The sequence below is a fragment of the Topomyia yanbarensis genome, unplaced genomic scaffold, assembly GCF_030247195.1.
Source record: "Topomyia yanbarensis strain Yona2022 unplaced genomic scaffold, ASM3024719v1 HiC_scaffold_105, whole genome shotgun sequence".
Lineage (NCBI taxonomy): Eukaryota > Metazoa > Arthropoda > Insecta > Diptera > Culicidae > Topomyia > Topomyia yanbarensis.
The window spans coordinates 22,459-94,547 of record NW_026683278.1 but is presented as its reverse complement, the minus strand read 5'-3'; the positions used below and the strand labels follow the sequence as shown (position 1 = coordinate 94,547).

Genomic DNA, 72,089 nt, shown 5'->3' with positions numbered 1-72,089 from the left:
TTATTTGACACATGCGCACATACATACACACACACATACACACACATACACACACACATACACACACATACACACACATACATACACACATACACGCACACATACAGACTTTTTCCGATCTCGACGAACTGAGTCGAATGGGATATGACACTCGGCCCTCCGGGCCGGGATTAGGTTGACGTTTTTCAGAGTGATTGCATAACCTTTCTATATGAGAAAGGCAAAAATGTGCAAAATCCAAAAAAGTGATTCTTTGTCAAATTTTTTTCGTTTTTGCATCAAATCTCGACGTTTTATGCACCTTGAATACATTTAGCATCAAAAATAAAAATTCTATTTTTAATTTTTCCTATAGTTTTTATGAGAAATTTCTGTGTGGCCGCACTCTGAAACCCGTAATTCCGGAACCAGAATTCCGATCGATCCAAAATTCAATAGCAGCTGATGGGAAGGTTGCACCTTTCATTTGAGACTAAGTTTGGGCAAATCGGTCCAGCCATCTCTGAGAAAAATGAGTGACATTATTTGACACATACGCACATACATACACACACACATACACACACATACACACACATACACACACATACATACACACATACACACATACACACACACATACAGACTTTTTCCGATCTCGACGAACTGAGTCGAATGGGATATGACACTCGGCCCTCCGGGCCGGGATTAGGTTGACGTTTTTCAGAGTGATTGCATAACCTTTCTATATGAGAAAGGCAATTATTGACATTCGTTTTGTGTGGATTTTCTTCCGAATTAACCAAAAAAAAATATTTTTTTTGCTATGATTAAGAGGTTCTATAATTAATATAAGAACTTTTTGTAAAAAACTTTTAAATGAGATTTATTCTCTAAGGTTCATTATTCTAATTTGGCTTTGAAAAAGTTGCGAAAACCACTTATATACGACAATTTTGCTCAAAAATGACCATTTTTCATAAATCGCATTTGCGGAACCTCTGGGTGATTTTTTAGAAACTGATTTGTTCTACAAAAGTGCTTAAAATATGCTTATCTTTCATTATAGGGTTGAGCACCATGACTTTTCGAACATCGATTTTTTTGGGACAGCCTAATGGTTAGTTGCTGTTTAGTGTCCAGACGTGAAGCCATGCTGATCGTCGAATAAGTACTGCTTGCATTGGGCCTGAAGTGGGTCTATATTTTTCCTTTTTGTGGACTGGAAATGTGCACGAATTTCCAGCAACGAACGATGTCAGGAAGCGAAATCATCAAAATGTACCTTTTTAGAAGTACCGATGGTATTCGATAGCGCCCACAGTTAGTCTAAAACTGGAATTTAAAGCATATGTTTACGCGGTGGTGTATCATTGCGTCGTTTCTTCCCTCCATAGCTCGCATAATTATAGACACATTCCAGCGTTAGGGGGACAACGTTTGCACGCGTTATGCAACTGTTAACAGCTTGTCGTTTGAAAAATCCTACGATGTACGCCAAAACACTTAATAGAATACTTTAAAAGTCCTAACACAACGTTAATGTTATGGGTTCGATGTTTTTCAGGTTGTCATGTCATTCTGAGAGGTGAAAATGTCGCGTTAGGGGTCAACAGAGCAAAATATTGATTTTCCAACCTACACTTGTATTTATCAAAAAACCTATCTCTATCTATCTCAAACTTTAGAGCATTCATTTGTTCTAGGAATTTGATCATCGATAGTCACATAACAATATTGTATACTTAGATTTTCGCGCTTTCACGCAATTTTTTTCACGACCGTTGCAAACGCTGCGTTAGGGACAACACCAAAATGAACACAAACGGTCGCATATGAAGTGTTATCCCCTAACGCCACCGAAGTGTTTGTTGAAGCTCAAAGAAAGCGAAGTATATTACAACCAGGGGTGCCACATGTTTTTGTGAAATGTCTGTAGAAGAATAATTAAAATGTCTGTAAAAGTCTGTAGATGGTTGTTTAAACTTTATTTACACTGCGTTATTACTTTAAAAGTAGCTTGAAATTTGTAAACTATTGTGAAGGAATCACTCGTATTCGGATAAAATTATTCAAGTGCAATTTTGTTAAACACTATTACTCTTTTAAAAGTCTGTAGATTTCTGATTACATCTGTAGGAGACCATCAAAAGTCTGTAAAATACAGACATGTCTGTAAATCTGGCATCGCTGATTACAACTAGGCATGTAAATAACTCAAAACAAAGATTTGAAATGCCAAACTAGATGTATTTCTAGTTTCACCTTCATGTGTATTTGACAAATGATATTTAGAAATCAAATTAATATGGATTGAGAACAGGCCACACCGCATACCACAGTGTGGTCCGGTATAGAAAAGATTGTAGACCACAATCGCCACTTTCTAATGGTTCGAAAAAGGTGGTTTCAAGTAGTTTTGGTAAGTTGAATACATTATTGAGATCGGAAAATATATTAAATAAAATTAACTGTTTATTAGGGTGACTCAACAAATTTTTATTTTGTTGACCAAATATGTTTTTTCAAGCAATTTTAATGCGCTGACTTTGTTTTTTGACATTATGAAATCTTGAAAATAACATTGACTGTTGATTAGGGCAGATCAAGAAACGGCATTAGGGTGGTTCAATATTTATTTTCTTGTTGAGTTAAAAATAAACAAATGTGACACTGAAGCAACCCAGCAAAGGTAAGACTGTCAAACGATTATACTCAGTCAAGCAGTTATGATATTTAAATATTGTTTATAATGTCGCGAAAAACCTGTAATACGGTTGAATATCGCCCTTCCAGTTCAACCTCTGGCGTTTGTTCAATCGTTTCTACTCATAGTCTGCAAGAAGACACTTAATAGTTATGATAATCAAAATGCATCCGCTTTACGCAATTTTTGGAAAAGAAGGGAAAGACGCAGCTTTTTCAAAATTTAGATATATTACAGTATAAAAAAATTGTTAAAAATCCGCACACAATTGCGGTCTTATGGGTCAGCTGGCCGGCTTGTCACTGAATTATCTAAATGATATAAAACTGGAGAATTTCGTGAAATTGTATCTTTTATTTGCGAATTCTGAGAAATGCGTAACCTCGATAAAATTTTGACTTTAACGTGCTACAAAAACATTAACAAACTGTGTTAAACTACGATGTTTGGTTCATGTAGAAGAAAATCAATTCCGAAAAGACAAACCGTGGTTTGTTCCAAGTGGTCAATAATTATAAACGGTGAAGTCCCGTTCCAATTTTTTTCAAAAATTCCTTCACGGTGATTTAGTTGGAACCCCAAATTGCTGCCATCTTTTTATTTGTGATGCTACCAAGCCCAGTTCGATGGTATTTTTTTTCGATCGTTGGGCATTACAGTAAAATTTTTGATTTTCGAATCATTTTTTCAAAAATTTCCAAGTCCTTGGATAAAAAATAATTATAATTTGTTTTCAGCGGTTTTCGTTTGTTTTGAGACTAGATGCTGATGTTTCATGCTCTTTTTAAACATATTTCGACAATTTTGTCTTTCGATTTCCAACATTTCATGTATTCCCCTTTGGATATTTTCTTATATTATGAAAACAATATTCAAACGCTGCACCCCCTTAGTGATGTCCGATTGAGCTAAAAACTTGCATAGATTACTTTTTCGATGCAATAAGCATTTTATGTAAGACTTTATGCGAAAATTTAAGATGACCATTCTCATTGATATCTTGTCTCTTGAACACCCCTAGTTCTCCATGCAAACTTTGGTTTTAAACTGTGAAGCCCGGTTCCATTTTTTTTTTCAAAAATTTCTTTACCAGAGGTTTCCTGGGACCCAAAACTTTCGCCATTTTTTTTCGTTCTGCTCCCCGATCGTGTTATCCCGTCAATTTGAAAGAATATTTAAGGAGGACAAGTGAGTGTTATTCCCTATGACCAAATTCTTCCGTGCGCTCTCATACTTGTTTGGCATATTGCGTTCCATTCCATATCTTTGAATCCTGTTCTGATTTATCCTTAGATAGTTTATCCATTGATAGATGTAATAAAAACTCGATTATTTTGCGATATTATAACGTAGGCCTTCCCCTTAATGGCATAACCCCCCCCCCCTCTCTTTCCACCCCTTAGGCCACTCATACCATTGCATGACTGCGCTGTTTCTGAAATAGGTTGCTTATATCTTTTATGTCTATATCCTGTTCTGTAGGCTCCCAAAGTATCTCTGCAGAAGGATTTACCGCACTGTAACGGAAAGCGTCAGGGGACAACACTTCAGTGCACCCATGTGAAAGAACGGTTTCAAAGTTTGTTATATACAAATAGCACATTTTAGAAAGGTATTGATGCGTACTAAAAAAATATCTGAAAATATTTCATAGATGTTGTGCATTGTTTTCGCGAAAAATAAAAAAAAAACGATTTTGGCGTTAGGGGACAACGCAAAAATGGTCAATTTTTGCCCCCCTTTTATCCGGCAATCCATTCACTCAAAAAATCTGCGTCCAAAGATGAAATCTTTGTACAATTTGTATACAATAAAATGGTATTTAAGATTACTCCAAATTAATTTTATTACGAACATACCGGTGTGGTACGGGAAAATCTATTCAATTATTAGAAACGAGTTTTAAATGTATTACTAGTTTATATTGACGAGCATCATAAAATTCTTTTAAAAAATTTCTATATATCTATGATTTGGGAGCCTAAAACCTATACCAACATATTTCAGAACAACTTTTACTTATATTAGCAGATTTATTTTCATGAGGTAAGCGATACAAGTGCGTGGAATGTGTCTATAGCAGAATTTTAACAGCGCCATTTTGAAAAAAATCACGGCTGCCGAAATCTTGATAGGTATCTGTTGGCTGCCCGATTTTCTTCCAAGCGAACAATAGCTTATTCTTATGTCAGGTTCACATGAATGACTCGTTGTATTTCTTTTCAATTTCCATGTAAGAAACGGAAGAAATAACAGGGCACTAGGGTGGGTGAGCCAGTTATGGCACTAGTTAAGCATAACGAAGAAATTTGGTCCTTAATATTTGTCAATATTCCACAATAAATTACAATCTATATCTTTTTAGGGAGATCTGAGAGTTCTTAACAAGAAGCTTGAATTCAACCTAGTTTTCGGCGAAAAAAGTTTTTAATGTGAAATCAAAACTTTTTCTCTTGCTCCAGTTATGGCACCAAGTGCTACTTAGTTGGCCCTAGTAGTGCTCCATTTATTGACACTCCGAGCCGTAGCGTGACCTTCTGGCGCCCTTGGCGAAGTCATATCGTTTGATTTAACAGTGTTCCGAAAAAAAAAGTCAAAATTGTTGCCGGTCTAATATACATGGAAATGGCTCTGCTCTCCTAAGGCGGTGTCAACAAAGCCATTTTCAGTATTGTCAGCGAATATGCCGCGGTGAACACGAATCCTTCCGAAGAAAAACTTCAGATGAATGGTTTCAATAATTTCACATGGACATGTGAATACAACATACGTTGTATAAAATTCTACTGACACAAACTCGAGGAGCAGGTGTTTCAGTTCGATAACACAAAGCTCATTCATGAATTGGGAAAGTAATGATAAAATGCAGTTGGATGTTTCCTCATTTATAGGTAATTATGTAAAAAGTTTTGCTGACTTGACAAAACAGTGTTGGTTATAAACCGTTGGGAATGTCATCCCTTGCGGACCTCCAGACTTACCACATGTTTTAATTACTATCCTATGGCTTGTCTTTAAATTTATTATATCTCCCGTAATTTCTGTCTCTGCCTTTGCATTCTTTAAGTTTACACTTTGTGCCGGGCTTTAGGATGGGACATAAATAAACTTTCCTGAAAAAACCCAGATTCCGACTTCCCGTTTAAAAACATTAATTGAAGTCGGTTGGACCATATTTGAGTTTCTTTCGGACCAAAGGTAATCCGCTAAGTTTTTGAAAGAACTAACGCAGATATATTCAACAGTGACAGATATCCCGGAAGGTCGTCCAGATATGTTCAGAATTGCAATATTCTGTCTAAAGCAAGCAAATGACATTAGTGGCGACAAGGCTTGTATGAAGGACTACCGCGTCTAAATGTCCGCTTACAAGGTTGAGATCGACGGTGGGGTCACCGATGCGAAATTGTACCTGGATCTACTGAAGCAAGGGGTTTGGCAGTTTCAAGGTCCCTGTGCTTCATTGAGCAGAGAGATTGAATAGAAATCGCACTGGATGGGACAAAATTGTGTGTCCCTTCAAATTCGTACCGGGTGAACGTTGGTGTTTACTTACGTTTTCTTCGACAAGAATCGTCTGCCTGTTCGGCTGTTGTACCGAGAATCGTGAGGATGCCTTTTTCGCAGAGAATCTAAAGAAGATCCAAAGCGTTCCCTTAAAGACGATCTAAGCACTCTTGCAGAAAAACTAAAAAGACCTATGTCAATCACCACGACAAATTATTTTGCTTTTTTGGTAGAGTATCACTCTGATGATCTCCATGTGGGTATCAGCCAGTTGAAACAGCAGTTGGAGTTAGAAGCTGACTCAGTTTATCTTAGAGCAAAAACTGCATTAGTTTTGCAAATCTTTGGTGTTTACATTCTCTTCTATTTCAGTGTTCAGTTCATTTGGAACTGGCACATTACTTTGACTTATTTCATGATTTATCCTGACACAAATTAAAAAGCCGGTTATGAATTCAGCGCCCCTTTGAGGCTGTCGCTCTTGGCGGGGGCCAACCGCACGCTACGGCTCTGTTGACACTATTATTATTTCGGAGATGTCTTAGCCAGTTTTGTACGGATCTGTGTTCAGGTTTTGTGAGATACAGGTTGATAAGTGCGCACACTAAACTAGTACATACTATAATAACAAAATAATTGTTCAAACTCTATTGACATGGGCTTCAAAATACCAGGATTTACCTGTCTACTTAATTGGTGGACAAAATAGACCACTAGGTTATATTGACTACTTCAGACTTCGAACGATTTCATGCACAACAACACACTTTCCGATATAATTAGTTCATATCATTTGCATGTTTTATTGTGTAACTAATTACATTGCTTATTTATGCAATGCTTTTTATGCCTTCTCTCTTTCGTTTGCTTGTTTCTGTTTTAATCTTTTTTCCCATTTTCAAATTTTGGCATTGAGCGGCCTGCATTTTCTTTGCTCCTGCTGTTTCAATTTTGTTTCTTCTTTAAATTGTATTTCATCCAGCCGCTCCTTAGGGACGAGGACGATTCATGAATTACGTAACACTTGTAGGGTGAGGGGTATGACAAAATGTGACATGTTGTGAAATATGAAGGAGGGGGAGTAAACTAGAAAGTTGCATAACATGATTTTACTGAAGAAATATCTTGTAAGGTATTTGTTACGTACTATTTGAGGAGGGGGGGGGATAAAGAAAATTGTAAAATTGTGACAATTTGTTACATGTGGGAGGGGGAGCATATTTTGGAATATTTTTGCGTATCATAATTTAGCTTTAGAACGGCAATGGTGGCAACCTCAGAAAATCTGAAAAACTTTTGTACTTTAGATATTTCTCGGAGGGCGTTCAGCATAGCATTCAGCGTTGTGTTTTTCAGCAAAGGTACATTTATAAGACGATGTTGGTTCAGATGCAATGCTGACATGATTAACCTGACCCGTTCAGTGGAAGCCACTATAGCCTCCAGAGTACGTAGGAAAAATCTTGAATTTCTGTACATAAATGATTCAAACCATTTCCCTCCTAAAAATTAATACTGTATCGATTTTGTTGGCTATTTTCGGCAAATTTGAGACTAAGAGAAACGAAAGCAATGAAATTGAAAGACGGATAGGTATTCTAGAGCGAATCAGTTATAAACTTAGAACGGAAAACTAGAACTAGGCAGGCTCATATGGGCATGATCGAAAGGAAATGTGAAGAATTTTTTGCCTTCTGCAGAGTAGGAGTTGGGCGTTTCACCCAAGTCTACCGCATGGTCTATGGTAGAACATAACTCATCATCATGTTTTACCGCCACATTTCCTTTCGATCATGCCCATATGAGCCTGCCTAGTTCTAGTTTTCCGTTCTAAGTTTATAACTGATTCGCTCTAGAATACCTATCCGTCTTTCAATTTCATTGCTTTCGTTTCTCTTAGTCTCAAATTTGCCGAAAATAGCCAACAAAATCGATACAGTAGAACCTTGCGGCAATTAAAACATAGTAACATAAAAATTAATACCCAATATTGTGCTTGATATTTTTTACAATAGACCTCGATTACCCTTTTTTAAATAGAGTTGGCCATCGGACTGATGCGACAAATTTGTTGACTTTAAAGAGTAAGTAAGAACCGGAAAATCCCTATCCTGCGTGTCAGTCAACCATTTAGTTACTTTCTCCTCCTCCTCCATCGTTAGCACAGATCTTGGCCCATTATACCAAACCGTAGAAACGGGAATGTCGTAGGTCTTGCATGCGGTATACCTCGTCCTGCCATTGCATATTCGGGTGCAAACTTGTCGATGTTCATGGGAAGACTGCTCCAAAGTGCAAGTATTGTAATCAGACAGCGCACCATACACAAACTTGCGCGGAAGATGCAAAGAAGAATGCATCTCAACCGATTGCCAACTCATTAGAAAACCAGTTCAAAACAGAGATTTTAATATAAATACCTGAACCACGAATGGTGGCCTTAACATTTTATAAGGCGGCGGCAACCTTTTGGTTTAGCTAATAAAGCAGGAATATGAAGTGATAAGTGTTCTAATTTTATTAAATCTATTTGTTAGGAGTCTGGCAACTCTTATGTTTGCTTTTTACGAATATAATATAAAAACATTCAGATTGGTAAAAAGTTTTTTGAAAAAATGCGGCGAATTTATGTTGGACAATAAAATTAGCTCGATTTTTAACAGAGTGCTCTAAGCCCCATAAGTTGGTGATGCAGATTTGTAAAAACAACTGGTATTTAACAAAAACCCGGGTTAAGAGTACAAAAAATGCAAAGAAAATAATAAATTGAATAAAAATAGGTGGCAATATAGTTGCCACCGCTCGTTTAGAAACGTCAGTTTTCCCAATGTTTTATGTATTTCTACGAGACCGGTGCGAATATAGAAACGAATGCAACTGGATCAGAAATTCAAAGAGAAATTAAGGTGGTTTACTTCTTATTGTATGATTAGCAGTAAATCGTTCATGGATTTTGACTATAAGTTGAAAAATGAGGCCACAGATTTCAAACATTTAGTTTAGAACGAAATTTATTTAAAAGCTGATGTAAAGTTTCAAACCGATATGCGTTGGGAATTGAGGAATACACTTTACTACATAAAGGTGGAAGTAAAACAGTCAAACTAGCAATTACAAAAATGATTACATTGGCATCACGGCAACTATTACAAGCTTGGTATGGGATTCTCCCTATACTTTCCTTCAGAAATAGTGCATCATGAAATATTTTTACCAGGCGGTGGCAACTATATTTACACCTTTTTCAAAACAGGTTTTATTACGAAATATATGAAAATATATTCTAAACTAATCGAACGAACCGCGTTTTCATTAATATATCCTTCACTACTTACCCTGTACCCTGAGCCTTATAAAGGGTTAATTGTGGTAGTTGTCCAGGCCATAATGACTAGTGCAAAAGAAGCGGCTAGCATCCCAAAACCAACTGAAAACAACATCGGCGAGGAAGCTAATCACATTGCCGTCGGGTTTACACTGAATAATTACGCCCAGAAAAAATCCCTCCTTAAACATCAGTCCATATATTTTAGTATTAGTCAATAAAGTTAGCAGTAATATTACTGATTTCGTGACGTGTGAACATGCAATGTAAGTAGTAGAGATAATCCCTAAAATTTCGCATTAAAATAAATCGAAATTTATGAAATGCAACCCTTCTATATTCTTTTCTGCTACCTAAGGATCTCGATAATACGGAAAATATAATTACAGTATTTTTATGCCATTTTATGCCATTATTTTTTGTTATGATCTTTCAAAATTCTCTTGGTCAAATCTCCCTAGGCCTTGGTCAAATCTCCCTTGACAAAAAACCGGTTTAATCCACCTATTAGTGAGATGAGACATTTCTTACACAAATCACTGTTGTTTTGCTCATTAGTTTGCCGAACACACGCAAAGTTGGAAAGCAACTAGTGAGATAAGCACAGTTTCGAATCCTACACGAATAACACTTTGAAAAAACTGAATAAATTAAAGAAAAATAATAAAACGCATAAAAGTTTAAATTAATTATGAAGCAATAAAAAAAATAAACATCAAACGAAAATTAGACAATATTAAAAAAGTTATGAAATTAAGAAAGTAAATTAAATTGTTTCATGCCTGCAAACTGACATTCAATAATAAAAAGAACTGACTAAACCGAATGAATAAAATGAAGAAAATGAATAAAACAGTGGCGTAGCCAGAAATTTGGTTTGGAGGGGGGGGGGGGGGGGTTTGACGAAAATCGATTTTTTTTCGAAAAATGCTAAACTTTAATATGAGTTTGATAAATTATTGAAAACTCAAAAACATAAGTAGTCTAGCAGATGTCATTCCAGTTTACAAACAAAGAGAATCAACATGGAACAGTTTTCAAACCTCTATAGATTATTTTCTTGTATTATATGTCAATGAAATCATAAATTGCGATGTTTTAAAGTGGGATAAATGATCGAAAAAAATTTCAACGTTCAAGATCACCTAATTTAATAATCCTTGACTTTGAAGGTTTGACAACTTCCGGAAGTTATCAAAATAAAACAGCATTGGAATGAAATAGACACGAACATAAACCTAGATCTTTTTCTGGAGATAATTGAGTTCTGTATGGCATCCAGCTATTTTCAGTACAAACAAAAGTTCTACGTACAAACTTTCGGTACAGCGATGGGAAGTCCTTTATCCCCAATCTTAGCGGAAATAGTTATCGACTCAGTAATAGACTACGCCATCAGAGCATTGCCCTTCAAACCACCTATCATCAAAAAGTACGTAGATGACTTGTTCATGGCTATTCCAAAAAATGCTACCTTGAACACCCTCAATATATTCAACGAGCAAGAGGACAGTCTACAGTTCACCATTGAAGTAGAAAACAACCGAACGCTGCCTTTTTTGGATATGTTGATCATTCGACTACAGGACCAATGCTTAACCACCGACTGGTACTCAAAACCAATTGCTTCTGGAAGGATGCTGAACTATTTCTCATTCCACGAATTGAAACACAAACTGAATGTTGCAAATAACTTTATTCACCGTGTAAAAACTCTTTCTAAAAACGCCAAGAGCAAAGAACAAGAGCTAATAATTCGTAAACACTTAGTAAACAACAGTTACCTAAAAACACTAATAAACCGGCTCATGCAAAAATACAAGAGCAAAGCCCAGGAAAAAATAACACCACCGCTACCTTCAATGCCAAAACCATCACCACAACTGCTGCCATCGCCAACACCTCAGTCCCCGCCACAGTCATCACCACTATCACCAACCCAGCCACAACCACCCCAGCCGCTGTTTCAAGCACCATCGTCAGACCCAGCAACGGACGAAGCATTCCATGCCGCACCATCGTCATCGGAACAAACCAATCAGCACACGATCAATAACCACGACACAACACAATCGTAGGTATTTACCTACCGTTCAATCCCGTATGTTCCAAAGCTGACTGAAAGAATTACAAAAATTTTCAATACTGACTATCCTCACCTTAGAATCTGTAGCAGGCAACATAACACAGTACAATAGTTCCATAGCATGGTTAAAGATCCTAAAAATAAGAATGAATTAAACAATGTTATTTATAAAATACCTTGTGGCTCCTGTAGCAGCTGCTACATTGAGCATTGCATGAAAATGTATAACCTCACTTTTCTGACAGCTCAGAAAGCTTGTTTACATGGACTTAGAAAATTTTTGGTTTAACCCAGTACAAAAAACTCGGTTCAAATTCTAACACCATGTAAACAAGCTCGCTGAACTGTCATTTTTTCGAGCATTTTTACTCATATGACGTCACCTTGCAATGTCCTATAGGAATGACCCAGAACAAGCTCAGCAGCCGACTGGCTGGACATAAATCAAATGTAAACAAATGGCACCGTCTAACAAACTCAAACCAAAGTACCGAAATCGAACTGAGTGAGTTGAGAGAGAAAACAGCTCTCATCGACCACTGTATCAAACACGATCACCACTTTGATTTCGATAACACTACTATCATCGATCGCACCATTCATACACACACTCTACCATTCCTAGAAATGTGTCACATAAACAACACTTCCAATACCGTAAATAAGAGAGTAGATCTCGACGGGCTCAATACAGCCTATGCAGCAGTTCTTCACAATCTTTTACCCACAAACCATAGCCAAAGACAATAATACACAAAAAGACAAATAGCAAAAAAAAAAAACTTTTCAAAGCCATTTTACCCGACAGATTGTTTTCAAAAGAACCGCAGGAGAGATATAATTTATTTTGTAAGCTAGTGATTTTTATACAACAATTCAATTTAAAATTTACTATAACTATTTTAGGATGAAAAACTACTCGCAAAATTCCTATGACAAGCTAGTGTCAAAAAATTTTAAAAATTGTATACGAACTATATTATTGTAAGTAACCCTTTGTGTTCGATGTTTAAAGTTAAGTTAATGCATGTTACAATGTTACCCATAGTTTCCCCTGAAGATGGCGCTATACAGTGCCGAAACGTCGGATAAATAAATAAGAAGTTCTAAAATAGTGAATGACTGCTTATCCGAAATAAATCCAACAAGAATATATTACAAAACAGTCGAGCTCTTACCAAGAAGACAATTTTAAACAATTTTGTTGAAAATATGAAGGCTACATGAGTGCAGTATATAGGGATTTAAATGGACTGGGCATGCAATATTTCTCCTTAGTGAAGAAAAATTTAGGTGGAAACTATTTTCTCTGCCCTACGGAGAAAATTGTTTGAAACAAGCATTGTGAGTTCAGAACACAAAACCTATAACTAAATTATGGATGGATGGAGCTGGAACTTGCGTTTTGACCGCCGAATTGATGCTAGGTCCTAAAAATGGAATCACTCTTTGTGTTTTTGGGCAAACCGCTGGTCCTTTTAATATCTGAGAATAATTCGTTTTAAATCCAGTTCCCTTAATTTTTTTTTGTAAGCTTCAGAGGCACCTTGAACTCAATTTGAATATATTGTTTAATTTCCGCAGAAGAGATTTATCAAATACAGTGATTTCAGAAGAGCTTGTTGTAAAGGTTTTCTACTACTATATTTCGATACTCTGAATATGTGGGATATTAAATTTATAAATTTTATGTCTTTGATAAAGTTGTTTGAAATAGCACTTTCGAAAACTTTGCTGGAGACATTAAGTCTCGACCCAATTTTGCTAGAAGAGTAAATTCTCTATTATTACTTCTAGGAGGATTAACCTCCAAAATTATTTTATCAGCAGATGACCAGTTTTGCGTTTTGAAATTCTTCAATGCTACTTAACATCGAAATTTGACAGTTTCGAATGAATGTGATCGTGACCGTTAAAAATTTATCGAGCATTAATTTTACTTTTCTTCATTAGTCAACCTCACAACTTGCAAACGAGTACTAGTACCTAGCACACAAAATTTTAGTACGCCATTCATTGCATCCTGCTTAGAAGCTATTCATATAGTTGATAATACAACAAAAATCAAATGCTCATAGAACCGATCCTGACGTGCTAGAGACAAACTGTAAACGTCATTTATCATCAACTTTCAACTAGTTTCTGAAATGTTATTCTTGTTGTTAACCATATTGAATTTTTTTTTCTAAACTGTACACAATTTAAAAAAATACATTTTCAGCAAATGTTGAAATGTATGCAAGTTTTCGGTAAACAAGCTTATGTTTTATATGCAATCAACCTATTCAAATTTAGATTCCCATTCGAAAAATTTTCTCTAATCCATATTTTGAAGCATCTTTCCAAAAATGAGCTCATAATAATTCAGACAGTTATTTTATTTTACATTGAAGTAATTTGGCAACTATGGGATTTCGGAGATAAGTTAAAATATCTCCTTCACCCAATTTTCCAAAAGTTCTCATGACGCTTTAAACACGGTTCTCAATGTTGTGATCAGGGAATATTATTCTAAAAATATTTTGTGGAATATTAAATTAAATTCGTCAGTATCAATTAATTTTTTTTCAATTCAATTAATTTTGGTTTGGGGGGGGGGGGGTTTAACCCCCAAATGAAATAAATAATATGAATAAAACAAAAAAAATCAAATTATTAAGATAAATAATATGAATAATATGGATAAAATTAGCCCTTTCATACCTAATTTTTTTCTAGCACATATATGATTCCGAAACTGTTTCTCTTAAAAGTGTCTGCTCAATTTTTACATACCGATCCTTAATACACATCTCCTTCAAAGTTTTCAATAGATTGATTGGGCAGAAAAGATAGCCGAAAGCAGTCTACATTGAATAATAAAATTGACAGCTTTCAACAATATTTGAAGCCAACGAAGATATATCAAAATATAATTATTCACCGATAACTGAAAATGTCTCTGGCAGCACTGCCCCAGTGAAATCCAATCAGAACAATAGCAATAACTTCAGTTCTACGAATATTTTCTGTAACTATAAGCGCTCAAATAAACGGTGATAGCCACAATTATTAGTTTTTCTTTTTTTGAGAGGAAATCTCGTCTAACCCCAAAGTTATAACTGTTTGAAAACGTGGTTGTTCATAAATAAAAGGGTATGCAGAGGGTAAATAAAATCAATAAAATAAATAAAATAAACAAAATGAAGAAAGTGATAAAATGAATAAAAATATTTTCTTTCTATATATTTTATAGTTTTGTTTGCTTTTAAACAATAAAATGATTGAAATGGAAAAAAAATCAGCGATATTGAAAAGCAACAGAATTAATGGAATAAATTAAATTGTGTCTAATTAATATTCTAGATGAAATGAATAAAATGAATTACTGGACAAAATTAGTCAGATTATTAAAATAAATAAAATACGTGAACCCGAAAAATAATATAAAATTGCATAACACAAACCAGTGAATAAAATAAATTAAATTAATGATACGAATAAGATGCATGAGATAATAAACTGATCGGAATGCATATAAAGAATAAAATGAATACAATAGATAAAATGAGGTCAAATAAACAAATTGAATCAAAAGAATTCTAAATGAAAAAATAGTTAAAATGAAATAATAATATATTTAAAATAGGTCAAATATTTAAAATGAAAAAAATAAACACAACGAATATAATCAAAGAAAAATGAGTGGTCTGAAAAAAATGAGCATGTAGAATAAAATTTAAATAAAACTAGTTAAATGAAGTAAATGAATAAAGCGAATTGCACGAATTCCAGAACCATTATTTCAGAATATTCTAAAATGTTTGTGAAAATCCCATAATTCTTTTATGTTTTCGTTCTCCTTTTATTGACAGCATTTTAAGATTATCTGGTGTTTCTACTTTATTGATGGGCCTTAATTATTCATCAGGAAATCTAGAAATCACGAATTTGTCTTGGAATTAAAAGATGTCTTTTTGGTCACAGATATCACACCTATTTAAATTCATTTTTTTTGCTACGTTATTTTTAGTTTTCACAAATTTGCAACACCAACTTATAGGGTTTAGAGCATTTTTTCAAATCGGTCTAATTTTATTGTTTAATTAAAAGTATCAACATTTTTTTTAAAACTCTTTACCAATCCGAAAATTTTCACTGTATTTCAATAAAAAGCAATAAAAAGAGTTGCCGCATTCCTAACCAATAAATCTTATAAGATTAGAACACTTATCGCGTCATATTTCTGCGTTGAGACCGAAACGAAAAAATGGCAATATACATAGTTGCCATTGCCTTATAAAGGGTTAAACTTCTATAAATTGATTTACTAGTCGTTATAAGTACTCTTAGTGCTACACTGCAAATTTTTTGAAATGTTTCGAAAAGAACTCATAGAATCTAGATCGCCATTTCAAGCCATATCTACACTATAAATTGTTGAAAGAATATCAAGCAAAACATCAACGTAGTATCACTTCGCGACAGTCTAACAAATAACAGCACTGTCAAGTGAAGAATGTATGTTCTTACTTCGTTCCGGACTTGGATTTATGCAGCACGGTACCCCATTGGTACAATGTACCGGGGCGTGACATAGGTAATGGTTCCGCTGGCTTCAGATGGCACGTGGCTACGAAGTATGTAGCAGAAACGAATCAAAGAGACAGAGAGTGGAAGAAAATTGGATGTTTACCAGATTGCAACTCTCAGCCAGCCAGTTGACTATGTTTTAACCTGAGCAGCATCCTGGCGGCTAACATGTGCACACATGTGGGGGAAGATCCGGTAGCGAGCGGTGCTTAAAACAAATAGTCCAATAAACTACCGTGGCATGCCCGGAACGCCGAAAATGGTATCCGGAACGCTGTTTACAGGAATAGTTCCGTAGCCAGACGGCGTGGTTTGGTCGGAGCGAACGTCGACTCTGTATGAGAGGTGGGATCCAGAATGCGGTGGATAAATTCTCCTGGGGTTTCCTTATAGGTTTCGTGCCGTGGGTGATAATAATGAGTAAATTTCCGAGTTGAACTTGTAGATTTCGAAAGATGTACTGACTGGCTATATTGGTTTGAAATGATAGAAGCATATGCTGAACAGTCGTTAGAGGAAGGACGCATGCGTTGTCAGGGAGAGCGGTAAACTTCGAACCGAAGTGTTCTCCACTGCATAAACGGTAGCGGCGACCGGCGGACTCCCGGGCTGGCTGCAGTTGATTGCGGTTGGTGCTAGCGGGCCCCATTGCGATGAGTAAAGAGCGCGCTGATAACAGGTCTAGAGCGATTGCGATATATTTCTACCGGCGGCGGTGACATTCTCCGAAGAGAACGAAATAGACTTTTAGTAGTTCTCGTGTCAGTGGGAGAGCTAGCAGCTGGCTGTACTGCTGCGAATATGCTGTACGCAAGAAAGTTGGAGCAGGTAAATCAGCTGTGCTATGCTGTGGGGATGGGAGATGGTCTTATACTTCTATGATAGCGACTTCGGATGCATGTAGACGCTTATGAATGAAATGCTGTTTCTTTAACCCTTTTATGCCTGTCATTTTTACAATAAAATGAAAATTTTAAATGTTTAATCTTTTTCCAGTTGAATATCGTCTAAACTAGTCCCCTAACTAAGGTGGTTGGGAAGTCTGTTAAAATAAATGGAGAACAACTTTCACAAAATTCTAGGGCACTTTGCAAATGTGCTGAAATCAGCTATGACAGTAAGCCTAGGCACTTTATTCCGGACGAAGTTAAAATCATATGAGTATACTTGACTCAGCATGAGCATTGCTGAGAAACCTTGGAAGCACAATTTCTTCATCATTATCATCGATTTTGTTAGCTCAAAATACGCAATGTGGCTGAAAATAAGTACATTACTGGATCACCGCATTTTAAATTCGCAAAATAAAGGTCAATGAACTTTTGAAGGCTATAAACTTCTCGTTATCAATCTTGATGAACTTTTTTTCGGTAAAGCTTATCTGGACCGACACCAAACGATTTCGTCTCCATCCACCTGGGGGGTTTGTAAATTGTGATGCGTGAAATGAGTATCACGTATGACGCTTGTCGGTATTGAGGTACCATAGCACGCACTTATCGCAAAAATATCCCGTAGTTATCTGTAGCTAAGTCATTTTCTGAATATTGAGTGAACGAATTCTTATCATTATCCAGTGTACTGTATTTACACACATGGTAAACTTATTTGTTGACATTTTTGTCGTGTACGGACGTGTTCTTTTTACGGGAAGTTCATACTTTTGGTAAATGTAAATGCTATTTTTGTAACCTTGTTAACTATTACTGCTGAAGTGATCCACGCAATTTAAGCTGAACGATAAAATAACTTCAAACGAATATATGTACAGTTAGCATTTTTCAAATGACACAGTTTCGTGTCCGTTCACATTAAAGAACGTAAATAGAAATCTGAGCGGTACCGTGTGCACGGGTAAGTACAAAAGAATAATGATTATTTTTGTTTTAAATGATCGTAGTTGTAGTCAACGGCATGTGACTTAGGAACGCAGAACGTGATTGTCTGGAATCCGCCTATGCTAACATGTATTGGATCGTGAAGTAATTAGCTATGCTATATTTCTTCCCAAGGAGACCACGTTAAGCAAAGACCAATTTTTTCCACTAAGGAGCAAATTGAGTAATACCTATAACTAAATTTGCGTTCCGGCTTCATCTAGACATTTTATTGCCGGACATCACGCGTGACTAGAAGTTTGCTCACCAACACAAGACGTGTTTCCGTTGTTGCAGCTAGCGTCAATCTGGCTGTAGCTTAGTCCGGACGGTAAGTTATTGTGGGATTCTGATGAGACTAAGTCGAAATGCAAACTCCATAATAATTTAGTTAGCATGGATTTATCCACGATCGCAAGAATGAAATTATGTAGGCGAGTTGTAAAATTAATCCGTTTAAAAAAATAGGATAGTTTATCTGTACTGTAGTTCCAATAGGATCATATTAGTTATCGAGAGTGCAAGAGGGTACGTAAATAATGTCTCTATTTTAAATTTCACTTCAAAATATCGACCAGCAGGTTAGCGTTACAAGTTTAACGATTAAGCAAAACTCCCAATGTATTAAACGAAAATTACAACGGTTATGACATTGAGGAAGTTTTTGAATACCATAAAGCCACATATGACAAAATAAGACGGAAACAGTCAAAATACTCTGACAAAATACATTTAAAAATTAAGAGGAATTCCACGAAGGTCCGTCCGAAAATAATTAAAATCCTGATCGACCATCTTGGACTCCTGTGAAACTTTACGCATTTCATCGTCTTGAAAGACTAAGCATTTTCCATAATCAGTAAGATTATTTTGCCTCAAGAGCAATTTTTTAAAAGGGCGTAAACATTTCTACGTGCATCAATTTCAATTTTTTTGGTCGATTACTGTATTTTATACAGCAAAACTTTCTGAGGGCGAGTTTTAAAGCATGAATTGCAAAAAAAATATACACTGAAAAAAATTTGGAGTCATTTTTCACAAAAACAAAAATTTTGTTGAAAATTTAAATTGTCAGAAACCCATTTTTTCTAATTTTTTTATATTTTATCAATAAAAACCTCAAGAGAAATAAAATTAAATCAAAATGCATTTAACAAAAATTTTCCAAAATGCGATATTTTTCGAGATGTTTGGAATTTTGTTCCAACAAAAACAGTTTATTCGTGTGATCTTCTGTGATCTTTTTAAAAGTTATTCGCGTTACCAAATTATAAAATGTCGAAAATCTAATGATCATCGATTTAAATACGTAAAATAAACTCTTTCAGTGTATTTGGATCATGGCGAAGCTTGCAATAAAAAAATCCTAACTACTTTTGACATATTTTTATAATTCTTACTATTTGCAATCAAAAATACAATTTTCTTTTTTATATGATTCTAAACGCTATTTTAAATCAAAATGTTAACAACATTTCTGAAAAGTAGTAGTTCTCGAGATATTTCAAATTTCGTTTTTACAACATAATTCTTTTGTTTTATAACGACTTTTTCAGAAGTTATTCGCGTTTCTCCATCAACAATAATAACTTTTTCAAAAGGCCCATACCATTTCCTGTAAATTTCTCTTTGACATCAAGGTGATATTGTAAACTATTTGAAAGCTATACGAAAACAACCAAAATATGATCGAACTATTTAGTTGTTGTTAGGAAAACATTTTTATTGAAAGCTTCCCCATGATTCAAATACACTGAAAAAGTTTCTTTTACGTCTTTAAGACGATAAATATTATTTTTTTTGTCATTTTATGATGGGGTAACGCGAATAACTTTTAAAAAGGGCATAATCACACGAATTAACTGTTTTTGTTGGAACAAAATTCCAAATGTCTCCAAAACTATCGCATTTTGGAAGATTTTTGTTAAATACATTTTGATTTAAAATAAAAGTAAGAATTATATTCTGTAATAAAATCACAGTTTTGTATGTCAATTGGTATGAAATTTAAAAACATTTTTTTTTTGTTTATTTTTGACACTTTACCACTGTAGCGGCATTCGTGTCATGCATTTTAAAAACATGTATAAAGTTATTGTTAGAAAAACTGTTTTTACCGATAAGTTCTCCATCATACAATCACATTCAAAATATTTATTATCTCTTTAGGTTTTTGTTTCTAAAATATAAAAAAATTAGAAAAAATGTTTTTTTGCAATTTATATTTTAACACAAATTTTTGTTTTTATAAAAATGACACAACATTTTTTCAGTGCATATTTTTTTCGCACATGAATATTCATTCCCTGAATCAGGAATCCGAATATATAGGCTTAAATGGCACTTATGTAGTCGGGGATTTGTGCCTTGTCGTGTGTTTTCATCATTTCCTGAGCGGAAGGAAAGGATAAGGAGGTGTGGGGAAGTAGAATTGGAAGGGTGGGAAAATAACAGCACAAAAACAAAAATAAACAACAGGTAAGTTAAACTCACAAGTAGTTCAACTTGCCTGCGAATAAGCCTAAAGCTCTTTACCACATTGGATAAGAAACTTTAGTATGTCTCTGAGTTTCAGTTGTCCAAACATGGTTTCGTCTATATAAGGACGGTCGAAGACTCGAAATCGCAATTGCGCTACCGCTGGACAGTTGCATATCAGATGATATGAGGTTCCGTAGTCGGATTCACAAAGATCACATGAAAAAGACTCAGCGCCCTGAATAGTTGCCATGTGATAATTGAGTTTGCAGTGGCCAGTTAAAGCCCTGGTCAGCATGCCGCAGTGGAGCTTGGAAAAATGTAGGAGATTTTTCGAAATCACTGGGCACGGCTGTTCTAGAAATGCCTTCGTTTGGCGACACGTTTGTAGATTTCTCCAATAATTGCGGTGCTCGGACAAAGCCCAGGACCGTACTTTTCCCTTATCCAACTTGTCGAAATTGGCAGCGAGGGCTCAGGACCAACGAAGTCAATCGCTGAACCTGCCCTGGCCAATTCGTCAGCCCATTCATTTTCAGTAATACCAGAATGTTCGGGCACCCAGACAAGGTAGATAGTGTTGACAATGTTTAGTTCTTCGATTTGGGTTCGGTACGCGATCGCGGCATAGCTTGGACCGGGATTTGTCTGAGCTAAGGGCTTTGATTGCAGCCTGACTATCGGAGCAGAAGTTTATAACTCTGCCGGACAAACTCAGCTGAAGGGCCGATTGTACCCCGCACATAATCGCAAAGATTTCTGCTTGGAATACAGTACAGTATCTACCTAGTGAGTGAGATTGTTCAAATCTCATTTCACGACAGTAGACACCAGCACCAGCACGTCCCTCCATCAGAGAACCGTCAGTGTAACAGACCACTTGCGTTTGTTGTTGTCTTTCCATAAAGCCATACAACCACTCCTCTCGAGAGGGAATCTTCACATGGAATGTCTTGTAAGGAAAACTACAAGTGAGTGTAATATCGCTGTGAGCAAGAATATCTTCACCCCATGTAACCATTTGTGACCACAATCGTGTATGACTGGTAGCAAGATCAACATGATTACTGTTCCAAAGCCCAGTAACCTGCAGTCTGTATGCACATGATAGTGCTTCTTGTTTTAAGTGTATGTGTAATGGTTTGATATTTAGAAGTGCCTCAAGAGCAGCAGTCGGAGTCGTGGTGAAAGCACCAGTCAACGCCATGAGCGCCATTCTTTGCAGATGGTTTAGCTTTGACTGGACTGTCACCACCTCTCCTCTCTGCCACCACACAAGGCATCCGTATGACAGTATTGGACGTACAATTGTTGTGTAAATCCAATAGATGTATTTAGGTTTGAGATTCCAGGTCTTTCCAAAAGTTCGTCTGCACTGCCCGAACGCCATGCACGCTTTCTTGACTCTGAATTCAATGTGAGCAGACCAATTCAGTTTGGAATCCAATATGACTCCAACGTATTTGACTTGATCTGCACACAGTAGCTCAGAATCAAAGAACTGCAAGGGACGAACCCCGGTTATTATTCGTTTCTTCGTGAAAAGAACCATTGAAGTTTTGCTTGGGTTAACCGATAGTTTAACTTGTCGACACCACTGTTCGACAGCTCTTAATGCCTGTTGCATTAAGTCAAAGATTGTTCCGATGCAAAATCCAGTAATTAGTATTTGGTAATCGTCAGCAAACCCGTAGGTTGGAAATCCAAGCTCATTGAGTTTCTTCAACAAGCCGTCATCTACCAAGTTCCATAACAAAGGTGACAGAATGCCGCCCTGAGGACAACCGCAAATACTCAACTTCCGTATCTCAGCCTGTCGCAGTGACGAGCAAAGTACGCGGTTACTAAGCATTGCGTTTATCCAACCCGAGATACATGCAGGTATCCCATGACCGCGCGTCGCTTCCAGAATAGACTGGAAGAACACATTGTCAAAAGCACCCTCAACATCTAGGAATACACCCAAGCTAGATTGCTTGAGCGAGAAGGCTTTCTCAATGTTGTTGTGAAGCAGAGTGATCGTGGATTTCGCACACTGATATGCATGTTGCATTTTGTGCAGTGGATATTCAACTAAACTAACGTTCCTGATGTGATGATCGATTATCCGTTCCAAAGCTTTCAGAAGAAAAGAACTTAAGCTGATAGGCCTAAAACTCTTGGCTTCTTCATAGCTTGAGCGCCCCCCTTTGGGAATAAATCTAACAGTTATTTCTCGCCATGCTTTCGGGATATACCCGGTAGCAAGACTGGAAAGCAAAATTTCAGCGAAATAGTTTCCGAGTTTCAGCAACCATTGAGAATTCAATAAAAATACATTAAGTGTTGATTATTTTCGACCATGTTCCTCATCAGCTTGCTGTGGAAAAGCTAGGGCGGACTGGACTGCCGGACTGGCTGACTAATTGGATCTTCTCGTACCTTGCGAACCGTAGCGCCTCGGTGCAACTTGGTACTACACTCTCGGATCCTTTCCACATTTTATCTGGCGTTCCTCAAGGGAGTCATCTCAGACCTCTTCTATTTGTGCTCTTTGTGAACAACCTCTGCAGTGAATTATCGTCTTCTAAAGTCATGTATGCTGATGATCTGAAAATATACCGTGTCATAACAACTATGGTAGACTATTGTGCATTGCAAATGGACGTCGATAGGATCATTGACTGGAGTGACAGAAACGGAATGAGTGTGAATATCCAAAAATGCAGCACAATCACTTTTACACGAGTTGGACTCATCAAACGCAATACTATACATTACACTGGTATGCAGTATTCTGGAATATGGCGTTACTATTTGGGCTCCATATCACATTATACACATTAATCGTATCGAATGGGTACAGAAGAACTTTATCAGGTTTGCACTTCATCGGTTACCATGGCAACATCGTTTCCAGCTTCCTCCATATGAAGATCGCTGAACCGTCATCGATCTCCCTACGTTGCGAAACAGACGGATCATTCTGCAACGACTTTTAATTTTCGACCTTGTGACAGACAACGTAGACTCTGCTGCGCTTCTAGCAAAACTTGACCTCAACGTTCCGGGAAGATCTTTCCGGAGAATTGATTTTTTTCCGACGCTCAACACATTGCACGCAGTACGGCCAGAATAATCCTTTGGATGTTTTCTGTCAACTCTTCAACAGTGTCTATCATTTGTTTAAATTAAAAATAGGTTTAAGTTAGTGTTTAGTCTAAGTCTGTGTGATGTAACTTTTTTTTAATCGAGGACAATACAATACAAGTGTTGAAGTTAGACAAAAAATACTATAAACTGAGATTGTTTCTTCGATCCCGCTTTTCTCTTTGTTTCAATTATTCGCTAAGCACTATTTTAATTTTTTAAGCATTAAGATTTTAAAACGCTAAAGTTTTAAAACTTTAGAGATTTCAAGGTCTATAATTTTAAAAGTATAATGCTTCAAAATCAAATTTATGAATATTTAATTTTTTTGTTTTGAATTTATGAATATTTTTCTTTTTGATTTTCAACCTGTGAAATTTCAAAATTCTTGGATTCTTAAATTTTTATATTTCCGATTTTTTAATTTTGAGAAGAAATTGAACTTTAAAATCTTTGAATTTTAAAGATTTTAATGTTTTTTTTAAAACTTTGTTTTAAACCTTTTAATTCCCAAATTTTGATATAATTTTTATATCATAAAATTTTTAATTAACATATCTTCAAATTTTAAAATCTATAAATTTTTAAATGTTTAACTTCTTGAATTCTCAAATATATTTATTTTTGAATTTTGAATTTTTTTTAACTATTATTTTAAATTCTAATGCATTTAAATTATTAAAATAAAAAAAATCAAAAATTCCAAATTAAATGCTTAGTCCTGTAAATTTTTAAATTTCCAATTAAACCTACAAAAATTTAATATCTTAATTGCTTATTCGATTTTTAAATCTTCAATTTTTAAAATTTTTGGATTCCAAATTTTTAACCTTTAAAATTTTTGAATCCCCAGATTTTAATATTTTTTTAAATTTTTATATCTTTCAATTTTCAATTTTTCATACCTTTAAACTTTTAAACTTTTGAATTTTGAAATGATTTTCTTTTTGAAGTTTTAAATAACTTTTTTTTTAATTTCATCGTTTTTAGATTTTTAAAGTATTTAATTTCTAAAATTTTAAATCATTAAAGTTGAAATTTTGAAGCATTTTGATTTTTAATTTTTTACGTTTTAACGACATTCAATTAGCTAGAGATTACTGGGTAGGGAAAGTTATGAAACTTAGAGCCATAGTACTCAAGTGAGAGCAAGGATGTGAAGTAAACAGATCGGAAAACTAGAAGTGGCAGGGTCATTAGAACAGGCTTAATATCGTGCGGGCTTAATTTTTGCCTTCTGATAATTGATTTTTAAATTCGTGAGCTCCTGAGTTAGATTGTTTTTATTTCGATTATAGACGTTTTAGCCTTAGAATTTTTGCCTCCTTTTTCAGGATAGAATAATCTCTTTAGAAAACTCTCTAACTCTATGTGCGAGATTGATAATTGAATCCAAGTGAGCTGCGAACGAAGCAAATGATTTATTATCTACGCTATGCCCGCTCTTTGAATTTGATTGACGCATCCTTAAATTTTTGTGCTTTTTGGCCATTTTTTCAGTTTATGTTTTTTTAAATTTTCGATGTTTTTATTTTTCAATCTTAATTGTTTTTTTTTATTTTTGGAATTTATTAGGTTTTAATTATGATTTTTCGATCATTTAATTTTCTATTTTTATATTTCCAATTCATGATTTTATTAAATGTTTCTTTTTTAAAATTTCTGATGCGCAGAACTAAATATGCGTCTGGTCGAATTTCTGCAGCTCCATTAGTTCATTGAAAAAGTGAACTTTCACCCACCTTCAGCGGCGAGTGTGGAAAAAGTTTTCAGCCAAACATTTGAAAATTGAAAAATAAAGGTTATTCATACATAATGATAATAGATTGTAAAAAAACTTGAAAAGCCCTTAATGGTGGAAAAAATTAAAAAATAGGGCTTTTATTGCTTGCGGATTTTTGCGAATTTTTACATCAGCCAGTGATATCAAATTTGCGGATTTCCCAAAATAAATAATGGCAGCGTTGCATGCCAATGAATATGATTTTCACTAAATCCTTTCTGTGGCGTATTCTCAGAATAGATAGATATAGATTGAAATTAAACAAAGAAAAAAATCGATTTTTTGAAACCATGAGAGTAGAAGACCCCCTTAAATAAAAAAGGGTTTTGTGGAAAAGACCATAAATCCACCGATTTCCAATATTTTCATAAACTCATGTTTGTTATTTTATTCACTGGAAAATGTGCTGTCAAAAAACAATGACTTTGTTGTAATAAAATTGTTACATACTTTTAAAAAAGACCAATCCTTCGAAAAAAATTTCTCGCAAGAAGCTATGTAACCCCTTAACCTATTCTCAAATAGTTTTGCTGTACAAAATACGGTAATCAAACAAAAAAAATTGAAGTTTGTGTATGCAAAAACTTTTAATCCTTTTGAAAAATTAATCTTGTGTCAAAATGCTTTAATTGGCAGAGGACACCATGGAGATTCATAAACCAAACAAAACTGCAATTTTTTTTCGATTTGGCGCTGATCATATTCTATAGTCGATGCTTTCTCATGAAATCCCTCAATAAATTACGTCCCTTTTATATATCGAACTGAATTTATACTTTAAAATAGGTGTTATATTCCCAAAAAACCAAACCAAAAAACATTTTTCGCGACAAATGTTGAATATAAAAATTGCTACCAATAGCAATATGCTAAATTTTTATTCGATGTACGGTAACTCATAAAAATGATATAAATTTTTTCATTGCAAATTCACACTGGCTATAACGAAACAAACAAGTTCAGCTGCTTGTGTTCGCCGTAAAAAACGCATAATACCTCGCTCCGCTTTGAGATAGGTTTTACTCGTGAAAATACGTTGATAAACTCCGGAAAGTGTTACGAACCCGTTCGTCTGCTGTTCCTCTAATGAAGGATCGCATTAGTTTTATCAAACGGGCAAAAGAAATTGATATAACTGCTGAAATAAACTCGCTCGCTACTTGTTGAATGTTTTTTCGCCATTGTTCACAATATCGAAATAAAACGAAATAACACAATGGACTGCCAAAAGTGTTCACAAGCAATCGATGATGCTTATTTGTTCACGGTGTGTGAAGGAGCTTGCAACAAGACATTTCACGCAGATTGTGTCGGAATATCAGAAGCTGGATTATCGTCACTCACCGGCAACAATATTATTTGGATGTGTAACGAGTGTTTAAAGCAATTTTACGAATTTCGTGACACCGTTCAACCAAAAATCGAAGAAGAAATATCTTGTTTGCGTACGAAAGTGGACGACATTCTCAACTCTCTGTCCTTGATATTACCTTCAACGAATGAAACTATGTGTTATCACTCTACTCCAGAACCGACACTGAACCATAAAACGAGATCAAGATCGCCGGAAAGTTTCAGAAGAAACAAGACCGCAGAGATGCTTTCTCCGCAGCATCCTCCGACAGAGAGTGAGCAAATGTTTTCGCTCTATCTTTCCAACATCGATGCCCGAGTAACCGAAGCAGAATTATCAACGATGGTTTCGAATTCTCTTGGCCTCAACGAAACTGATCACATCGACGTAACGAAACTTGTCCCGAAATGGAAAAACTGCGATACATTGGAGTATGCATCATTTAAAGTTGATGTGGATAATAGGTGGATGCCAATGGCTTTGCGGACCACAACTTGGCCTCAAGGAGTTGTTTTTCGAAAATTTGTAACTATGCGTACTACTACTTGGAAGCCAGGCAGTTGAATTCATAATTCTTATTGAAATTTGTGTCCATGTAGTTTCGTTGATGCTTTTATATTGTTTTGGTGATGAATTTTAAATTTGATTGCAATGTGTGTTATTACTATATATAAGCTTACGATGTTGTACATTAAATGTAAGGTTCCTTCAATAAGATCCGTCGAGGTCCGTTGAAGTAATAATAAATAAATATATAAATAAATAAACAAATATCAATTAAAAGAGATAGAGTTATCAGAAGACTTCCAAAATATAGCATATATCGTTATTTCTACAATCAATAATTTTTAATTAACTGAAATATTTCCAGCTTTTACAAATTCAGAAATAATTCTTTGGTTGCTTCAAAATATCTAATTACTCCGTTTCAATCAATCGGTTGGCCAATGAACACTGATTATACCTGTGTTCCGAGAATTTTGTATACCGAAATAACTGGCAGATGACCGAAACTTTACCCAGATTGCATGTAAATAGGAAAACAATTGGCTTATTATTTACCTATAAAATTAATGCAAACCTCTGAAAAACATTCAATTCACGCATATACAAATCAATGAAAGAAGTTACCTTCCGGTGTCAACCGCAATAATTTTTATGCTACTTTTATTATCTCGAAGCGGGTGAAACATGCCTTACCGGGTGCAACTCCCCCCTCACTTTTATATCAAGCACACCACATTCACACGTTTACGACTCCCAATCAGCATTAGCGACTGCTTGTAAACAGCAATCGTAAACAAAATCGCTTCATTATTTGCCACTTCAGTGCCCAATGTACTCGCGTGCTCTCTGCGCCCGTTAGGCTAGACACATTGCCCTAGCAGTTCCGCCTCACATCCAAAATTACGCTGCGTCAAACGTGTGATGTGCTATTCGATACTAACGACCAGTAGCAGTGGATACTACTAACTGGTAGCGAATTCCCGTCTGCCCCGCACCCGTACTGACACGACGACGGTGCTATCTATATACGTGTCTGCCTCAATCGAACCGTAATGCCAGCCGCGCCACCCGCCGGATCGAATCGTACACGTGTGAAGCGTCTCTCTCGCAGAACATCGCCGGATTGCTCTCCGCAGTCCGGGGTAAGAGCGCGAGAACCACTGCAGTCCCAGCGTTCTCCGGTTGCTAATCTCCGCACAGTCTGCGAGCAACGATAAGATTTCGGTGGGAAGCTGGGAGCCTCGAAACGGCACGCGAGTCCAACGCCACTTCGCCCGGATGCTAGGGATGTTCAAAGCGTGTGCCTGGCTGATAACATGGTAGCTGGTGGGCGCAACACAGACCCGACCGACCGACCAACCGACCGATGCCAGCAGGAAGTTGCTGTTCAGTCTCATCTCGTCGGTGGTTCCGTTCGGACGGTTTTTAACTTGCACGCGCGGGGACAAGTATCGCGGTTATCCAGTTATCCGTGACACGACCACGGACGTCAGCGTTTTTCAAAAGTTCCGACAACTCGCGGGTGCATATCGAGGACACCGTAAAAGCTACACCACGGTCAATGGCAAACAAAGGACCGCTAGGGCAACGGTGGTACGGCAATCCCTGAACAGGATTAACAGCTGATTGCACTCGACTGTGGCGTCTTTGGGTAGGATTTGTGGGTGCACTGGTGTTATTCGGCCTTCTTTGTTGTCCGATGTTCACCGCAGCAATTATAATTGAATTAGTGCCAGTGGTGAGGGGGAAGTTCAATTAACAAAAAAGTTTGTGAAACAATTGAAAACCAAGTGAAATCATTAATTTGGAGTTCTGAACTGGATTTCCAACGGTTTGTTAGTGAGTGTTAATAAGAAGAAAATAAGATTTTGACCCACATCAAATTTGCTAGGTCAAAGATAAAAAAATGTTCGATTGAGTGGCAGCTGTGGAATTGTGCGAAGAAGGTGCGGTCATCGCTGCAAAACATCGACCGCAGCGTGAGCGAGTATTTTTTTTTCAGTGGAAGAACTAGAAAGTCTTCGGCCTATGGTACGATGCGAAGAAAGGCAGAAAAATTATCATTCTTTGAATAAATAATGAATGAATGAATTCCGCACGGGAAAGAGTGTCATGAGAAGCGTGACAAGGGGTTAGTAACCGCGCTTGTTTATAGTGAGTGAATTGGCTAGTTTTGTTCCATTTCTTAACTAGCTCAGTGCTTCAAGTTTCCAGCTTACAAACCGTATGTTTATAAATATAGCACCCTTCCACAGTTCTGCGGATGCTGCAATAGGGAGCTATGTTGCGAAGTATCTAGCATCTATGTGAAGAAATTTGAATCTTTCAGCGCAGTGATTAAGATTGGTGACAAAGCGTGGGAATCGACAACAACAGTCGTATAATATTCTAATAATAGTGTCACGGTATGTCGCACTAGTGGAAGGAGTCGGCCACACAGCGATGGGTGCTGATATCAAATAAATTGAAACGACTCACAAGTGAATCTCTGCTCAAGTGGTGTACAATCGAAAGTAACTCGGGTATGTGTTGAAGTGTATATTTCATACCACGCCAGTCTAGTCGCTCATTCGTACAGGTCATTTGCGGAGTGTGGATGTTATAGTGACACGGATGAACGTCGATATCGGCTAGCGTAAACGAGGTAGCTAAGCGGGTGTTTTATTATTGTTTCTTTTTTTTTCTTTTTGAACTTAAGGTTCGTCTCGGTGAGAACATTTCGCGATAACAAATGATTTGATTGTCTAGCTTGTTTCAATTTCAACGGAGTCAATGAACGGAATGTATACAATTTGAAGCATTAGGAGTGGTCGCTAATTGCAGTTTTGCAGGGGTGCATATTTAGCAAAATTGCGATCTATTATTTTGAATGCATTTTTTTGGTATTGTTTCGAAATAAATAGAAGGTCGTTAAAAGCAAACATAGTGCATAAAGAAGAGCTCTTTAGCCCACTTAAGTATATTTTAATGAAATACATTTTTTTTAAATCGAAAAACATTTTAAGAGCGAACATTGATAATTGTTGGGTTATTGAATTCTATGAAACAAAATTACTTAATTACTTTACGAAACAAGTTATATAACTGACTGGTGATGGCAGAGATTTTCTTTTTATCTGCACATAAAATTCGGCCCGTGACAATGTAATGTTGGATGTGAAACTAGTCTTTACCAGTTGTTTGTTTTTGCATGGTTATTTCGCAATTCTGGGAGCTCCTCTTTTAACAGATGACTATGTGTGATGTTTATGTTTGTTGTGATCGAGTGAAAAAAGTAAAATTATTCATTCTACGAATGATGTGATAGTTTTTTTTCGGTGTGGTGAAATTTGGCACGCCAAGGAGGCGATAATTGAATTGATGCAGTGAGAATCGATGAACAGAGTAGAACTTTTACTTTCATTTATGCTGAAAGTTGAGACATTTCTGCTAAATATTGTGTTGATGTTTAAGAAACAGAAACAATCAAGCACGTTGCCAGAAATAAAATTCGGAAGGGGCCCAAGCGTTGAGAAATGAATACCAGTTTTGAAAATACACGCGGTTTTCATTTAAGCGGATTTTGAAATTTACGCGGTTGTCGTTTACGCGGATTTCATTTACGCGGTCTGTATCCCCCGCGTAAAAAACCTGAGTGTATAAGCCAGGAATGTTGCTTCGATACACACTGCAACTTTTTATGCTGTTTCCTCATCAAATCGTTTTTAATGCGGATCCGTGTTTGGGGCCGTTCATATACCACGCGGAAAAAAAACCTTCGTTTTTAACCACCTCCGCGTCATCCGTGGACAAAAGTGGATAATTTAAGTACCCCTACTCCCTCCCTACGATGACCACCTGGACTTTTCAAATTTTAATTTCATAAAAAAGAGGATTTCAGAAAATTTATCCAAACTATGATTCATTAGCTGGTTTTGTTGAATAGAATTTTGGAAATGTCTATTACATTCTTATTTCACTTAGCACGTATCCCACGACTACCACGAAAGTAGACGCAGACTCATTTTAAACAAAAAAGTATAGGGGAGACCGGGGCTAGTTTGCGGTGTTTTCAGCTTCCATTATTTATAGCTTTGATGTAGATAGATCTTGCAAAATAGAATGTGGCTGTTGCCAACATCCCTGAATTTTATCAAAGTGTTTGTTGCATTGTCTTTGTTTTTATAGACAAAAATGAATGACGCGGAAAACCCACCAATTAACCCCGGGCCCGAGATATGTATGAATATGTATGGCGGTATGTATGAATACGACCGAAAATGGAGATTCAATTACATCAAAGGTTCGTGCTGAATGTCTTTTCAATAAAATTGTACATTAACCGACAATTGCCAATATATTTCAGTCTCTATACCCCGGCATTTTACTTTGACGCGTATTCCTATTCAAAAGCATATTTTTGAAATTATTCAGGCGATTGGCCGAAGTAAATATCCCCTGCATTGACGAGATACACAAAGTTTTACTTTGGAGTGAATTCCAAAAATAAAAATATTTGATGACTTTATTTACACTGTAATTAGTAGCGCCAACTTGCCCCGTGTGCGTCACCGCTATATTACCCAAACCGCATTTTTACAAAAACTATTTTAAAAATAACTTTAATTCATGGATAGATTTAATATCTATACGGATACTGAAAGCTCTTTTTACGCACTATCGAAAAATAAAATCAATTGGGAAATAGATTTAAAATCACCCGAAATAACACAGTGTTTAAAATTTAAAAAATTTACTTGGTATGCTGAAAAACACAATATCGCCCAAAACTTTTACAAAACAAAATGTTTTTTAACAAAAACACATTGAATAATGGGTTTCACATAACTTGAGGTACACAATGAGAGGCAGCGCTATATGTCTAATAGAAACGAAAACAAAGGGATTTCGCCATTTACCCCAGCCCCGGGCTTCCCTAATATTTAAGTAACTTAATCAACATGAGTTCAATGTTATCTTCATGTGATAATATTTTGAAATGTTAGTGGAATGGGCTTGGAAGTGCAGGGGGTGGGGGTTTAGTAGAGTGGGCGTGGAGCATCATAAATCCTTCATTTTATTTCGGTATACGGGGTGTATGAAGAAAATGCGGATGTGAGGGTGGTCTAAAAGGAAAGGAGCGATGAAGGAGCGAGGTGTGAGGGAAATGGGGGGAGGGTGCTGAGTGGCAACACAATACTCAACCGCAAATGCTGCTTTTCATACGAGACTTGGTTTGAAAGAAAACATTGTAAGCAATCTGGGTGAAAAGTATAATGCTGTTATACCGATACCCGGTAAACCGAAGTTGAAAATAATGGGGATGAGTGATCGATACTCTGAGGAAGTTTTCGTTGACTTATTAAAGAATCAGAATGAGGGCATTCCGGTCGATTATGTTAAAGTTGTTGCCAATTTTGAAAATCCACGCTTCAAGTATAACAAATACAATGTTATAATTGAAGTTGATAAGAACACTTATAGCGGCCTGATGTCAGCCCGTACGGTGAACATTGGTTGGGATAGGTGTTCTGTTTTAGAGGCCTTTAACGTGCTGCGCTGCTTCAACTGTGGAGAATTTGGTCATAAGAGTACGGGATGCGTTAATAAAGAAACATGCTCCAGATGTAATGGAGCACATAGAACATCTGAATGCTCGTCAACTGATTTTAAATGTGTAAATTGTATAAAAAAGAATAGTGAACGCAAAATGAATTTGGACGTAAACCATGCGGCATTTAGTAAGCAGTGTTCAGTATTTCGGAGACTGCTAGAATCGAAAAAAAGCAACGTTTTGTTGAGTGAATAGCAACTAACAAACGGGAGACTGTCTGAAATATTATGTTTAAATATAGCTGGATTGTCTACAAACTTTGTTGCAATGCGACATCTTGTAGAAAACAAACGTCCATTGTTGGTTTTTCTATCAGAAACACATATTGTTAATGCTGATGCATTTGATCAGTATAGCATTCCGGGTTATAAAGTTGCTTTTTGCCTATCTCATTCCAGACATACCGGTGGAGTTGCTATTTACGCCAAAGAATCGATTAAATTCAACGTTCGGTTAAACGAAGCAGTTGATAATAATTGGTTCTTGGGTATATCAGTTGAAAGAGGCATGCAGATGGGAAACTTTGCAGTAGTATACCATTCTCCTAGTTCTAGCGATCGACGATTTTTAGAAATTTTAGAAAACTGGTGGGAGAATTTCGTTGATTTAAGCAAACTTAATGTAATTTCGGGCGATTTCAATATTGATTGGCTCAACGATCAAAATTCGAATCAGTTGAAGCAGTTGGCTGAGTTTTTCAATTTCAAGCAAACGGTTAGTGAGTTTACAAGAATTTCCAGACACAGTAGAACATTGATAGATCACGTGTATTCCAATTTTGATGGGGTTCATTCGTATGTAGAGGCCGATTGTAAAATTTCAGATCATGAGACAATTTCAATTTTGCTGGAGAGTGAACCAAACCGTGAGGAGGATAAAGTTAAAATTAAGTGCTGGAAAAGATATTCGAAACAAGCCATGTCTCAACTGGTTTCGAGAAGCCTGGATTTTCCGGAATTGAATGGAAATTTGGATAACAAGGCAGCTGTTCTAACTAATGTGTTAAAAGAGTGTACAAATAGTTTAGTTTCTCAAAAGTATATTAATTTAAATAACTCGAACAGCTGGTACTCTTTAGATCTTTTGCGCCTGAAACGTAAAAGGGATAAAAAGTACAAGAAATTTTGCAGAACTAATAGTGAACGTCTTTGGAATGGGTACACACACGCGCGAAATATTTATTCACGAGCTTTGAAAAAGACCAAATGTGAGTACATTCAAAGGAAGATCGATCAACATCAAAACAACAGCAAAGAGTTATGGAAAATCCTAAAGAATTTAATTAAACCTAAACCTAGTTCCTCGCAGTCCATAACTTTTAACGGGGTAGAAGAACAATCTGAGCAAATAATAGCTGAAAAATTGAACAGTTATTTCGTTAACAGTGTGCAACTGATCAATCAAAGTATTGAGCTGGTCAGTGAACCTGCGGAAATAACACAGCCGATTAATATTAACTGTAGATTTGATGGATTTCACCCAATCACTTTTGAACAATTGAAAGATATTTGTTTTTCTTTGGGAAAATCGGCTGGTATCGATAATGTCAATGCAAAAGTGATACAGGATTGCTTTCATGTCATCGGACACGATCTGCTGGACCTTGTAAATGAATCACTACAAACTGGGCACGTGCCGACAGTTTGGAAGGAATCACTTGTGATTCCTATTCCCAAAGTTACTGGGACGGATAAAGCCGAAGAGTACCGCCCCATTAACATGTTGCACACATTAGAGAAAATTTTAGAACTTGTTGTTAAGGGCCAGCTGATGAGTTATTTGAATAATAATAATTTGCTAATTCCGGAGCAATCGGGATACCGAGAGGGACACTCTTGCGAAACCGCTTTGAATCTAGTTGATTATTACGTAGGGCGACGAGCCGTAGAAATTTATGTAATTAGAAGACAATCTTGTCTGTCGCGGTAGCACGTGGAACGATATCACGTTTGGATCTGTGACGGCGTAAAGAAAATCGACCGTACTGTTCGAGATAATAATTTTAACTGTTTTATTCGTGCTTCGTTTAACAATAGGATGCCAATTGCTACCAATTTTGCATGTGTGTTTGTGTTTGATCATGATAAGCGAAATCAGTAATAATTTTATAGCAAGATTTAAATTTAAGGTAGCATGCTCAATTGTAGGGTAGGATATTTGTGTTTACATTTAATTCATATATAGATTTGTAGTTCATAGAAAATTATAGTTTTAGGGTTACAATTTAGTTAAGAGCAAATTAGTTTTAAGGTAAAATAACAATTGATGATAATGACCAGCGTTCGTAACAGGCCGGGGCCCGTTGAACTACAAAGTTCAACTATTCATTGTCGTCAGTCTCGTCCTTTGCTTCTACGTCATCCTTTTCAATGGGCAGTATACACAGCTCGGTTGTAGCTCGCTGGAAGATACCTGCAGCTGTCCTGACATTGACTACCCGCACAATGCCATCTTTTCCAGGGAAAACTTCGTCGACTCGTCCTAACGGCCACAGCAAAGGAGGAACGTTGTCACGTTTAAGCAGAACCATAGTACCGGTTTCTATTTTGTCTGGAGTTGATCGCCATCTAGACGGCCTGTTGTGAAGCAACCCAATGTAGTCCCTTGACCACCGCTTCCAAAGATCTTGGACCGATTTTTGCATGACCTGGAAGTGTTTCAATCGATTAGTTGGAGTGCTGCTGTGATCCGGCTCCGGCAGTGAGAATTGGGACTCGCCCACCAGAAAGTGGCCAGGAGTCAGGGCATTGAGGTCTTCAGGATGATTGGACATGGGAACAAGGGGACGGGAATTTAATATGCTTTCGATTTGTGCAACAGCGGTACGGAAGTCATCGAAAACGTAGATCGTTTGTCCCATGATGCGATAAAAGTGATGTTTGAAGGCCTTGACCGCGGCCTCCCAAAGACCACCGAAATGTGCTGCTCGGGGTGGTATGAATTGGAATTGGACGCCTCGTTGCAGCAAAACGGATTGCACGGCTGCTGATTGGAGCTGTTGCTTCAGCTCTACTCGCATCTCCCGCGATTCGCGCCCACGAACGCGGTGCTGTTGTCGCAGTGAATAGTTCGTACACGACCGACGCGACTCAAGAACCGCTTGAGTAGGTTTACGCATGCCGACGACGAGAGACCGACGACGACGTCGAGATGGACCGCTTTTACCACCATACATGTAAACACTGCGACCCAGACTTTGACCGACGCGCCTCTTCCCACAAGCGGTCGCACGAGAAACGGACCGCAGTAGTCAAGCCCAGTGCTTTCAAACACCTTGGCCGGTGTAATGCGTACGCTCGGTAGTGGACCCATGAATTGTTTGCATTCTCGTGGCCGACACCGGAAACAGGTGATACATTGATGAACCGTCCTTCTGGCCAAATCTCTTCCTCGTAATGGCCAAAACCTTTGTCGTATGGGGGCCAACAGTAGCTGAGGGCCCGAATGAAGTGTTTGCAGGTGGATTGAGCGAGCTATTAAATTCGTCAGGTGGTGTTTTGCCGGTAACAACATAGGAAATCTGGTATCGATCGGTGCGGAGAGCCGTTCCAAACGTCCTTTTAGGCGCAGTAACCCGAAACTGTCCAGAATCAAATTTAAGTTCTTCAAAGGTGATTTGGAGGATATATTGGAAACGACGTGTTTATCCTTTGCCTCCAGTGATTCGATTTCATCCGGGAAGCATTTTCGTTGTACAAGCCGAACAATCGATTTTAGAGCGTGATCATATTCTACAGGGTTAATAAACCCGAACAATCGGTTCTCATCGGTGACCCGACAATTGTTTATAAAACGGTAACAATAGGCAATAGTTTTTAGCAGTGGACCGAGTTGAGACCGAGAGGTAATCAAAGTATCATCTAGCGTGATTGTTGATAATGAGATAAGTGGTTTTCGCTCAATATTGTGTAATTCTTGAGCCGAAGAGGATAGTCTTACTATCGCTGGAGGCCAGCTGTTGATGTTGTCCGTGATAAATGATGGACCATTCCACCATAAATCGCTTTGAATGAGTTGGTCGGTGCTAAGTCCCCGCGAAATATGATCGGCTGGATTTTGGTCTGTTGGGACATGGCGTCATTGATGACCCTTTGTGAGCCGATTGATCTCGGCAACGCGGTTGGACACAAATACTCGCCAGGATGAAGGGGGAGAAAGTATCCAGTGCAACACAACTGCAGAATCTGTCCAGAAAGTGGTCTTGCCCGAAAATTGCGTTGACTGGCTGACAGTGTCGACAAGCTGGCTTCCAAGGACTGCGGCACATAATTCCAAACGAGGAATTGAGACAGAGCTGACAGGAGCCACTCTAGATTTAGCGATGAGCAGACGACTGTGAGAGCTTCCATTTGCATCGGTCGATATTATGTAGACGCAGCAGCCGTAGCCCTTTTCTGATGCATCGCAGAAGCAGTGCAGTGCGTATGATGAATCAGCTGAGACCAAGACCCATCGAGTAATTTTTAACTCCTTCAACCTATCGATAGATGAACGGAACGCCAACCACCAGTCCCTTAGTTCGTCTGGAAGTGGCTCGTCCCATGCCAGTTCGCGCTTCCAAAGCTGCTGTATATATATTTTTGCGCTTGCAACAACCGGCCCGACAAGTCCCAGTGGGTCGAAGAGTTGGGATGCCTCAGATAGCACAATACGTTTTGTTACCGTCTTCAAGGGTGGGAGTGACGGTACCTTGAATCTAAACTGGTCCTGTTGAGGGAACCATAGTAATCCGAGAGTTTTTATGGATGAGCTGCGATCGAGTTCCAGCGCTGCTGAAGGTTCACGAAGCTCAGGCGGAATGTGCGCGAGAATTCCTGGTTCGTTTGCACACCATTGTCGAAGATTGAATCGCCCACACTTCAACATTTCGATGACTTGATTGCAGGTTTCGACGACGGAATTTAGGTTGTTTCCTCCAAAAAGCAAATTATCGACATAAAAGTTTGATCTCACCACGGGCGCGGCCAGTGGAAAACGTTCCTTTTCATCCTCGGCGATCTGATTCAATACCCTCGTTGCTTGAAATGGAGCAGCAGATGTACCGTACGTGACGGTTCGTAGCTGGTACAATTTTAACGGTTCCGACTCTGATTTCCTCCAAAGGATTTGCTGTAGAGATCTATCGTCCGGATGGATGAGAATTTGCCGAAACATTTTCTCAATGTCGGCGGAAGCAACGTAGCGATGGAGACGAAAATTCAGCACAATCGATAGGAGGGTTGGCTGAACGGTTGGCCCAGTATGTAGAAGGTCATTGAGCGATATGTGGTTACTGCTTTTCGATGATCCATCGAAGACTACTCGGATCTTTGTTGTCGTGCTATCCGGATGGTGAACAGCATGATGGGGCAAGATAAACTGCGGTTTCGCGGCGCGGAATTCCACCTCCTCCATGTGCCCGAGCTGCTCGTAGTCGTTCATGAAGTGGGAATAGTTCGAGTGCAGAACATGGTCTGCGCGAAAACGACGCTCGAGTGAATTGAAACGGCGCTGGGCCGTTGACATGGTGTCGCCCAACAGTGGCAACTTTTCTTGGCGAGTTGCATATCGAACGATGTAGCGACCATCCGAGGCTCTTGAGTGTGTTGATTGGAAATGGTCCTCGCACAATTGTTCCTCCTTAGTGAGCGCTTTTCCATGCTCGAATCCCTCAATTTCCCAAAATCTTTGCAGGTGAGCATCCAGTTGATCATCAACCGAGGCGACGTTGCACACCACAGGGGTCATTTGTCGCGAGCTGGACTTACCCGCTACGACATATCCGAGTGCTGTTTTCTGAAGAGTAGGACAACCGCTACCAAGATGAATCTGCTCTGGCTGAAGGAGCTTAATAAATAGCTCAGCCCCTATCAGCATATCAACACCGGCGGTAACGTGAAACTGTGGATCAGCAATTGGTAGGTGTTTCGACAGTTTCCAGTGGGCGATGTCTACTGTCCTGGCTGGCAAGACGTGCGTCAGCTTAGGCAGCACGAGACAGTCTAATTGACTGCTGAATGTTCCGAAACGAGAAACAATATTCACTACAGCACTGCTGCGAACATTCACGATAGACTGTCCTACTCCACTTACAGGTTGGTTGATCTTGGTGCGCTTTAGGCATAGTTTTTGACAAAGCGATTCCGAAATACAATTCGGTTGCGATCCACTGTCCAATAATGCACGGGCAAAGTGGAATGATCCATGCACATCTTGTACCTTGATGAGTGCGGTAGGTAGAAATACAGTGGATTCGGAAGCGGGAACAGAAGGAACAATTGTCTGGCAGGTTGGAGGAGGCGATGATACGAAATTTTCCGAAACCGACGTCTGGGAAGGCGCGAAAACCGACGGCGGCGAGTACGACGACGAGTTCAACGAAAACGATTGTAACGATACGGGGGAAGACTGCGAGAGAGCAGATCGGACTTGGCCCGACTCGTGACTGGAACTACCCGTTTTGTGAGTTCCAGTGGGAATTTGTCGATGACCAGACCCGGACGTTGATGGATGCGACGGGGCTGGACCGAGATGAAGAAGTGTATGATGTTTTTGGTTGCAATGCTTGCAGACGCCTCCAGTGCAATTTTTAGCGAAGTGTTGCCCTTTCAGGCAATTGATACAGATACCGTGTCTCTTCACTACATCGAATCGTTGTTGAGGAGAAAATCCACGAAAAACATCACACTGAAACAGCAAATGAGCGTGATTGCATGCCACACATTTGGCGACGTGTTCAGAGGTGGTAACATGCGAAAAGGTGCGAACTTTCGTTTGCTTTACATCCACAGCGGTATTCGTGTTTTGGTGGGAGAGCTTAAGAGACTGCAGCATTCTAGCGCGCTTGTGAACGAAATCAACGAGATCTTTGTAATTTGGCCTTTCTGCCTCCGAACATTCGGACTCCCATTCTCGTTGAGAGCTTGGGTCCAAACGACTGCTCAGAAGTTCCACTATCACTGAATTCCAGTGGTCCTTCTCGTCTTCAAGAGTGTCCAAAATTTGTATGTGCCTTTCAAAATTGTCGACAAGATCTGATAGACCTGATGCTGATTCCTTGCGGACAGGAGGAATGTTAAAAAGTGCCGACACATGTTGTTTCACAAGTAGATTTGTATTATCGAAGCGATCGGTTATAAGTTTCCATGCAATCGGGTAATTGTTGCCCGATGTTTGAATGGATTGAATTATCCGAGCTGCATCACCCTTAAGTGAAGCGCGAAGGTAATGCAGCTTCTGGATATTCGGCAACGTAAGATTCTTATGGATCATTGAGTCGAAAACATCGTGGAAGTTCGACCAATCCTCAATGTTTCCATTAAATTCGGGGATTTTAATCTCCGGCAGGCGGACCCCAATAGCCTGAGGTGGCGGCATGTGTGCCGGTGAAGCTAACGGGCTGGGAGGTGCAGGGGGTATCTTACTCGACAACGATCCTTTCAATTGAAAGAATAGACTTTGAAATTCGGATCGTCCCTCGGAAAAGACCGGCTCACCTACTCGAAGGGAATCAATCTCATTTTCTACTTCTTCGAACTCCTCCCAAAGCGCATCGAGTTTTTGTAAACGGAAGGGAATTTCATTAGCTTGTGCCGCCGTATAATTTTCATCAAAGTCCTGAATTAATTTGGCCGAACCAAGTATGTTGGTGCGCCGAACATACAATAATTTATTGTGCTTTGACTTTTTGGTCATTGAACGTGACATCATTATCGTGATTCACTTCCACGTGGTTTAGATTATAATAAAGCGTACCCACCTGCCTTTTAGCTTCAACTTAACCTCACCCGTTTACCAACGTGTCCAACGAGTCTCGGCAGTTCCAGATTGTAACCACTGCCCGAGATGAATTTCCAGAAGAGGTTTCCAAATTCGGTAACGACCGATGCAGGTGCTGCTGAAAGTCCTCCCAGAATTAGACGAAACGAAATATGGACCGTTAGTGTGTAATTGCAGGTGACGGTCCTAAAGATGACGCTTCTAAAGATGACGCTGCTATTGTTTCGATGAGGCCGGTGAATATCTTAGAAAATCCGATGATCCTTGCGGGAAAACGACTGCTATTCTCAAGTCCCGGGTTTCGGCACCATTTGATTATTACGTAGGGCGACGAGCCGTAGAAATTTATGTAATTAGAAGACAATCTTGTCTGTCGCGGTAGCACGTGGAACGATATCACGTTTGGATCTGTGACGGCGTAAAGAAAATCGACCGTACTGTTCGAGATAATAATTTTAACTGTTTTATTCGTGCTTCGTTTAACAATAGGATGCCAATTGCTACCAATTTTGCATGTGTGTTTGTGTTTGATCATGATAAGCGAAATCAGTAATAATTTTATAGCAAGATTTAAATTTAAGGTAGCATGCTCAATTGTAGGGTAGGATATTTGTGTTTACATTTAATTCATATATAGATTTGTAGTTCATAGAAAATTATAGTTTTAGGGTTACAATTTAGTTAAGAGCAAATTAGTTTTAAGGTAAAATAACAATTGATGATAATGACCAGCGTTCGTAACACTAGTGTTAGCAAAATGGAAAGAGAAAATCGAGGTTAAAGAGATTATTTTTGCTGTATTTTTGGATCTGAAACGCGCTTTTGAGACAATTTCGAGACCATTACTTTTGAAAACTTTAGAGCGATTTGGTATCGGAGGGATAGCGCATAAGTGGTTTGAAAACTATTTATGTGATAGAACTCAGAAAACTAGTTTCAACGATTTTGTATCTAGTCCTCTCGGCAATCGTCTTGGAGTGCCGCAAGGTAGTGTCTTAGGTCCTATTTTATTTATTATGTATATAAATGACATGAGGCGAGTTTTACGATTTTGTGACTTAAATTTGTTTGCTGACGACACTGTTCTGTTCATTGCAGCTAAGGATATAGATGAAGCCGTGGCGCATTTGAACGAAGATTTGCATTCCCTTGCTCGTTGGTTAAAATTTAAACAATTAAAGTTAAATGTTGCTAAAACTAAATATATGATCATCTCTTCGGCTAATACTAGGCCTGACGTTAACGTTGAAATAAATGGTGAGACTATTGATCGCGTTAGTGAATTAAAATATCTTGGAATAATCATTGATGATAAGTTAACCTTTAAGTCTCACATCGACAATGTCATCAAAAAGATTGCTAAAAAGTATGGTATATTGTGTCGTCTGAAAAATGATTTAACAATTAGTAGTAAAATTTTATTATATAAATCTATTGTTTCACCACATATTGACTTCTGCCCATCCATTTTGTTTCTTGCCAATCAAACACAAATATTGAGGTTACAGCGATTGCAAAATAGAATCATGCGATTAATTTTAAAATGTAACAGATACACTTCCTCTAGTTTCATGCTAACCGCATTACAATGGCTCTCTGTGAAGCAAAGAATTTATTACTTAACAATGGTGTTCATTTTTAAAATTATTAATGGAATGCTGCCTCGATATTTGTGTGATCGAATTGAAAGAGGAAGTGATGTGCATAGGTACAACACTAGAAACGCGTCGGATCCAAGAACACCAAACTTTTTATTTAGTAGATCACAGAACTCCTTGTTGTACAAAGGAATAAGTTTTTTCAATTCGATGCCTAGGCATATTAAACGTGCAGCAACATTAGCGGAGTTCAAAACACTATGTATTTCACACGTAAAATCTGCTTTGTAGACAGATTTTTTGAATTTTTATATTTTGGAGTTATTTGAATAACTATGTAATACCACGAAGATTGTATTTTTTTTTCTCTTCTATTATTTGCATTTAGTCACACTAAGTTATTATATTCGCTATGATGATGATGGATTTTTGTTAATTGTTTATTAAAGTTATTAAAAAATAATGAGATGTCTACAAAAGTCTGAGCCACGCGCGCGCTAAGCAGATAGAGACTAACTTGAAATCGAACATGGTTACCAGCACTAAAAGCTCATCGGGTTGAATCGAAGCTTTTAGACTTTTGTTGTGATCAGGGTCTGATTTGATGATGGAGTTGTGTTGACTTTGCTCGACAATAGAGTTAAGTTCGGTTATTGCTGCGATAGTGGTAATAACGGAGTTAGCTCGTTGAGTATGGGGCTTGATGACTCCTTCTGATAACTACTAGATATCGGGTTCAATTCCTGATCAATCAAGGATGTTCTCGGATAGGAGTATCCCTTGATTGCCTTGGGTTAATGGTAGGAAACTTTCAATAAAGGGGTCTGATGTGGATGATATAACTCGACCGGACTCTGCACTGCCACTAGGCTCGTCACTGCTCACCTTAGCAGGTGGTAGTACCGATGTCTTGGTCAGGCGGGAGGAGTCTTACAGAGAATTATCGGAAATGGACGCTATTGGGTTCAATTCCCGATTCTATCAAGTATCTTCCCGGAATGGAAATTTTCTTGATGGACCCTGGTTGTTGGCGGAATATTCGAAATGTATCTGGTTACGTTCTTTTGAAGGAAAGCTATGTCTGCAAATTGAACCAGTCCGTTTCTTTTTGTTAACTGGTTTTGTTATGGATCAAAATATTAATTATCTTTTAGATAAATCGTTCAGCTCACACCTTTGTGGGGGTATGAGGTGGGACCATCATCATCATCATTTTTATTTTTGAGATCATCGGTTCAGTCATCACCGAATAACCCATGTGACAAATTGCGGAATATGCCGGAATCCGTGACTTCCGGAATCGTCGATAGTAGACAATATGGTCGGTGTTAAGTCAGTCCGGACTAAGTCGCAAATCATCAAAAAATGAGATAATGATAGCACTGGGTAAAGCTTCATTCGACTTTTGCCAGATTTGAAATATGTAACAATGAACAAGAACTATGGCAAAATTACATTTCCAATTATAATGTAAAGGATGCTGCGATTCAAACTTAAAACTCGATTTCCTCGAAATCAATATATTGTCACTTAGTCCGGTCTGACTTAACACCGACCATATATGCAAAGTTTCAATAGTTTTCAGCCTCTGCGGTGTTACGATTGTACTGATTTACATGGGAAATTCCAGTGTAACCTTACTAACCAACCTGTAACTCCGGAACCAAGAGTCAGAACCGAATGAAATTCAGCAGCAGTCAGTGACATTACTGTATCTTTCATTTGAAATCAAGTTTGTAAAAATCGGTAGTGTATTCGTTGGATAATAGGTGTGATATTAGCTTAGGAACTTGGCGAGTTCTCCGGAGGCATCATGAACCGCCATTGGTGGCCAATGTGGTCAAAGCTGCTTTGATTTATCTTTAGTGATCCAGACCCGCAAACTAGAGTAATGTTGAACCCATTTTAATATGTTTTACGTCATTTGGACATCATGGTTGTACCAGTTTATATGGGAATTTGCTGTGTGACCGCAAAGTGCGATGGACATAATAAATAAATAAATAAATAAATAAATAAATAAATAAATAAATAAATAAATAATTAAATAAATAAATAAATAAATAAATAAATAAATAAATAAATAAATAAATAAATAAGTAAATAAATAAACAAATAAATAAATAAATAAATGTTAAATAAAAATCTCGTAAAATCTCTGATAATGATTTGGCAAAAAAACTGAATACTAACCGCTGCATTGTTGGCGATTCGTCTCAGAAAATGCTACAAATGTTACCGAGAAAATATACAACTAAATCGAAGCCTAAAACAATAAATAGCGGTCAAATCCGAGATGAATCTTAATGAACCAGATGCTAAAACTGATGTTATTCCAATCCAGTAGATCAAATTCTACAAGATCGCAGCGACTTTCCCAGAGGAACCAAGTTTGTTTTCACGAAAACGAATTATGGTTTGACAAGCGATATGTTCCTGTGACAAGAAAACCAGCATTTTTGTGACGGATAATGGAATTGGAAGCGTTCAAAACGGAATATCATAACAAACAGGTTTCGCGCTTAAGGTTGCACAGAGAATGCGTAAAATTCGCAAACGAAAAAAGCAGTTTTTTTCCACACCGTATGTCAGATCTTCATGAAAATCAATCAGCGTATGTAGAATGTTGTTACTGTACTGCTGATTCATTTTTATGATGATCTGACATACGGTGTGGAAAAAAACTGCTTTTTTCATTTGCAAATTTTACCCTTTCTCTGTCCAACCTTAATTAAGTCCCATGAGGGTATAGTTGCGTTTTGGCCAGATCTAGCAAGTTATCGCAAAAGTGTGCGACAATGGTTCAAAGGCAAAGGAGCTCATCCCAAAAAAACTAAATCCACCACATTGTTCCCAGTTTCGTTAAATTAACAAGCGATGGGCGATAATGAAAATTAAGGCAAAGGTGACCAGCGTTACATTGGTCAATTTAAGAATTGGTGCAGTCAGCTAGCCAAGACCGTGACTTAATGGGTTTCACCACTGTAGAGCAAAAATAGGTATATTAAATGGGATTTATAAAATAATAACATAAGTAACGAATCAAGAAAATAGTTGTTTCGAGTAATTTCAGCACAAGATGGTGGCTCTGCAGCATTTTCCCCTTGTTTTTGGAAGGGGTCCTTGGCAGGAAATCTATCTCCCTTAATTTTTGACCTAGAACCAAAAACCAAAGTATTTCAGACTCCTTACGACAAAAGCAAGCGACGTATATAGGATTTTATCAAAATATTCATTTTTCGCGAAATGGCATACTTTTGAATGAAAAATTGCCGAAAATATTACGAAAACCGACACAACATTGCTTCTTTTAAATAAAGTAAGCATTAAAAAATCTTTCATGCGTCGCTGGAGAAATCAGCTTCCAATATATTGTAGAAATTTTAAAACGGGAAAAAAAATCCTATGTTTGAGTCACATTTCCGGCCAGCCCAAGAAAATGGTTTCGAGAAAAACGAGGTTAAACCTTGGGTAATATTTTTTTGATCGACTGGGGGGGGGGGGGGGGGGGGGGTTATATTTGGGTATTAGCTTTCGCAGTCTTGTATAAATATCAAACGACTTATTTTTTGCTTGTTCGACGTTTCGGCGGTTTTTGGTGACCGTCGGACAATCAAGAAATAAGTCCTTGGGTTGAAGTTTTCGGTACACAGTAAGGGTAAGAGGCGTTGTGGCAGAATTGGAAATTTGCACATTTATAAATTGTTTTCGTCCTCCATTTTTTGGGATACCGTTTTCAACATCCTAAAGCATGTTTGAAGCCAATAAAAAGTTATTTAAAAAAATTGCTGTGGTGTAACTGCTTTATTCAATTTTTATTCTACCTTTTACTTATTTTATAACTTTTATTCATTTTGTTTACTTTACTGATTTTTTTATTTATTTTATTTATTTTATTTATTTCATTTATTTTATGTATTTTATTTATTTCATTTATTTTTCTTATTTTATTTATTTCATTTATTTTATTTATTCATTTATCTTATTTATTTTATTTATATTATTTATTCTGTTTATTCTATTTTTTTAATTATTTTATTCATTTTGTTCATTTTATCATTTTGCTCATTTTATTCATTTAATTTGTTTTCTATATTCTATATTTTCTATATTTTAATTTCATTGATTCTGTTCAGTCGTATCTTTTAAGCATTTCATCTAACTTGTTAGTTTGAATAAATTTAATGTATTCTATTATTTTATAAATTTTTTATGCTGTCAAATTGTCCATTTAATTAGCTGAACTAATTTTATTCATTTATTTTACTAATTTGATTTATACTGTATCGATATTGCTGGCTATTTTCGGCAAATTTAAGACTAGGAGAAACGACAGCAATGAAATTGGAAGACGGATAGGTGTTCCCGAGCGAATCAGTTATAAATTTAGAACGGAAAACTAATACTAGGCAGGCTCATATGAACATTATCGAAGAGAAATGTGAAGAAACCCTTGCCTTCTGCTATGTACGAGTTGGGCGTTGCACCCAAGTCTACCGCATGGTCATTGATGGAACATAACTCATCATCATGTTCTACCGCCGACGCCTACTTAGCAGAGGGCAAAGGATTCTTCACATTTCTTTTCGATCATGTCCATATGTACCTGGCTAGTCCCAGTTTTCCGTTTTAAGTTTATAATGGATTCGTTCTAAAATACGTATTCGTCTTTCAATTTCATTGCTTTCGTTTCTCTTAGTCTTAAATTTGCCGAAAATAGCCGATTTTGTAATCTATACAGTAGAACCTTGCGGTAATTAAATCGTACTAAAATAGTTTGATTTATGTTAATCATTCTACTAATTTTTTGAATTTAATAACTTGTTATCATTGTTTTGATTCAATAATTTTCAAATTTCATTTGGAATTTTGATCTTCGATTTTTTTAATAAATTGTTATGTTTATTCGACCTTTAGTTAGGTGCATACTTCGCACTAATGATGTATGTAGGAAATGTCTTATCTCACTGTTAGGTCAATAAGGCCAGCCGTTAGAAAAGTACAGCTCCGCGTCGAAGTCAGTTTGTAGCCTTCATTTTTTCCTAATGGAAAAAATGGATTGACCAATTTGCGCATAAGGACACAAGACCTGGATTTTAATATTTCATGTTCCAATCGTCAGTAACTGACACCAACTTGCTACCAGTTAGACGATATATCCAAACTAACACCAAATTGGCGCCAGTTAGTTGCATACTCGCATGTGTTTGTCTCTCATGCCAAGTTTCCCTATACTCGTCCATTTCCCTATACTCGTTAGCGACCCCGAGCTTCTATGCTTGTCTTACCGAGACATCACTCGGTCCAGCCGATTGCTTTAGGCGTTGTTTTTTTTTTTCAATTTGTTTATTTGATAAGGCACGTATGCGTTAGCTTAAAGGTGCCATTTTTTCATTGTTTTACATTTTGAATTTCTTAAAACTAGGGGGTTACACATTTCAATATTATTTTGTTTTATATAATGAAACTAAAAAAAAAAAACTTTACAGCTAACTTATACATATAAAAGAGGGTATAATATAATATTCGTAAGATTTGGGGGACGGGTCATTTTGTGTGTTCTTTGTATTGTAATTCACTTTATGATTTTTAGAAGGGAGTTTGTAGGAGAAATTAATTATTAACTAAGCGGAACATTTTACAAGCTTATTAACTAGAAATAACTAGAGAGAGTGGTTCAAGATTAAGTGGAATTAATTAGGGCTATTTTAAAGTAGTGGTACTGTTGTGCATTTCTTAACGAAATTAAATATTGATCAACTAAAACTAGAAGATAGGGGGGCACATAAGTTTTGGGAAGATATTCAAGGGGAGAAGGGGGTGAAGACATACATCTGTGTATCAGAGACATGGGAGAGAGGGTGGACAAGGCTGAACGGGGGGGTAGGGATATAAACTTTCAGTTTCCGGCATCAGGAATCAACGGCCAGGATTACAGATTCGAACGGATGCATCAAGTATTGGGACGCCGGGCGGTTTTCCTCGAGTCGGCAGGGGTTCCTCCAGATGATTTCGTAGTACGGCTCAGATACGGATCGGGAACATATCGCGTTGCGTGTGTGATGTTGTACTGTAGATCTCGTGTTGTTGGTTCATTCGACAGATGTTTTGTCTCGTCTTGGAGTGGTATCAAACCATCGTTGGGGTACGGTAGTCGGAAGAGGGCACTTCTGGGAATGATAAGAGAAAAGATAGGGGCATTTAAATTTGGATATTGATGGTTTTGAGGAACGTGTATATAAGGGACATATAGAGAATATCGCGGCTTGCTAGTACATCTCGAACCGGGACATTGGGTGATCTTCCTCGGGCCCGAAGGGAATCGAATAGTTGAGATCTGGCAGAACAGTACTCGGCGCATGCCCAGACAACATGTTCGATTTCGTGATAACCGTTACCACAAGCGCAGATACCGCTATCCACGAGCCCAATACGCCGGAGATGTGCGTCCAGCGTGTAGTGATTGGACATGAGCCGAGACATCACGCGAATGAAATCCCGACCCACATCCATCCCCCTGAACCAAGGTTTCGTCGATACCTTAGGGATTATCGAATGTAGCCACCTTCCCAGTTCACCATTGCTCCATGAAGTTTGCCAACTTTCGAGGGTTCTCTGATGAGTAATACTGAAAAATTCGCTGAAGCTAATTGGTCTTTCATATATGTCACCTTGTAAAGCGCCCGCCTTAGCTAAAGAGTCCGCTTCTTCATTACCTGGAATGCAGCAATGCGAGGGAACCCAAACTAAGGTAATCTTGTACGATCTTACAGATAAAGCACGCAGGCAGGCTCCCAGATTTTCCCCAGAAAATATGGAATGTGCTTTCTAGGTTTCATTGAACGGAGAGCCTCGATTGAGCTGAGGCTATCCGAGACAATAAAGTAATGATCGGTGGGCAAAGTATCAATGATCCCAAGGGTATACTGAATAGCAGCAAGTTCTGCGACGTAAACTGAAGCAGGATCATTGAGTTTGAATGAGGCGGTGAGGTTTTGATTGAATATACCGAAGCCAGTGGAGCCGTCGAGGCTTGACCCGTCGGTGTAAAACATCTTGTTGCAGTCGACTTCTCGAAATTTACTATGAAAGATGCTTGGGAACACTTGCGGACGTATGTGATCCGGGATTCCACGAATCTCGTCTTTCATGGATGTGTCGAAGAATACAGTTGAATCAGAAGCATGAAAGAGATTGACACGGTTGGGATAGTATGAAGAAGGATTGATATTTTGTGCCATGTAATCGAAGTACAAGGACATAAATCGGGTTTGAGAATTGAGCTCGACAAGTCTTTCGAAATTTGCAATTACTAACGGGTTCAAGATATCGCATCGGATGAGCAATCGATATGAGAGTTCCCAAAATCGATTTTTCAGCGGAAGGACGCCCGCCAGCACTTCTAAACTCATCGTATGTGTCGAGTGCATGCAACCCAAAGCAATACGAAAAAACAACAATATTGGATTGGTACAGCCTGATCAGGTCTCCTGGGTGGGCACCCCACCATGTTCCGGTTATTGTGCGGAGAAAGTTGATCCTTTGCTGGCACTTCTGTTTCAGATACCTAATGTGACATCCCCAGGTTCCTTTAGAGTCGAACCAGACCCCGAGATATTTGAAAGTTGAAACCTGAGCAATAGTTTGACCCATTAATTGAAGCTGTAGTTGCGCTGGTTCACGCTTCCTTGAAAATACGACTAGCTCAGCTTTCTCCGTGGAGAACTCGATACCTAGCTGGAGGGCCCAAGCAGACAAATTGTCCAAGGTATCTTGCAATGGTCCTTGCAGATCGACGGCTTTGGGACCTGTAATAGAGACCACACCGTCATCTGCAAGCTGCCTTAGCGTGCAGGAATTGACAAGACATTCGTCAATGTCATTCACGTAAAAGTTATAGAGTAGGGGGCTTAGACATGAGCCCTGGGGAAGACCCATGTAGCTAATTCGTGATGTCGATAAATCACCATGCGAAAAATGCATATGTTTTTCAGACAGCAAGTTTAGCAAAAAGTTGTTTAGAGTCGGTGAAAGACCATGCTGGTGCAGCTTCTCAGAAAGAATTTTGATAGAAACTGAATCAAAAGCCCCCTTTATATCTAGGAAAACTGATGCCATCTGCTCTTTGCTAGCATAAGCCATTTGAATTTCTGTTGAGAGCAACGCAAGACAATCGTTCGTCCCTTTGCCTTTGCGGAAACCAAATTGTGTATCAGCCATTTGCTTCAACCCAATTATCGAGGCGAAACAAGATCATTTTCTCGAACAACTTTCGGATACAGGACAGCATCGCAATCGGTCGATACGAGTTGTGGTCGGAGGCTGGTTTTCCTGGTTTTTGAATGGCGATGACCTTCACTTGCCTCCAGTCATGAGGGACAATATTACCCTCAAGAAACTTATTAAATAAATTCAACAAGCGTCTCTTAGCAGAGTCTGGCAGATTCTTTAACAAGTTAAATTTGATTCTGTCTGGCCCTGGGGCTTTATTGTTACATGACAAGAGAGCAAGTGAGAACTCCACCATCGAAAACGGTGTTTCGTTCGCGTTATTGTGAGGGGACGCGGCGCGGTAGATCTTCTGTGCCGGGGCGGAATCCGGACAAACCTTTTTGGCAAAATCGAATATCCAACGGTTTGAATATTCCACGCTCTCATTAGTACTGTTTCGGTTTCGTAAGCGCCGGGCCGTACTCCAAAGAGTGCTCATCGATGTTTCTCTCGTTAGTCCGTCGACGAACCAGCGCCAGTAGCTACGTTTTTTGGCTTTTATCAAACTCTTCATGCGCGTTTCCGCCATCGCGTACTGTCGGTAGCTAGCTGGCAGCCCGTCGTCCCGGAAGGTCTTATACGCAGCGGCCTTCTCCGCGTACACGTCTGAGCACTCTTTGTCCCACCATGGATTGGGAGGACGCCCGCGTGAGTTCGCATCTGGTATGCGTTTAGTCTGAGCTTGAATCGCGGTATCGAGAATCAAGCCAGCCAGGAACCCGTACTCTTCCTCCGGAGGAAGCTCTTGAGTGCACTCGATTTTGTCGGATATCGCGGACGCGTAACTCTTCCAATCAATATTTCGTGTGAGGTCATACGAAACATTGATTGTATTCGGTGGCCCTGAACCGTTAGAAATATTAATTACGATTGGCAGATGGTCGCTGCCGTGGGGATCAGAGACTACCTTCCACATGCAATCTAACCGCAGCGATGTCGAGCAGAGGGACAGATCTAAGGCACTCGGTCGCGCTGGAGGGGCAGGAATCCGTGTCATTTCACCCGTATTCAAAATAGTCATATTTGTAACCCGTCAGGGTAACAATTTAGCACTGGGTGAAAATATACCTATTTGTACGTACTCTCTCCGTAGAGTGCATTGTTTATGTAACATAATGCTCACCACTGTTCCTTATGATCGTTCACTTTTTCTCGTAAATTTTGTTTGTTTTAGCTTTTGTGAACGATTCTGTCGGTCTAGATAGGTGTAGAAAATTTTGTTTCATATTTATGTATAAATAACATAGGGCTTAGATAGGCCACCGCTCTCCTGCTGCTGAAATAAGGGTACTGGCTATGCTGCGCATAGGTGATGACAGCTATGCGGCGGTACGTTTTTTTGGTGCTGGTTTTGGTGTTTGTTTTGGGTCGAATGAGGAAGGCGGCCATCGAGTTTTTTTGAGAAAGTGACGAACCACGAAATTAAACAGACGTCCGTGAAGAAGTTTTTTCGGGACAGTTTCCCGCCACGTTTAACCAGTGAGGTGAAGTGCGCGCGTGTGACAGATAAAAACCTGTCGAAAAGTGCCGGCTCGTGGTTCGGGCACAGTAGTAAGTGTGGTGCTGGATCGCCGTCGGCGGAAGCTAATTACCAAGGAGCTTTCGCTTCCCCGGCTAACCGCAAAGGATCCAGACGCACCAATCCGCCCTCGCTGGGAAGGATAAGCCGAACGAGCCTTGCTCTCCTTCCCAGCTAATAGCCAAGGAGGGCGAAGCAGGGTGGACAACGGCTCCCCCTGGGAAGAACACTGCGGTGTCTTCCGGGATTCTTTGCGGGGAGCAAAGAATCCGGTGATTCGTCACCACCGTCGCTAGGGAGGTTCCGACAAAGGAGCAAAGCTCACCTACCTAGCTAATTGTTAAGGACCGCTGCCGGAGCAGCCAACGTAAACAAGGAGAACTCGGCCGTTGCTGTCCCGGCCGGTCGGAGGAAACCGTCCGCCTATCCGCCCGCAGCAGCAGTGTACAGTGAAGGGAGAGTAGGTGAAAATAAAACACGGTAAAATTTAATTTATTTGTTTTTCCTTTTTGTTTGTTGTGTTACGAAAATCCGAAATTCTGTAGAGGCACCTAGGCCGCCCTGAAAAGAAGGGTTCGCCGGGCAAACAAGAACCCGAGTAGTGGGCAAACCCCTACTTACATATTGAAGTTGTCGCAAAGCTCATGGAGTAGGGTAGATCGATTATCGTCATGAAGGCAACCCCATGCCGTGCCGTGGGAGTCGAAGTCACCTAAAACTAGCCTCGGTGCGGGGAGAAGTTCCGCAATATCGCAAAGCCGTCGGTGGCTAACTAAGGCTCTAGGGGGGATGTAGGTGGAAGCAATGCAAAGGTCTTTGCCTTTTATTCTGGTTTGACAAGCGACAACTTCAATGCCTGGTGTCGAGGGGAGGTCGATCCGATTGAAAGAATAGCACTTTTTGATCCCCAAAAGTACTCCTCCGTAAGAGTCTTCTCGATCCAAGCGAATAATATTAAAATCGTGGAAGTGTAGGGTTATTTCTGAAGTGAGCCATGTCTCGCATAGGGCAAATGCATCGCATTTCAAATTATTTAGTAAGATTTTAAACGAATCGATTTTCGGGATAATGCTTCTGCAATTCCACTGTAGAACAGTGATTAAATCCTTGACCTCGTTCGATGAATTAGCCATCGAAAGATACAATCGCTGAAAGGAGGGGCCATTTCGCAGTGAACTGCATCAAAAATGTTTTTACTGCGGGGAGAAAGCTTATCAAGATACTTTTAAGGGGGTCAGAAATGTTTAACGCTGTAAGAATACGGTCCACAATGTCAGAGAAATTTATTAAGCCAGCGCTGTTTTCTTTCTCTGGCTGAGATATGGGAACACATGGGGTTTTTGATGTTCCTGGAAGTGCTGGGAACTCCTTTTCTGAGCTCAGGTTACTGAGACCGGGAGCGACTTGCTTCGGTTTTGCACCAGTACTTCCTTGAGTAGTTATTTTAGGGGGACCATGAAGAGACACCTTCTGGCCTTTACGACGAAGCTTGGAAGAGGAAATGTTCTTCCTTTTTCTACTACTTCTAGGCACAGCAGAAGATGTTCCCTCCTGGGGTTCATCACAGTCGCCTTCGTCAGTAGACAAGTTGGTATAGATGTTCGTAGAGACAGGTGGCGTAGCTATCTTAAGCATTTCTGCAAAAGATCGCTTAGAGCGTCCCTGAAGGGAACGCTTAAGATTCTCCTCGCGCTGTTTGTACGCGGGACATGAAGGGAGATCATGTGGGTTTCCCCCACAGTAGAGACACTTTTCGACATCTCTACCACAGGAATCATCCGCATGATTCCCACCGCAGCGAGCTTTATTGCTACAATGGGAGGCTGTGTGTCCCAATTGTTTGCAATTAGTACAGTTCATGACCCGCGGCACAAAGAGGCGAACAGGTAGACGAACCTTGTCAAAGAGGAGGTAATTGGGCAGGGCAGAGCCGACGAAGGTCACCCGATAAGAGTCTGAGTTGACGTATATTTTCTTGCCGTCAGCTGCGACTGATGCTGAATGCAAACGTTTGCATTCCAGTATCTTCACTGGCTTAAGCATGGGGTCTTTGAAACAGCCAGTCCCATATTTTAGCAGGTCCTCGCAATTCAGACTCGAATCGGAAACGACCCCACTGACTTCAACCCTGCTAGCTGGAATATACACCCTGTACTCCCTCGTAAAGGGCTCGTAGCCAGCAATATCGTTTGCCTGAGTTGAACTGTTAGCCACCACCCGAAGCTTATCAGGGCGAATTTTCGATATTTCTGTCACGGCCGAATACCGATCCGTCAGAACTCGAGAAATCTGCAACAGATTCAAACACTTTTTTTCTTTGGTCCGAAAGAAGATCACAAATGGCCCGGTGGCCGTGCTCGGATATACCTAGAGCCGGGGAGCCGATTTTATTTCGACGTCCATCTCACCTTGAGATGAACCGCCGTCAGGGGAAGTCATTTTTGCACGGGCCTATTGCCCAGTGCACGTTATTAAGACAACCAAGAAGGGGAAACGAAAACTAATACTTAGCTTGTGTACGTAACGGTATCCAGACGGCTTACTAGAAGAACACTCTTTCACTTCACTGACCGGCTAACGGTACTCAGAAACAGAAACACAAAAGAAGGGAAAAAATACTGAAACCTCAACTAGGCGTAGAGTGTGCAAATAACCATGAACGCGGATTAACACTATTTGTCGCTATAGAGTGTACGGACCGATGACAAAAGACTTCTATCTCGACTGAGTGCTCGATAACGAATCTTTAGGCGTTGTGTTAAGGGGAGCGTCTGCTGAAAGTACGAAAACGAAAGTTATTTTGTTTAACGATTTTGAAGGCAAGGCAACAATAGATCTGTTGTGTAATATTAGGATCTCTTTTTACGTTCATTGTGTATAAAAAAAAAAATATTTTCGGTCACACAGGGCCATACATACGAGCGTTCCAACAGTAGACGTCCAACCATTTCCAAGTCGAGGAGCGCTGCGGCGAACACGGTAACTCTCGATAAAATTGTCTGATACGGAAAATTCAATAAGTTTAGTAAAGCTTAGACTTGTAGTTAGTGGGTGAACCACAAAAAATAGAAAAAAGTCCGAGTTTCGGTAAATAGCTACATGAAAACCGAAAAATCTCATATTCTACTGTAAAATTAGCTCATTTTTCTTCGAAATAATAGAGAGAAAAAATATTTTATTCAGTTTTCTGTGGTTCATCGACAGGCTACACATATTGGGCATCCTCATAACAAAAAATTAAGCCGATTCGTTGATTAGTTTTTGAGTTATCGCGTTCGCCAATTTGAAAAACGCGGTTTCGAGAAAAACGTTATTACAGGGTGTCCCACATCAAATTGCATCACAGTAAAAACGCTGTAGAAAATGGATATTTTCTCTTGAAAATTTGGGTAGAAGTAGTTTAGAGTGTATTGTTTACATTGTATTTTTATCGCTGACAGATTTCGGAAATTGTTGCCGATAGATTGAAATTTGCGTGTGTTCTAGCAAATACGCGCTTGGAATGCATGGCTGCTTAAATCAAAAGAAGTTCAGCGTGGCCACCGAGATTTCGGGAGACCTTTCTAGGTATTCAATACTAACAATAAAGCGGACAAAAAAGAAGTCGATTATTTGTGCCCGTTACACCAGACGCCCCCCTTAACTGTTTGGGTTTTGTGTCTAACTTGCGAAAATTTGGTGTGAGATTGGATATATCGTCTAACTGGCAGCAAGTTGGCGTCAGTTACTAACGAGTGGAACACGAAATATTAAAATCAAACTTTCATTGAGAGTTTTTTATATTTTGATAAAAATAAAATCAGTTGTTATCCAAAGGAATAACGATTATAAAAATCCAAAAAAATTTCGATAACATTATTATTTAGTCAAATAGTTTCAAAAGAAAGTTTTAAGTGGATAAATTCAAGAGTGCGTTTCTCTTATTGACGATTTCCATGTAATGCCATCTGGTATCGGAACATCGAGACCTCGACAAAGGTCATACAGGTTTCAATGCGATGCATGCCTTTACTGATTGCATTTATCATTGGCAATAAAAATTGTGGAGAAAAATTTAGTTAAAACTGTTTTTTCTCCACTAATGAGAAAATTGTTTACAACCACATTTGCGCGTACAGAGCACAAAACCTATGATTGAATTAGTTATGGAATTTGCGTTTCGACTTTGTCTCTTCAGAATCCGACACTAATTTAGTGAAAGGAATAAGCTAGTGCCGAATTGGCGGTAGCTTAAAAAAACGAAAACACAACTTGTGTTTTTGAGCACACTCCTAATCCTCTGTGCAAGAAAAAAAGTTGCTCCCCACAACTTCTACAAAACAAAATGTTATGCAACATAAATATGTTGGAGAATGTATTTAACATTACTTGAGGTACATAACGGAAGAGAGCGCCAGATGTCTAATAGAAAAGTAAAAAAGGCCCCTTTAAATAAAACTGTGCTTTTGTTTCACTGAAAACCGTTAATTTTTTTGACAACGTAGCAATACTGTGTTTATTTAACAACATGTCAATTATGTGAAATTAAAAAAACAATATTGAAAGCCTGTAATATGAAGTAGTTTCGTATGGAAACTCTCTAGAGGTAGTTGGTAAAATAGGGGAGAGTTGAAACATTGCCCATTGCTGGTTAAACCATACCTTTTTGAGATTTGGCTACAATGCATTTGTTAAACATTTAAGCACGAAAGATGTTAATTAAAAGTATTTTTGCCAAATGCCCAATGGTGTGATTTCACTAGTACATTATATATGATACGATTCAAAACACAAAATCGCACCACGCGAAAAATATTCGGTATTCGTCTACAGTGAATTCATAAATAAATTGGGGAAACGATGTTGTAAGAGAAACATAATATCAATTGCTCCTAATTTCGATATTTGTGATTGTTTGATGGTGTAGCTCTTTTGAACGCGGACTCAAAGCTTATGCCGATGAATTGGAACGATTTTTATTCTCCAAAGTTGTTACGAATTTCGAGTATTCGCGATCTCATATAAGCGCATTTATTTTTATCACCTTGACCCTAAAATTTTCAGAAACGGCCTTGAACGATTTTTATAACTGAAATTACTTATGAAGTTTATAAATACGACCGGATAATGCTTATTAATTTTATTTTTTATTCCTCGGCTTTTCGGTCTTTCAAATCAGAACGGGTATTGTATTCTGCCCGACGTTTCGGCCACTGGTTTTGGCCTTTTTCAAGGGAAATATGTATAGACGTAGAACGATAACATATTTCCCTTGAAAAAGGCCAAAACCAGTGGTCGAAATGTCGGACAGTATACAATACCCGTTCTGATTTGAAAGACCGAAAAGCCGAGGAATAAAAAACAAAATTAATGAAATTACTTAGTTGTTCAAATTTATATTGGTAGTTGCACAGCAAACAATTTTCCTATCCAGTTCGGTACAACTATAACACATATTTCATGAAACTAAAGAAGATAGGAATATGTCGGTTAATTGTATTAAATATTCAATAGCTTCGCAGTGCACTTTCTCGTCAAACGAATTACTTCCAATGTACTTTGACCCGAAAGAGAAACATTTATCATTACTACGGGCACTACCAACAAGACGCCCAAAATTTAGCAACACACAAATTGTGTACCAAAAGGGCGTCGGTTGCCTAGTCATAAAGCAATCGGCATTCGCGAATTCTTTTATTGCTTCATAAAACTAAAGATCCTTCTGGCGCCTTCTTGCAAACCAGCTGCCGGCAGCGGAACGGTGGCTGGCTACTTTTTAGCTCCACGGCTCGAGCAGCAGATTTATGGCGCAGCTAAGCATCTCGTGTTCATATTTTACTAACTGATCCGTCGGAAGAGCCTATGTGTGGGAAATGAGGAAAAAAGAAACCTCCGCAGAAAAAGGCTATTCTGATGAAATGCTTCGATGCCCTTAATTCAAGGCAGAACTTTTATTCTCTCGGTGGCCCGGACTGGAAAAGCGTACAGCAAACACTTGAAAAAACGGCGCTTCAGCTGACGTGACGAACGCACACGGAAACATTGCGTGCTGATTTGACGGAAAGTGACAATTTGTTTCGACCAGCAGCTGCTTCTACTGGTTGGACAATTTTTTTTTTTTAGCGAAGCAGAAAGACATTCTTCAAAAACTAGCTAACAGAAGATTTCAGTATGACACGATTTGAGATGAAACGCTCAGTTCTTGCTGGTAGGGTGGTTCGAACAATAGGAATATGCTTGACTAAGCCTTTTATGTCATTTTTATCAATGGGGCTTTTGATTACTAAATCCAGATTAGATGTCGTGGAAGGCGAACAGCTGTATCTAATTTTCAAAGAATTTGCTCTTCTATTACTCTCACACACTTCAACCAACCGACACCCCAGCTTTACGGATCTTATAAATTAAAAGAAGTTCATGAAAAAAAATCCTACAACTTCGATAATAGACCTTCTCGGTTCACTCTAAGTGAAAGCTCTGAATTTTATATACTCCGTTTAATACATCCCGAACAAATTCGCTTCTCAAACAGTTCTGTCGCACATATTGTACTCCTAAAACCATCCCGCCCTGACTGTGTCACCGACAGAAGAAAAAAAAAGTTCATTCAGGAGGTGAAAGGGCGGATAAACTTCTCCGCCCCGGACTGTGCTTCTTTTTGTTCGAGTTTGTTGGATGATTTATTTCCTCATATGTCTTCTCCGTTGTCTGCGGAAAATTCTTCTTCTGAGATTATCATAACTACACACGCACACGAACACACACACACACACACACACACACACACACATGAGCAGCCCAGTGTCAGCCTTTCATCGAAACGAGGGTGAATATGTCCGCTTATGAACACATTAAAATCAGTTTTTCCCTTTATGATCGCGTCACACGGGTCAAAGCCTCAGTAGTACCTAACTGGTGAGCCGTCTGGGAAGAAATGTGGGTATCGTTTTTTCCTACGAAGATCGTAGAGTTAGAAGACCCTTATGCGTGTGAGAATATTAATTCGGAAATTGGTATGCTGGAGAGAAAAAATTGAATAACGAAAGCAATATATCCTGTTGAACTGGGGCACGAAGAAATGTGAAGAATCAGAATCAGTTTTTTCAAAAGGGTTTAGCTTTCGTAGAATGACCGAAGTAATATAAGAGTTGTGATTTGTGTAAAAACATTTATAGTTGATGGGGATCAGGGGCGGATCCAGTCCTGGGTTTCGGAACCCCCCTTTTCCCAAAATTTTCAACTTGTTGTGAAACTTTGAATTAATTTGTATTTTGAATCAGTTATGAGTTCAAAATAATTTCAAGCGAATTTTTCATTGAATGAAATGAATACTAGGCCCGTGACCAGGATTTTGTTCCGGGAGGGGCTTGAGTTTTTTTACGCAAATGTATTAATTATTATGACTTGCGGTAGTCGCAGGGAAATGCAATGCAATGCAATTTTGAAAACTTCTTAGTGAAAACTGTTTCAAAACTAAGATAATAGACAATGAAAATCTCAATAATAAGTAAGTTATCTGTTACAAGGATCGACGAATTATTGATTTTGAATTTAATTTTTATTATTAATTTATAAGTTTCTCTAGTTACAAAAATTAATATTCAAGAGTTAAGCGTATTTAATATCTAAACGAACATACAATCCCTGAAGGTGATAGAAAATGCAAGGAATTCTAGGATTTTACAAGGTGTAGAAGACTTTAAATTTTACTGAGCAGAAAAATATTATCCAAAAAACCGTCTCACGAAACTTTACCCGCATTTGCTAATCAAATCGTGTTGTACCGTGATGGAGGACGAAACCTACGTCAAGGTTATCTTCATAGATAGGATTATATCAGCGTGTAATCCATACTTGTGGTAGCCGATCTCCTGAACTGGCAGGCGATTTGAAGATGCAGAGAAACAGTTCAATTCTTATTTTCTTGATCAGGCGTTTCGCCACTATTACTAGTTTTGTGGCATCATAGGAAGTTTGCGATAACTCAACTTCATGTTATTTTGAACTTAAATGATACTACATTAAAGACTATCTTCAGCAGTATTATGAAATAAGTGAGAACAACTATTTATTTATCTATTGTTTCAAACTCTTGCGCATATCCTACTTTTTATGAAACGAATGGTTTTTCCATCATTATCATTACGAATTAAAAATATCGCAAACTGCTTTTTCTAGTTCAGAAAAATTTCTGGATCTCTGAAACTATGGCAAAAAGTAGACCAGTGCTTTTCATTGTCAAAATTTAAAGCGTGTGCAAAAAATATTGATTTCTCTCTTAAGAAACCGATGGGACTAGATTAAAGAGTGTCTCACATTAAGTTGCATCACGGAAAAAACGCAGTACAAAATCACCTAGTCCCTTCCAAACTTTCAGATAATAAAATATAACTCTTTAGTAAGCTTTTGGTATATGTATTTCATTCAACTTCAATACCATAACCGTACGTTCGCACTATACGGTTAACTCCACTCATTAGGTTCTATACAATAGCTGACCGCATCTTCTTCAGTACGGAAACCCACCTTTTCTTCATGTCTTCCTCAGATTTGACCTCCTTGAGATCCTTCTGTGGTGCCTGCTTCATAATTGCCCTGTATTTTTCAATGGGCATTAGTTCCGGTGCGTTAAGTGGGGGGATTCTTTGGGTACGTACCATTCCAGGACAATATTTGAACAGTGCCGTGAAGCTAGATCCGTCCAGAAGATCGTAGGCAACACGAGTGCTACAACAGAGGAAGCAGACGCTTCAGTAGACACTCCTTCAGGTAGATTTATCCGTTTACAGTTCCGGTAGTCACGAACGGTGCACTCTGTTTGTCACATGAGCAGATAACTTGTCAAATCATGTATTTTTTTGACAAACTTTAAAAGTTTCTGCTTCCTTACTTTCCCCTGGAACATCAAACTTGTGCTGGGCGGTGCAGAACAGTAGGCCCGGAAGCTGCCAGAAGTCCACCTTGATGTAAGTCTCATCATCCATGATGAGACAATGAGGATTCGTCAGTATCTGGGTGTACAGTACAGTTTTAGGAGCCGAGACATTCCCATCGTATTTTGCCATTCGTCACGATTTGGAGCCTTATGCACTTTGTACGTGTGTAGTCCTACCTGGTACTCAACAAAGTATTGGGATTCCGCTCAAATGTCTTCACTAGACGATTGTAATCCTGATCACTAATTGAACATCCATTCTGACCGTATTTCTCCTTCCGTTCGATGCTTAGAGTTTGGTAGTAACGTTTAATCACACGGCTCACCGTTGCCTGCACGATTCCGAGTTGTTTTCCGATGTCCTGATGAGAGAATTGAGGATGTTCCAGGTGCTTGCACAAAATTAATTCGCGACGTTGCTTTTTGAGTGACGTCATTTTTTCATTTCTTGAAAAACTGACAGCGTTAAAATACAGTGTAAACAATACACTCTAAACTACTTCTATACAAATTTTCAAGAGAAAATACTCAATAAGTTTTTTTCTGCGGCGTTTTTTTCCGTGATGCAATTTGCATTTATAGGTTCCATTGTGGATTTTTGGACAATGTAGAATGTATATTTCAATGATGTAATCTACTAATGAACAGAACTTTAATCTACTCAAGAAAACTGTTTAGAAATTGTTCACTAATCCAAAGAAAGATTACTGATACCTTCCTTTTTCCGTAAAATATGATAAATATAACATTTATGATACCACCAAAATAACTGGAAACTATAAATATCTGTTAGCGCAATAATTTCTGCATCACATCACAGGCTTTCTTTTAGATTTCGCTGTTTTTTAGTTCGATTGTATAAGTTAGGGTCATTCGACTCTTTTTTCGCACGGAAAGCAGATTCATCACAATTTCAACTAAAAACTTAGTTGAGTTTTTGGTTTTATATATTTAATATTTCGGCGAACTAAGTTTTTGTTGAAAACAATAATCTAACGCTGTTGGTTTGATGCTGTCAGCTTCAGTCTGACACGAACTTTTCAGCTTTGCACAAAACTTGAAAAGCCTACCAGAGATAAAGCTTGAAACGCTTGTCTCAGCTTGTAACGTTTGTTTTAGTCCGGATACAATTGCATACACCACCATTTCAGCCATTGGAATTCATTGTTGAATTAAACTGCTTCATAGTAAAATACAACATAGGATATTTCAAACGTTTTATTTCACAAGTTTTAGCTTCCCACTTGAGATATGGGAAAATTTGGGTAAAACGGGTACACACGTTTCGTGCGGCCATTGTAACTACCTTCAATCGATTCCCTAGAATTTTTTGTATAAGAAATACTACTTTTGATCAATCGCATTCAGCCTCTTTCTGAAATGTAGAGCCAGGCTTAAGTTTATATTTGAGTTATTGGAGGAATTGGGGTAAACATACCTTTCGGGCGACCAGTCCAACTATATTCAAACGATAACCTGGATTTTTAAACATAAGAATCATCAATTTTGATCAGCCGCATATAGCCAGGATTAACTTCAAACTTTAGTTTTGCGGAGAGTTGGGGTAAAATGGGTGAATACGTTTCATGAGATTATTCAAATTATCTTCAATCTATTCTCTGGACTTTTTTACATAATAAATACTAATTTTTGTCAGCCGTGTTAGACTTTCTTCCGAGTTATATATTCAGTTTTGAACAAAAACTCAAATGAAAGGGGGAATTGGGGCAAAACGGGCATGATAGCATACCGTGCGGTCGTTGTAAATACTAGCAATTAATTTTTCAGACCTTTTTACATAAGAAAAACCTTTGCTGGTGAACGACATCCAGCCTTTTCAAAAAAGTGTACATTTTTTCCCACTGTGCGACCCGTGAAACTCGCCGGCGCAACGAAACTTTTTCGCAAGGAACCAAAAATTCACGGAATTAAGGTAGACCGGAGAATGGCCTTCACATCCCACTTTCAGCAAATAAAAAAGGATTGCGAAAGCAGGAAAAGACTAGTTCGCACCATAAGCTCCCGCCACACCAAGTGTAACAGAAAAACGGCTCTAAATGTGAGTAGAGCCTTATTACACTCAAAAATATTCTATGACCTTGAGCTCACCTGCCGAAACTGGGAGGGTTCGGCCACCACACTGGCGCCTGTTTACCATGGTGCGGTCAGATTCGCGTCTAGCCTGCTCCCTTGCACATCGGCGGAAGCCGCCTGCATGGTATTTTACCATGTCGATGGTCGGTAACGATCAACGTTGTGAAAGGAGCACTGAGTTTCCTCGAAAAAACTCGACAGGGGGAATGTCAAATATTAGATATAGCTAAACATATCTACTACATCTACATATCACCAATACTCAACTCTCTGCAATTGCCAGCATGCGCAGGATCAGGAATGGCTCCTGGAACAAACGCTGCCCAAACTTGGACACCAAACTGACACGTATCGTTAAAAAGGACGATCCTCACAGCGCAACGCAAGCAAAGTTTTTGCAATTGGTCAAAGGCAAATACCAAAATCTTCGCTGACAGATCAAAGCTGGAAGAAGAAGTTTGAATAGGGGTAAACGATATCTGTGAAGGATTAGCTTTACGTCTGCCCCCAGACTGCTCGGTATTCTCCGTAGAAGCAGCCGCGATCGCCGTCGCCATACGCAGAAAATCCGAAGGTACACCAACGGTAATTTTTTCCGACTCACTCTAGGTCATCTTGGCACTCGAGACCGGAGAATCGAAGCATCCGTACATCCAGGAAATCGAAGATATCTGTGATATTCAACGAGACCGCTGACCATCTGGCCTTTGTCGGTCGGCGAACGAGGTCAATGGTTACCCGAGAAGTCCCGGCAAATGATATCATTAGATCATTCAAGGAGAAAGCCTCCAATCACTTCATCGACCACTGGAGGAACCTGCGAGGACACCCACAGAAAATCATGGGATCTCTCCAAAGATGGGAAAACAGGGAGAGCAGAATAGAGCAAAGGGTACCCTTGCGACTCCGTGTAGGGCAAACCAGATTCACTCTTGGAAATGACCCGTCACGAGAGGAGAAACTACTGGCATTCTTAAAAAATGCCAACTTATTCGCAGACATTTGAAGTTAAAGGAATATCATAATCACCCCGGGACCTGGTGCGCATCTCGCGCAATGCCTTTCGACTTGAAATAGTAAGGACGGACTGTAACAAATGAAATAGACTAAGAGGTTACATAGAATATAAACACGTTTTGATAGGCGAATGACCACTTCGGTTAAAGTCTATAAATAAATATATAAATAAATAAATAAATAAATAAATAAATAAATAAATAAATAAATAAATGAATAAACAAATAAACAAATAAACAAATAAACAAATAAATAAATAAATAAACAAATAAATAAATAAATAAACAAATAAATAAGTTAATAAATAAATAAATAAATAATTTTTCTCTCACACGTTTTTGCTGTATATCTCGATTGTTAAAGATATCACGGTTTGGCGGATTAACAGTGTATTAGTACGGACTATTTTTCTAACATTAAAAAATAATAAACGTCAACAAATACTTTATTACTTTAAAATGATACGAAAACTAAAACTATCTTATCGGCTATATCATTCTCAGCAAATTGAAGATACCTAGTACGCTTAAATGTGATGCCAGATGTTTATTTTATACTAAGAGTATATAAAGTGCACTGACCTAATGCAGGAATGCAAATTGTGTGTGAACGGAGTTATGGTTTTTTTATATATCTCAATTATGTAAACAATAAAAATAATAAATCGAGTTGTAAGGTTCCCCGACAGCTATGCCATTGCGCATCGATACCCGTTAACGAGACGGCGAAAAATTCTTTCCTGACCAACTGCGTCTTGGGGGTCGTTCATTTCTATCTCGCTATTGCACACTTCCGTATCTTCATCGTAGCTGCTGATTTTATGTTCACGAGCATTTTATTTCTTTCTTGCTTCTTACGTAGTGTTAATTTTCTTCATGATGGTGCTGGCTGTAGATTTTGAGGTACTTGCGACAGTTTTTGACGTTATACCTGAGCAAGTGCGACAAATTTTGCAACTGTTTTTGTTCAACGGTTTATGTGTGTCTAATGTGCCCTTTTTCACAGAACTAGCGTGTATTAATTTGTCCTTGATATGTGCAAAAAAATCACTGTGTAACGGAACCATCCCATTATCTTTTATACTTCAGAGTCAGGTAGAAGGCAATGGATCAGTCCACCGAAGACCACAAAAAACTATTCGAAATAGCAGGAAATAGTTCCATTTCTCCCAAATGAGTCCTAAATCTGCAAGTGAACGGTGTCCGATCTTGTAGCCACGGTGTCTTTTTTTAACAACTTTATGCAAAAAAATTCAGCATCTCTGAAACTTCAGGATATGAAAGAATGGGCTTTTCCCTTTCATTTGAAACCAACATCAAAATAATCCGTCGGGGGGTCTAGAGCAACTTTTTTTTAAGTTTTTTTTCGTGAAAACATATATTTTACAATAGAACTAGTTCATGTTTCTGTTCCTAGATAGTGCTTTAGACATTCGAACAACACTAAAAGTGAGAGTCTGATAGATAGTTTAATTGTCTACAACTTTGTTGACGACTAAAAACAGATTTGAAATGAACCGGAAAAGTTGTTTAATATTTTAACGAAGTCTAAGTCTAAGTTAGTTTCACAGAAACCCTAGTGGTTTGTAAGTTAATTCACATGCATTTTTTTTCATTTGCCAAATACTTGTGTTTAGTTGAACAGTGCATTCAGCGGAATTTGAGAGCTTGGAAAGTCTCATCTTTTAGCTGAAAATTATAATTCCAGATTCCATTAATATTTTTGGGATGAAAAGTCTTAGATAAGTGTTGACCAAACTAGTATGATATTAATATTCTTTTCCAAGAGGAATCCGCAGAAACAGCTTTTTCAATGATGTATGCCTTCTTTTTCATTTTTTCGATTGTTCTCGGGGATGACTGATAACTATTCTTGCATGAACCTCCTACTTTATTAGCATCTTCGTATAAAATTCACTTGTCGTGAACGTCAACCTTTATATTTGAACAAACTCAAAGAAACTGTTAACACCATTGCAATATTTCACGAATTTCATTGCAATGCTTGGTTAAAAACGCTGATTATCTTTTTCAAAATCAACTCAATGTGACAAACAGTGAGCAACAAACTTTGAGTTTTTGGATCAAGATAATTTTTTTTTTTGGGATATATTCGTGGATTTGTATGTATATAAGGTTTTTCTTGTACTTAAATTATATTTTGTTTTCAAAAGTAATAAATTTCGCAAAATCTAGGATCAATTTATTAACGATTTCTCGCATAATTGATAGGAAATGGCCGTAAAATCCAACTGCCACAATATACTTTGCGGAAACAATTTGAATAAATCGTTTCACGTTAATCACAAATTGAACAGTTACTTCTGTGGTTTGTGTTCAATTATAAACTGTGTGTCCCAACATTTCGTCTTGAACAGAATTATAATAGCTGACTTAAACGATCATAACCTAAATTATGCGACGTATGGTCCTTTCTAAAACATAAATGTAAGCAAACCCTTGTAACCAATACCTTCCGATAAATGGTAGTTCATTCGAACCTATCGGGCAAGATTACAAACTTGAACCAAAAGCACAAATAGTTTTCTGTCTCTGTCAAACATCCTAATTTTCAGAAGGTCAATAGGAATTGTCAACGAAGAAGTTGTAATGAATCCCGTCAAATATTTTCATGTCACTAAACCCAATTATTTTTTTGGTGGTGAAATAAGTGCGAGAAAATATATTTCCAAACCACTAGGCCTCGTGTGAAACTATCTTAGATATAACTTCGTTAAAATTTTAAACAATTTTTCTGGGTGGTTTCAGATCAATTTTTAGTTGTCAACAAACTTGTAGACAATTAAATTTTCTATCAAATTCTCACATTTAGTGTTTTTTGAATGTCTAAAGCACCATCTAGGGACAGAAATATAAACTAGCTCGGGTAGTAAAACCAATATTGTTACGAAAAAAACTTAAAAAAAAGTTGCTCTGGGCCCCCGACGGACAATTTTGATCTTAGTTTCATATGAAAGGGGAAAGTCCATTCTTTCATATTCCGAAGTTTCAGAGATGCTGATTTTTTTGCATAAAGTTGTTCCAATAAGTACACCGTGGTAGCCATCGTTCCTTCTTTTAAACCGAGGTATCCTCAAATAACATCTTGAATCTAGGGTGGTCATATTATGACGTCTGGGGATGGCATAGCGTAGGTTCTTTTCAATGCTATTGACTGATTTGGCACACATTTGGAGAGGAATTTAAAGATGGTCTCGTCATGCTGCGACTCATTTTTGATTATTCTTCTCTATAACTATTTATATCTTTTCAATTACACGGGCCACTTAATTCAATAATGCCCAGGGGCCACGAATGGTCTTAATCCGGCCTTGGGTTGTACGAGCATAGTTTATCGAAAATTCCAGTGAAAGCGTCATGTCTCTATATTGAAAAATTATTCCGCTTATTCCTTCACTAGATCCTGAAGAACAAGTTAGTGTAATATATGAGCAGATTTGATGTAAAATTGTAGATGACAAAACATTTTTCCAACTCGGATAAAACAATTTGAAAAAGGAAAACTTTCTCTTAGTATATTCTATTTACTTTCAGTATTCCAACAAAACGCTCAACAAAAAGAAAAACTTTTTTTTGCGATTATATGCAGGGATGCCATAAACTACTTATTTTTCGGTATATTTCCATTTGCACAAGCCGTACAGCCCGCTACAGCGACGCATCGCTACAGCTCTTGCCAGAGCGGTAGCCAAACCGATTACATTTTCGCATACAGCAGTAGAATACATTTTTGTTTTGCTGCTGTACTCCGACTGCTTGGTGAGAGTCTCGCTTTGTACATTTTTCTCTGCATGGTCAAAGGGAGAGGCCCGCACACGAAAGCGTTGATGCCGGTCGTGGCGTAAACGAACCGCATTCATTATCGTCGTTTGTGATTAAAAATATTAAAAATATTAAATAGATTAAAAATATTAAAAAGTGTAAAATAAGGAAAGAGAAGCTGTACCACTCGCATCTGGTGGCTGTACTAGGGGCAGTATTTTTTGTCATGTTACTGCTTTACTTAAAGACTGCCGTATAGCGCTAGGCGTCCTGCACTATCGAACGACAGCAGCGTCAAAAGAGAAATGAGAATGTAGGCAGAAAAATTACAGCCGCAAAAAAGGTAGGCATTTTGAATTCTTGATTATGTGTAAGTCTATTATGGAATAGTTTTTGAAATATATTTTTTTTTTTACAAATTCAAATAATTTTGTATTATTTTTGGTGAATAATCAAAACTAATCAGCTAAAAAAATTGTCCTTAACTTCAAAAATGAGGGATTCCATGAGAAACCGGCCGACCGCAAAATATGACCATCGTCGATTCGAACGAAACTTTGCAGGTGTGTTCGCTGTATGAATCTCCATGATATTCTCTGGCAATTGGGATATTTTGGTACAAGAGTAATTTTTCAAAGGGCGTAAACGTTTCTACGTGTATGAATTTCAAAATTTTTTTTGTTCGATTACTGTATTTTATACAGCAAAACTAACTGATAACAAGTTACAGGGAATGAATACTTCTGTCCGAAAAAAATATACACTGAAAAAAAATGTTGTGTCATTTTTCAAAAAAACAAAAATTTATGATAAAAATTTAAATTGTGAAAAAAACCCATTTTTTTAATTTTTTTATATTTTGTTACCGAAAACCTATAGAGAAAAGAAACGTTTTGATTGTGATTGCATGATGGAGAAAAAATTGGTAAAAAAGTTTTTCTAACAATAACTTCGTACATGTTTTTAAATTTCATACTAATTGACATATAAAATTGTAATTTTATTACAGAATATAATTCTAAGCACCATTTGAAATCAAAATGCATTTAACAAAAATCTTCCAAAATGCGATAGTTTTCGAGATATTTGAAATTTTGCTACTTCAAAAACAATTAATTCGTGTAATTATGCTCTTTTTAAAAGTTATTCGCATTACCCCATCAAAAAATGTCAAAAATTTAATGTTTATCGTTTTAAAGACGTAAAAGCAACCTTTTTAGTGTATTTGGATCATGGAGAAGCTTTCAATAAAAAAGTTTTCCTAACAACAACTTTTGACATTTTTTTATAATTCTTACTATTTGCAGTCAAAAATACAATTTTCTTTTTGAATATGATTCTAAACGCCATTTTAAATCGAAATACTCTTAACAAAAATTTTCTAAAATGTAGTAGTTCTCGAGATATTTTAACTTTTGTTTTAACAACACAATTACTTTGTTTTATTACGACCTTTTCATAAGTTAGTCGCGTTTCTCCATCAACAATAATAGGTTTTTCAAAAGGCCCGTAAACTTTCGTGAAACTTTCTCTTTGGCATCAAGGCGATATTGTAAACCATTTGAAAGTTACCCTTTTTAACGCGAATAACTTAAAAAGAGCATAATTACACGAATTAATTGTGTTTGAAGGAGCAAAATTTCAAATATCTCGAAAACTATCGCATTTTGGAAGATTTTTGTTAAATGCATTTTGATTTTAAATGGTGCTTAGAATTATATTCTGTAATAAAATTACAATTTTATATGTCAATTAGTATGAAATTTAAAAACATGTACGAAGTTATTGTTAGAAAAACTTTTTTACCAATTTTTTCTCCATCATGCAATCACAATCAAAACGTTTCTTTTCTCTATAGGTTTTTGGTAACAAAATATAAAAATTTAAAAAAATGGATTTTTTCACAATTTAAATTTTTATCATAAATTTTTGTTATTTTTGAAAAATGACAACATTTTTTTTCAGTGTATATTTTTTTCAGACAGAAGTATTCATTCTCTGTAACTCGTTCTCAGATAGTTTTGCTGTATAAAATACAGTAATCGAACAAAACAATTTTGAATTTCATACACGTAGAAACGTTTACGCCCTTTTGAAAAGTTGCTCTTGAGTCAAAATAATTTTATTACCTGTGGAAAATATTTAGTCTTACATGACGGTGAAACATGTAAACTGTCATTGGAATCTAAGATTTTAAAGATTTTCGGACGGATCTTCGTGGAATTCCTCAAATATATTGGAAAAAAACCCTGCTTAGTAAACTGAAAAATCTGTTCAATATAGATGCATCTATTTCTTTATATTTGTTAGCTTTTTGATTGTTAGAATTGATTGTACGCTTAAAAATTAGAGAAGAGGTACACATTAAATTTCAGCTTTAGGTACTTCGAATGACATCAATCACATCCCTCTCCGCAACCACCAAGTTGAATTTCTGATTTCAACACTAAATTGAACGAACAAATCTGTAACTTAAATGCTGTTCTTAGTTAGCAATAACATAGTTTAAGTGTTTTAAACGACTTGTTTTGTGTTTGTTTCCTTGACAAAACATCCAACTTAATTTTATTTAGCAACCACAAAATTTTTCATCTCATTGAGTTTTCAATTTTGTTCTCTCTCTGATAGCAGGCATAGATTTCTGCAATTTTGTTGCTCTCGATTTTATATTTTATCCGATAAAAACAAGAACAACCTGGGTAAGCATTATTTGCAAAATCACATAATGAAATTGAGTTTTAAATTGGATAGCAAACTCTACTCGGGGAACAACCAGGCCGTGCTGTGCATTGTGGAACCAGAAACGAATCAAGGTCGTACCACAGCAAATCTGTATCTTTATAACATATACAGTCCCGACAAAAAAAAACCATCGCACCGCAAATCGTCCTCGAAACTGTCAATCTCCATAAGCAAAGCGCAATGTGATACGCGACGGGACCGAATGGAACCTTTTTTTCTGGCGTGACAACTGATATTATGCCCTTCCTGTGGTGCTCGTCTTCACCGTATGGTGTCGGCTCATGGCGGCATTTTGCTCCCGGCGAGAAAAGTTATAGAGAGCTAAATTTAAAGTCAATGGGCTGTTCGGCAAAGAAAATCCTTTCATCACCCGTTTTCATTAATTTCGGGTGGGTTTTTTTATTCAGGGGATAGTGGGAAATTGTGAACACCGTCATTATCCGTTGAGATATATATGGCAAAAATGTTGTAACTACTGAAATTACCTGTTTTAATTGACATGCCATTGGAAAAAGTTCACAAAACTGCATAGAATAAAGATAATTCATTCATTTTCTTTTCTAATGAAAAATTTATCACAATAACACATACATAATATAATTTCAAATTGTTCAAAAATGCGCGAGACAAATTTCTAAAACATTTAAGATATGTTTTGCCTTTCTCATATGGAAGGGTTATGCAATCTCTCCAATCATCAACTTTTTTGATAGACTATAATATTTTCACAAAATTTTCTATAAAACAGAAATTTTCATTTTTTTGCTTGATGAAACATTAAATAAAATCACCCATAAATATTATCATATAAAATCTTCCTATTTATTTATCTGGATAGGATTTGGGTAGATTTAAATCAAGGAACTAAAATTTTTAAAGCTCCTATCAATTGGTTTATAAAAATTTGCAGGACATTGCTTTGATTTCGAAGTTATTGACTTATTACGTATATGAAATTTCAGAAGCTTCGCGTCACGTACCCCCTCTATTCAACCGGAAAGTTATTTAGTAGAAATGCATGTATATGCAAATCTTTCGTGAATAGTTCTTTTGTGAGTCATTATAATGTGTTAAGGTCGTGTACAGCTAAGCTACGAGCTTACTGGATCAATACCATTGATGAATAAAACGGATACTAGTAGTCCTTAGAGGTATTGTCTCTTCGTTGCAGATACGACCGCAGACGTTGCAGGAGAAGTATACGTACCTGGGTGGACCACCACTCAAAGATTACCGCGATATCAGCCCAAGACTAATTGGCCTGGATTATGTCAATCTCGGGCACGGAATCAAAAGTCGTGAAGGTAGGTGAAACGAAGTAGGGAAGATGTTAGTGTAGGCTGGATTATGATAATGATCTTCACAAAGCGGTGAAATCTTACTTCACGCTGGACAGCATGAGAGTCATCAAACCAAACAAGTTGTATCTCAGGGGGTGGGCGTGGCGTAGTTGGTAAATCGATTGCCTTGTACTCAGCGCACCTGGGTTCGAGTCCC

The 72,089-nt window shown here is 37.9% G+C and overlaps 2 protein-coding genes across 2 annotated transcripts; both read right to left on the bottom strand.

The window, feature by feature from the left end:
• Positions 1–35,217: 35,217 nt before the first annotated feature.
• On the bottom strand, positions 35,218–36,015 carry LOC131694598 (uncharacterized). Its single transcript, XM_058983078.1, has one exon. It carries the CDS (start codon positions 36,013–36,015, stop codon positions 35,218–35,220), a length of 798 nt encoding a protein of 265 aa, XP_058839061.1.
• Positions 36,016–36,974: 959 nt separating this feature from the next.
• On the bottom strand, positions 36,975–40,583 carry LOC131694596 (uncharacterized). The gene has a single exon (XM_058983076.1). It carries the CDS (start codon positions 40,581–40,583, stop codon positions 36,975–36,977), a length of 3,609 nt encoding a protein of 1,202 aa, XP_058839059.1.
• Between the last annotated feature and the right edge of the window lie 31,506 nt (positions 40,584–72,089).

Coding starts and splice junctions, on each gene's coding strand:
- LOC131694598 (XM_058983078.1), bottom strand. CDS start 36,015: ATGCGTAAACCTACTCAAGCGGTTCTTGAGTCGCGTCGGTCGTGTACG.
- LOC131694596 (XM_058983076.1), bottom strand. CDS start 40,583: ATGTCACGTTCAATGACCAAAAAGTCAAAGCACAATAAATTATTGTAT.